Here is a 72089-nt window from a genome sequence, read left to right on the forward strand (position 1 = left end):
ATCGTATGAATTTTGAATGGGTTTTGGTAAATTAATAATATATATCCGTTCCCTGGCATATTATATGTCATGTTTTGACTAATTTTTAGTTAATTATATTTTGACCACAAATTACACTTAATATATTATTCAATAAATTTTAAAATATACTTAATTATTTAAACATAATACATAAATTTATTGACGCGTCCTAACATTTTTCCTTGTTCTTATCGTAGCTGGATGATGATTTGCCTACATATTTCCATATGTTCACGGATTTTAACCGCATGATGGGGCCTTTCACCACTTCACTTTGGTCACCAATTCCTTTTTTAGCTTCATCCTTGTTTCATTGCGCCGGGACTTTGGTAGACGGGATTCGACGAGGAGAGATTTCTTTGGCTATTGAGCATCAGGCGTCTATTTCCACTATGCCAAAGATGGCCTATCGCAATGGTTTAATAATGCGTGTTACAAAATTATGTTACCTTATATACGCTTATTTTAGCCTACCGTAATGTAGTATTTTTAATGTTACTATATCCTTTATAACATGTTACTATAGTTTCAAAATGTTACATACGAGTAACATGTGGAAACTTATGTTACAATAGGGTGTTAATGGATTAAAAAGTAATATTTTACAAACAATTAAATATATATAATTATTTGAATTAAAAATTAATCAATTTGATAATATAATTAAGCTATAAAATTAATATTATCTAAGATTGAGAAAATATTTTTTTTTAAAATTTTGTAAACTGTACTAATTAATAACTGATAATTTTTTTAATAAAAAATTGGAACATTATTGAAACTTAAAATTTTATTAAAAAATAAAAAAAAGTGAAATTAGACAGAAGTTATTTGGGATGCCATTGGGCTCTCCATCAGGCGGGCTAAAGCAGACTCAAAATTTTTGGAGAAATGGCAATTTTTTGTCAAAAATTCATAGTCCTCTGTAACATCTCTCTCTATCACAGTCGCTCTGTCACACTCTAAATATCCCTCTCTCGGTCGCCACTCACACACTCTCTCTCAGCTTTCAATTGAAAATTAATCAATTTTGATAATATAATTAAGCTATAATATTAATATTATCTAAGATTGAGAAAATAATTTTTTTTAAATTTTGTAAACTGTACTAATTAATAACTGATAATTTTTTCAATAAAAAAATTGAACACTATTGAAACTTAAAATTTTATTAAAAAATAAAAAAAGTGAAATTAGACAGCAGTTATTTGGGATGTCATTGGGCTCTCCATCAGGCGGGCTAAAGCAGGCTCAAAATTTTTGGAGAAGCGGCAGTTTTTTGTTAAAAATTCATAGTCCTCTATAACATCTCTCTCTCTCACGGTCGCTCTCTCACACTCTAAATATCACTCTCTCAGTCGCCACTCACACACTCTCTCTCAAATTTCTTTTATCACTTGATCTCATTTTAGGGCTTTGTATTTCTCATTTGTAGTCTGTAATTATTTCTTTTATCACTTATATTTAATACTGTCATGTGTTATACTGTGATCTATCCTTGTAGTAGCAATACCAGTTATGATTTTTAATCCAAGTTTATTTTAATTTAGTGCAGTTTTGTTTGTTTGCTGAAATAATTAGTTTTTATTTTGTTTCTGTGTGTATCTCTATGTTTATAATTATGCCATTTAATTGAAACCCAGTTGTTATTTTACGTAGAAGAATTATGCCTGAATCTGAAGCAACGCCAGTTGTTCCGAGTAGCGAGTTATTGGAATGTCCTAAAAAGGATAAGCACGGGCTCTTAAATGTTGTGTCTCGTGTTGGCGACCTTGTTTGCACTATCAAGTATGTGGTTTATTATTTAATTGGAAGAAAGTATGTCAAATATGTGCTAGTTGTGATGAATTTATTACTAAATGGTGTTTTATTTGATGTTTACAGGTTTTATACTGAAGGTTTTTTTTTTATCATAGGTAACCTGCAACCGCTACCCAAGGTTTTGGGATGAAGCTTTTGAGGAAGAGGGATATTCCGGAAGAGAAGAACGCAAATGCCTTTCTCGAGTTTGGTCCTGAGGAATCTCATTTTGTTGTGGAGCTAACTTACAATATGTTTAAACCCTATTATGTTACATGCCCTATTATGTTACATGGACTTTAACAATTCCGGGTATTTTTTTTTGTTACTTAGATGTGATAATTTCGGGTATTTTGTTCGTGTTGTTAATTAGCTATGATGATAAATGATACTCTGTATAAGTGACTAGGTAGATTTAACTCCCCCCCACCCCCCAAGAAATACATGTACCTTACGGTCATCTAATGTAATTGATAAAATGTAAGATGTTAGTAGCTTGCGAGTGTCTTTTTTAGGGCAAATTGGTTAATGTATTATTTAATTTAAATTACGGCATTTGGTTGTTTGTTCAGTGTTAAAAGATTGTGATTTGTACATAATTAAAATTTACAAAATTAAAATGTACAACCAAGTTATTTTATGTGTTCATGCATTCTGCAGTCCTGTCTATTTTCTTTTGAAGTAATCACCATTATTGAGAATGTACAAAGTAAACTAAAAGATCTATTAAGTTTGAAAGGTAATCACTGCTACTTAATGTAATTTTCTTATATTGCTCCCTCCTTAACCTGGAAAGGTGTCTTCTGCTGCTAGTTTCTAGAATGATATTGTTCTGATATATACAATTGGTGATGTGGAGCAGAGTCTCGTTAAGAGTGATGTATGGTTGCCCAATTGTGTACCCTGCTGTATGAACTAGGTTGTTTATAAATATAAATCAAGTTTTAAATTTTGGATTGATTGTGATGATTTGTATAGGTTGGAAACAAAGTCTTTTTCATGATCAAATGGAGTACCCCATTGAAAAAACTTATGAGTGCTTATTGTGACCGTCAATAAGTTGACATAAATTCAATTGCCTTAAGTTGACATAAATTCAATTGCCTTTCTCTTTGATGGTTGTCCTCTCCGAGGAAAGCAGAGTCCCGATGACGTAACCCTTGGTTTCACTCTGTCTCTTACATGTTTACTTGGTCTCCGGCTTAACTCTGTGTACACCCCCTTTTTCTACTGCTAATATCTATTATGTGTTGTGTTTTCTCAGTTCGAAATGGAAAATGGAGACGAAATCGATGCTATGTTGCACCAGACTGGTTGAACACCTTTTTGATTATTACTCTATTGGTTTGCCTTTGAGTTTCAAGTTAGCAGACTTCATGTTAGTTTGTGCAAGGCTATTGTAAAGTGTGATCATTTTCTAACCAAATTAGAGGAGGTTGATATTTTAACATTTTCTCGCTTTTCAGATGTTTGTTGAGGAAGTGATGGAGTTAGCTGAGTTGGATGTGCTGAGAAATGCATGACGTATTCATAATTTTCAAGAAATGAAGCACAGGTTTATCAGCTGGTATTCCTAATACTTAAAACCCCTACAAACCATGTAAATTTAAAGTCGCACACGTACAAAATTTGGCAAAATGATAGGTAACAAGTTGTTTGTGAGCAAAGATATGTGTACGCAGCGGAGAAGCGGCGCTATAATCACCTCATTGGTTCTTATGCCCAACTTTTCTTTGTTTGCTCAATTAGATGCTTTTGTCCTATATATCTTGTTTAATAGTTTTCTTAATATTGCATATAAAATTATTGTGTAATTGTTTATTTGTTGACTTGTTTGAAAAACAGGTTTATGGCATGTTCAATTTACAAACAAATCTTGTCAATTTTTTTTAGAAATATGTTACATTACATATTTCAATGTTACAAACAAACTAGTATAATATAATACAAATCATTATAAGACTATTAAAGTAGCGGGAAAAATGTTACAATGATTTCGTGGCCCACGAGTAGGCGGAGCCCATTTTTTTGGCAAATTCTAAATGCAAAAGTAACATACATAGTGTGATGCTATAGACATAGTTTGATGATACCTTTGACTGCTATTGTAACAAAAATGTCAATGTTACACCAGGGCAAAATGGATGTTACCTTAGTGGCCAAAGGTTACTTGAAAAAAAACAACTTAATTTTTATGTTACCTTAGGTCTTTTGGATGACTATGGTAACATTTCTTTGGCCTGTTGTAATTTTTTTTTCATGTTGCTATAGACCATTTATGGCATAGTATTCCGATATTTTTTCTGGACAGCATGCTCTGAGTCTTTCAATCTTGGAAGATTGGTCTGAAGATGAAATTTTAGATTTAGAGGCAAATAGTAAAAGGAAAGGCAAGACCGTGGTTTCTGATGAGGAGAGTAAGTCTCATGTGTTTAGAGATGAGGTGGAATTCTTATTTACATCAACTACCGAGTTCGTTGTCAGTCCTCATAAGACTTATATATCTTATAATCTTCATCGGGAGGTAAAGGAGTGTGAACTGGACTTGGATTGGAGGAGTGATTGAGAGAAGAAGCTTACTCCGAAGCTGATGGATTATCTTCGAAAAATTCATGATAGATGGGCTTGTGTTGGTATGGCATCCACCCTGACGTAGATTTTGAGTATAGGAAGAGAGGTGATGTGGAGAGTACGACGAGCATTCCTCCTCCTTCTGGTATGTTTTGGGTGCCCCCTATCCTAGGTAACATTCGGGGGCGCCCTAAGCTGTAGTGGTAGTAGTTTTCAATTTTTGGCTTAGAATATTTTTCATATCTTGGATATCAATTCTTGTATGCACTCCTTTACTTGCACATGTATCTTTGTAATTTCTCCCATTACATCTTATATGCACGTATCTTGTCTCTCTGCATCTTCCTCTATGCCATGCTTCATCTATGTGCATCTTACTAAGCTATTTTATGTTTAACTTTTAGGTATCGCTCCTAAGATACTGAGATATTTCAGACCTGACTTGACTTCTGAGAGAATAGTTCCTATAGTTCTTGAAGGGAACGTTACTGAGCCTCCTTCAAGGCACGGGGCGCGCTCTAGTCCACCTCCCATGAAGATCATTCATGCGCTTCCGGTCTCTTTGTCGAAGCGTGTCAAAGCGGGTCTGAGAGTTGGTACTTCGAAGAAGGTGAAGGATTCTTCTTCTCTTTCCCAATTTTTAAGAAAAATTGTTCGGATGCTGAATAATCTAGATTGGACCAAATTATTTCAATAATGTTATCATTTTTTATTATTTTACATCATATATTATATATTTATACGTATCCAACTTGAAATAATATGAGTAAATGCTACATTATGATAAACCTAAATTGTTTGATACTTGTACATTTAATAAACACTATTATTTTATAAATAATAATCTATTTACTTTTTTATTGTAAGGAATATATTTACAATAATAATCTATAAATAATAATCTATTTCTTAATAAGCCTATTAGGCATTAGCTTAAAAAATATTTTAAATAATTTTGTGTTAAATTTTTTATTGAAAAACAAATTTTGAACTATAAAATTCAAAATTTTAAACAATCTGTTTAAGGTTCAGTCTGATCCCAAAATCAAACATGATAATAGATTATATCATTGGACCTTGTTGCATAATTTTATGAAATCCAATTTTCCGATCAGGCCCGGTTCTATACCTTCATAGAGCCTTTAGATATCTTATTAGTAATGGAGTCTCCGGCGATTAAGAAAGTAAAGATTATTGGAGACGATCATGACAAAACCTAGCAGTTTTCTAGATGAACTAAAACCTAAAAATCTTCTCATTTTTGCAAGCAGAAGTAGGTGTTCAGACAGTGTTCTCTCCGTTCAATGGAAGCTTATCTGGACTACTTGTACAGTCTTATGTGTCTCAGTTTTGGTTGGTATCAAATATCTAAGAAATAAAACACGTATAAGTCTGTCTCCAATGTTTTTACTTAAAGACACCATGAATCCTTTTTCTAGAATTCTATAATATGTACATTTTCAACATAGTATTTTCTATACATTTTCTTGAATAGGTAAGCAATCTAGCACAATGTACCATACTTTGAACTTAATGTTAGAATTTCCAACTCTCCCCCATCCTAATAAGTATTACAGCTAGCTGTATGCATCAAAAGTCTACATCCAGAAAACATATATAGCAAGAAAAGAATAAACATTAATTTGGAATTGAAATTGTAAAGTCAAGGGCGAGGAAAATGGTAGGCAGCATGTGAATGTGATTCAAAGCCTTGTGGGTATTAAAAATAAGACCATCTGTATAAGATGAAGTAAAAGATGGTGCCGGTTACTATACGTGCATGCATACACCTTCATATATATATATATGCTTGAGACTTAAGTATATAGTCGTACAAGTTGTGTAATTAATCAAGTTGTCAGTAGTTGGCTGGATGAGTTGCTCTCGAGGTACACAGCTGCTCAGTATAAATAATGGTCATCCTTGGCTAGGTAGTAAAAGGCAAATATGGTGCAACCTAGCATTCCAAAATATGGCAAATATGGTGCAACCTAGCATTCCAAAATTGACCATTCCAATGCTACGTTCGTGAAAAATGGCAAATATGGTGCAACCTAGCATTCCAAAATTGACGTACATAATTTACGAGAATTGGAGTATCCAAATGAATAGGAGTATCTGAAATGAAGGTTACTGAGTTGCCTTTATCACAAAGCTCGCTGATACTGAACAAGTTGTGTTTGAGACCATCCACTAAGGCAACTTCCTCAATGATGACATTGTCCTTTGAAATCAAGCCGTATCCCATAGTATAACCATTGCTGTCATCTCCAAAAGTAATACTTGGGCCAGCTCTCTCCTTAAACTCTGTGAGCAGGGTAGAATCACCAGTCATGTGTCTTGAACAACCACTATCCAAGTACCAAAGATTCTTTCTGTTTCCCTGCACACATCAAAATCAAATCAAGTTGATTTTGGTACCCAAGTTTCCCTGGGTCCTGCCTTGTTAGCTTTCTTTTTCTGTTTCTTAGGCTTTATCTCATTTGACTTGGGGATATCAGATTCATCCTTGGTCATTTGAGTTGGGCCTTTGAAACTATTCATTGTAACAGAATTTTCATGCATATTATAATCAACAGGGAATGGCATGCTATTAGTGAACATGTTATTCTAGTAAGGCATGCTAAATGACATTTGTGGCATACTAAATGCAGCATAATAAGGATTAGGTGCAAATGGCATATTAAAAAACTGTGCACTCATATTATGTGTAGACATAGCATTCATAGGCATGTGAGTCCTGGCATTCATGTTGGGAAAGTGAGGTGGCACAGACATGGGAGTAAGCATGGCAGATTTGCAATTAACAGACAAGTGATTTACACTACCACACTTTACACAGATTTTTCTAGGAGCATATTTATTGGGTGTGTAGTTATTGTGTTTGTTAATCCCTACTTTACCATTTCTATAATTTTTCTTTTTAGCCTCTATTTTCACCTCAATCTTTTCAAGTCTGTCACTTAACTGTTTGACAGTCATCTGACCAACATTAGCTATTTTCCCTTTCTTAACTTGACTCGATTCACCTGAAACAAAGTTCTTGGAAATAGATCCATCCTTTTCATTCAACTTAACAAGTTTGGTTTTACTGATAGGCTTGCTTACAGTCGGTGGATGAGGATTTTCATCAGTAGACGGATAATCCTTTTTGTTATCCGACGGATGACCCTCATCATCCGTCGAGTCTACATCTTTTAGCACTCCATCCACCAAATTTGGTTCTAGTTTCTCCTTGTTCTTTTTCTAGGCTGCATCACAAAAGGACTCAATTCCTTGAACTTTGGTGATTTGAGCATGGATATCTCTAGATATTTTCCATGCCTTAATCACCTCCTGTTCACGCTCGAGCTGCTTCTTCAAAATTTCTTTTTTCTTCAAGGACTGAGTTAATTCCTCCTTGGAAATCTTACACTCAATTCTTAATTTTTCAAAATCAATGAACTGAGACTCTAGCACTTTATTTCTCTCACTCAAAAATAAATTATTTTCTTTGATTTTAGCATTTTCTTTAGTAAGAGACTTAAGTGTAACACGCAAATGATATAACTTTGTAGACATATAATTTATAGCATCATTACACTCAGCTTCAGATAAATGTGCAAGGTTTGTAGTAATTACCTGATTACTTGAAGAACTTGTTTCGGTTTTATCAGACTTGGTCATTAGGGCTAGATTGACATAGCTGACATCTTCATCTTCATCCAGACCATCTGTTGCCCAGTCATTTTCTTGTGTAATGAAAGCCCTTTCCTTTTATTTGAGCAACTCAAAGTATTTTTGCTTATGATCCACAGGCTCAAACTTTTTCTTGCTGGAATCTGACTTTCTACACTCACTGCTAAAGTGCCCTGCCAAGCCATATTTAAAATATTTGAATTTTGATTATATATACAATGTTTCTATTTTGCTTGGCTGCTCCAAAGTTCTTTTTGAACTTGAGCTTGGCAAATCATCTGGAAGGAAATGCTAAATGTTCATCAATGTCTTCCATGTCATCTTGGCTCAAACAATCATCATTTTCTACTGCAAGCCCCTTGTCCTTGCTTTCACAGACCCTTGAAGTTGACTCAACAGCTTCCATCTTCATCTCCTTCTCTTTCTCTAACTAAGCAACTAGTGCAATGGACCCTCCTTTCTTCTTTCCTCTCTCCATCCTCTCATCTTGCTCTATTTCAAGCTCATAAGTTTTTAGGATGCCATACAGTCTCTCCAAACTAAACTCCTTATAATTTTGTGAGTTTCTCAATGAGACTGTCATTGGTTTCCATTGCTTTGGAAGAGATCTAAGGAATTTCATATTGGAGTCTTTTTTCTGATAGACCCTTCCATGCAACTTTAGAGCATTTAGCAGTTTTTGAAACCTACTAAAAATGTCAGTGAGAGACTCACTTTCTTCATTATCAAAATGCTCATATTGCTGAATTAGTAGCTGCATCTTGTTTTCTCTAACTTGCTCAGTGCCATCACAGATGATATGTATTGTATCCCAAACATCCTTGGCATTTTTGCAGTTGATAATATTGTCAAACATATCACCATCAACTCCATTAAACAGGATATTCATGGCCTTTTTATCCTTCCTGACTTGTTCAATATCAGGATCAGACCATTCATGCCTTGGCTTGGGGACATATGGCTCATTTCCAGTTGCAGCTCTCATTAGAACATGAGGGCCTCTTTCTATGCAGTCCATATAGGCCTCATCTTGAGAAAGCAAATGAAGATGCATCTTTACCTTCCAATGATGGTAATTATCTTTATCCAGGAAAGGAATCTTGACTCTAACATCCTTCTTGTTCATCTTGCTGTATTGTTTTGATCTTTAAACTCTTTGTTCTTCAAGAGCTTGCTCTGATACCAATTGTTAGTCCCTTAACAATGTAACAAGAATTACAGAAGGGGGGTTGAATGGAATTCTTGAAACTTTTTTTTTGAATAAAAATGTTCTAACTTAAATATATATATAAGTGTGAATTGATTAGCAGAATGCGGAATAGTTACTTGAAATGAATCAAAACACAAGTAATTAAAAACAAGAGTCTTTAAAAACTTTCTAGTGGATTTGAATGATTCCACCAAAGATATATAATATATATCGAGAGAACTCTGTGTGCAAAAAGCTCACAGCTGCTTACAAAATGATAACAACTAAGAATGAGAGAAATGCTAAGAGTGCAGCTTACAAATATTTCTCTCTTGGTTGCTTAGTTCCTTAGTTACTATTCTATTTGCTGCTTTTTGGTTTATATATCACCAAGATTACAAAGTAATAAGACAAGATAATAAAACAAAAACTATCAAGTCTAATACAATGCTACTTCATTACTCTATTCCAGCATCTTTGAATATCTTCATAATAGCATGGAAATGGCAATGCTTCTTTGTTCTCGAAAACCCAGTTGAATAGGCTACCCCATTCCATTTGCATACACTTGACGCTTGTGACTGTGTTGTCACTGTCAATAGATATTTGAATTCTTTATCCGTGAGGTTTATGATCATCCGTCGAGTTAATGATCATCCGTCGAGTTAATGATCATCCGTCGAATTCATTGTTGTTTATCCGTCGGGTAGCAATCAGGCACTTGACTTTATTTCAATTATACAGAATTACAAGACATCATCTATGTACAATTAATTAACATATTCTGCATATCTAGTTACAGTCAATATGACTTAGGTACTAGTACAGATTCTAAATAATGTGTATGCAGAAATGTGCTACAGACTTATTATTACATAAGCTACTCACTCGATGGATAATAAGTCATCATCCGTCGGGACTCAAATGAGTTATCCGTCGGGACTATAATCCTTATCCGTCGAGTGCTACATTTTCACTAAGTAAAATCTACCAAGGTGTTTTGTTCATGAAATCATCAAGTATAGAACATATACACAATAATTTCTATACGATGATTCATATACTTTGGTTACATCAAAAGTTGTCTTTGACCGGGTAATGATAAAAATGGAATTCGAGTATATTAGGAATCATGTGAGAAATATGAATGATCTAGAAAGGATTTAACCCTTTCAATTTTGGAGGGATATTATTGGCCTCTTGGGTGAGATAGACCATGAATGCGTGGTGCCGCGCTCAAATGTTGATTTGAAATGATAGTCTACTCATTGATCAAGAAAACGTGGATTAAACCATGAAGAAGATGGCACATAACATGCCCCGAGTTTAATCTATAATATTTGGTTGAAGTAATTATATTACATTATACATTATTCATGAAAGGTTTAATCGACCACCAATTTAATTATTATTATTTGGGTAACATTGACGTATTACTTGATGCCGCTCATTGTTTATATTTAAATGTGAGATATCTAAATTATTAATAATAACCTATAGGGTCGCACAAAAAAAAGCTTGGAGGAATAATTAATTCAATTTTTGATTTAAATTTGAATTAAAAAGGAAATTCGAATTATTTATTATTAATTAACTGGGATAAATGAATTTCAAATTTGTATATTATTAAATTCAAAATTTAGTTGTTATTTGATAATTGAGTTAAACTTAATTATTAAATAAATAGAATTTCAGATTTAATAAACTATAACTTGGATTAGGGTTACATTTTTATTAGAGAAACACATAAAACACATAAGGTGAGAGAGAGACGGGGAAAACAAGTCCTTTCTTGGTGCTAGCACACGCCTCTTCTGTACCGGCTTTCGCGTGGATACATCTACGACGTAGATCGTTAAGGCGAGATACGTGATAATCGTAAAACTCTTTAAGGTAAATACCTCATCCACGAACTTAATATTGCTTTTCGCATGGATCCTCTGGTGAGTTTCAGTTTTATTTATTGTTTCCGCTGTGTTTTTATACCCCGAAATCCAACATTAACATGCAGACTAAATGATGGAATAGAAATCTCCCTAGTTAGACACTTAATAGGCCGGTAAGAATGATGCATAGGAGGAGGCTTCTCAGTGAAATGTTGATCAATAAGACGCAGCTCATTGGAAGGCTCCTCGGAAGGAGGGTGCTCAGTACGAGGCTCGGGAGTAGGAGTCAAGCCAAGATCAAAAAGGGGAACATCTGAAAACCTTTCCAGAATCTCACGATTGTGATGGACGTGAGTACATGATCCCGACACATGAACATAAATGGTATTAGCGGGTCATCCAATAGAAGCACATATAGGAGAATCCCGATCATCTCCAAGGTTTGTAGCCATATGATCAGTACGAGCATGAGCAAATGAGTTGGGCACATCATGAAAATCAGTATATAATGGTAGATGATCATCTCCAAGGTCTGTAGCAATATGATCATCATCAGCCTGAACTCTAGTTCGTCTACCATCAGCAGCTCGTGCACCGGCACGTCTACCACGACGGGACGGTTGCTGCCTCTCCTCTAACTGCCTAGCTCGTCGAACTTCCACCGGCATCTCATCAAAACCATGTAAGGTGTAGTCTCTAATAAAATCACATCATTGGTCAATAAAATGAGACACATCAGGAAAACATCTTGTGTCCGCTGAGATATCTCCCTAAATATAAGTCCCTGAAGTCCAACAAAAGAAGGAACACACATGTTACAAGATTCATATATGAAATAAAGAAACTAATAAAACATTTAAACTGAAACTACGCAAGTAGGACAACCTATACAATAAACTGATTTAACAAGAAGAAAAATTACAATTCGATATTTAAATGCACTAAGACGAGATATGAATGTAAGAGTCCTCTCTAAATACCAAGGATGGTACTCGGGCACCGCACTATCAGGAATAATTGAGTCTCCTACAAATGTATGATCCAACCGACGCCCCCATATAGCTGCAGTAGCTGTATGTTTCTGAATCCATTTGATCTTGTCATTGCCACTCAAATTTGTATTATGCTCTGTATCGGAGTAGACAACATCAACATGAATAGTCTGCATGAGTCCAAACTGTCTAGCAACTCTATCAGGGAAATGAAGCTTCACAATGAAGGTACATATCAAAGGCCCAAAGTATTGCCAAATATGCTCACCAGACAAGCAATAAGCTGGAAGATCAACAATGACATCAAGAGGGTAAGGCTCCCATATGAACTGTGATGGTTCCAGCCCATCCAAGAGTATCCGAGTAACAGGGATGATACGACCACCCGTAGTAGTGTAGGAATGACCATAAAGCCACCTAGAATCACATTACAATAAACATTCAGTTCAAGATTTAAATTAAATTTTGGTTCCAAGGGGTTAGGGATGAAATTCTTCTAATTGCTTCTAAAACCCAATATAGGGATTAATGACTCTTAAAATATTAAAAAATGCTAAATTAAAATCTTACACGAAATTAAATTCTGGTTCCTAGGGTTTAGGCTCCATGGTGTAGGGCCTAAACGCCCCAAACCACGAACCCTAAACCCTAACGTGTTTGGTATTACATGAAATTCTTTTAATCGCTTCTAAAAACCCAATTTGGATATTAATGAACCCTAAAATGACAACATTACCATCAACAGGAAGCCCTAAAAGAATATCTACAATATTCAGAGTAATAGTGAACTCACCCATAGGCAAGTGAAATGTATGAGTCTCTGGCTGCCATCTCTCAACGAGAGCTAATATAAGACTTCAATCAAACTTTAAAATATGTCACCCTAACTACCTCATAGAATTCAGTAGCCTCACGAAAAGTAACCATCTGAACATCCAACGGTGGAAATCATCTTGATTATTCGGATTTTTATGCTGACACTTCAGCATATCACCACCCCCTCCCTCCAAATATCAGAAGATCTATGTGAATCCTAAAGATGAAGAAGGATAGTGTTAACAGGTCCCTGGTGAACATCGTGCAAACATTTGCAATATTAGTAAATCTTGAAAAGTTCAAAAAAAATTGCACAATATAGACTAGAAACTAAACAAACCAACGAGAATGATAACATAGAAGATGACATATCACTTCTTAAATAGCCTAAGCTATAACATTTTAAAACCTAGTAACTCTAAATCAGAAAAAATTTAGTGTTTTTGATTAATATGACTCATAACATTCACATTGATATAAATTTATCTGTTTTAAAATTTTTTCGATATTTGTAATGGTTTAATTCATTATCTGCTTGTTAGGATCAGAAATAAGACATCTCTCAAATAAAAAAATACATGTAAATTTTCCTACAGATAGTGGCCTTAAATGCCTACAAATATACACAAAGATACAATAATCACAACAGAATCAGTCCTTTCTGGGAATGTTTAATTCTTTTTTGTGCATCACTGTTATATATAATTGTAAAAGATAACCATTATAGAAGTAAAAAATCTCTTTTGGACATTAACAAGTTCAATTATATAAAACATATGCAATGACAAAATCAGGTAATCAAGTGCGAAAGTACATGTGACCGCTGGACTCGACTGTGCAGACCAAAGTTGAGTTCAGCAGAATTTCAATTTTTGCGACTACTTATAGCCATGACATGTTGCAATATCCGAATAAATTCACAGAAATAAGAAATAAAAAGAATGAGAACATAGAAGACAATATATAAGATAAACAACTCTGCGAAGTATGTCATTACCAGCAATACTTCTGCAAGAAACAGTGCAACAAAGTATACAAACAACTCAATTTTAAAGAGATAGTGTGGCTGCTATAAATGTTTTCTCGACTTCCTAACACAACGCGAGACCTAAATTCCCCAACTAAAACTTCAGCTTCTTAAATCAGATAAACAGCTGAGCAACGAAGCAGCACAGATAGGCCTATAAATATTTTCTCGACTCTATTAAAGTACGAGGGCTAGATTCCCCTTGTTCTATCTGTAAATGCTTAAATATCTATAGAAATTGATTAATCTGAATAACCAATTCAAGCCGGATACTGCACACTGGAAAGTTGAAATTGAACGTTGCTAGCAGAGATATTATTTACAAAATATATAAATTAACAAAGCTGCAAGAAATGTTAATAAAAGTAGTATATTACACTAAATGTTATAATGCAACAAAATATGATGCCAAGCAAACATTACATACAGAAGCATATATTAAAATCACGACTTCATAAATATATAATCATCTTTGTTCAACACATTAAGAACCCATCTGCATCAATAATATAAACACAATATCTCTTAAAATAATAGAAAATATGCACATAATATCGACAAAACATAATCAACACAATATGAAGAGAAAGTGACATCTGAAAATTTATGGTTGCACGAGGTGGCTCTATCTATATCCCCTTTTCGATTATGATGATTATAATGTAGTTGTCTATATAAATCGTGCAAAATTCAGTCATGGGTATCCCCAATTCAGTGTATGTAGGTCAGTGTGATTGTAGCTCACCACTCAGCACAGTCGAATAACAGACATATACTTGGGGGTGGTTATGTATTTGTGATTTTTGTTTAAAAAAAGCAGAAAATGCTAAACCGTGTAGCGTCATTGTAATGGGCAAAACGTTACGATATAGCGTCGAAGTGATATTTTGGGCCTTATTTTTCAATAGTAACATTTTGGGCCTTATTTTTCAATAGTAACATTTTGGGCCTTTTTACTCAAATTTATGGAACATGTTTTATCCAATCGAAACCATGAAACTCCTGTTTCTTGTTTCAAGTTGTTTGCGGTTTATCCGTTTCCGCCAAGTTTCTTGAGAAGGTTGATTAGGTACCCAATTGGCCATAATGTTGTGGAGGTTGATATTGATTTAGAGTTTCATCGTTACCAGCCGTTTAATTTGTGTACATTTAGTTCTAACACCACACAGAGACTAAAGTTACCGGCGCCTCTTGATTTTGGATCAGCTCGTGTATGGGTGTTACCGGTTTTGAAAACTTTGCATTTGATATGCCCTCCCCATATCTACAACTACAAATTACCTGTTTCTTGTCTGATATTCTTGCCTGCTTTAACAACTCTGTGTCTTAATGGTGTCGAGTTGCCCGAGTCGTTGTCATCTATGAGCTTGCCTGCGCTGACAACTCTTGTCCTCAATTAGCCTGCCTAATGATCGGTACCAGATTACTTGTACCCTCTCATTGTAATTGTCAGATTGTGGTCGTGGCACCAAAACTCCGCGAACTTTGTTGTATTGGTATCTTTCAGGTCAAATTAGATGTTGATGAGCTGGAAAATGTATCTATAAAACTATGGGATACAAACCAGTACAATAAGGCGACTTGGGAAAATAAGATTGTAGCTTATCGTCATTTCATAAATATGTTATCGAAATTGAGTAGTGCCAAGATCCTTACTCTCGACTCTGCTATGATTCAGGTAATCATTTATTTAACTTTTTTCTTGTTTCCTCAGCAAAATGTAAACATAAACTATTATCTGGTGAACAGTAGTTTAAGTTTATAAATTTGTAAGGCTTCCCGAAAAATCAAATATTCCTGCAATAAAGAATGCCCATTGTACCTGTTATATTAATCTATTGCATGCTGCTGACATTTAGTTTTAAATTGCATATGGCTTTCAGATTGCTTTATTTTAAATATCTTAACTAAAATATATTTTAGGAACTTTTTGTGGAAGCTGTCTTTTATCCTGAATACACGCCTTCTCCCTTCAAAAAGTTGAAGTATGTGAAGCTATCACGAGGATATAAAGAACCTTTTATAATGCCTTTTAAGTTCGCAACGTACTTACTTGGTGGCAATCCAGGAGCAACTATTGTCAAAGCATTGCCTCAGGTATGCATAGAATATGCTTTCTTTTTTAAATAAATTGATGCATTATGTGCTTACTCTTGTAGTGAGATACAAGAGTAATAAATTTCATACAACAAGGAATGCAAGCATCAAATAGTGGATCTTGGGGCACCGATTAATTTATTTCAGCGGGAGGCATATATAGCATGATTGTTTTTTTGTCAAGTATATACATTTTAACTTCTTTGGATTCTTCTTCAGACATACATTTATTATTTCTTTCAATTTTCTAATTTGGTAAATTTCTACTGTCTTGTCCGGGAAATTTAGAAGGTAGTACCAGAAACATTGACAGCAGTCACAGTGGGTGGTTTATATTTTTCTTGTGAATATATTCATTTCCGTTTTTTTCAGCGAAGTAATAGCTGTACTCTAATTTGTGTAACTTGGAATTCCAGCATTTCTTTGAGAGAAACATTCTTTAGTCTTGTCACTCCCCAAGGAATGGCCTAGTTAAAAACATTTATTTCCGTTTTGCAACTGCTGAGTTAGAAATAGAAGAAATATTTGAAGATAAATATCTTGAATTTGACCCTTAATAAGGACGACAGTAAAAGGTTATATGCACTTGATGTTCCTAATTTATGCATTTTTGAAATGTTTTGTGGCTGCTGATATATGTAGATGTTGCTTGTTTCAGACAGTAGCGGCTAGCAGGTAGCAACAGTGCCAGAGTCTACACTTCGCTACTTATGGTATACTGAATTATCTTTTGTTAATTTGTTCCCTTTAGTTTCTCCTTAATGTTCTAGACTGTGTCTCTGCTAGTACTTGATCTGTGATTTTATTTTTCGTTCATAAAAATATGCTGGTATGATCTGCTCGGCATGATCATTTTTGGTAAATGCAATGAACATTCTTTCTTTTTGTTGCTAAGCAAAATATACTAAAACTCAAAGAAAAAGCATACGAAAGAGCAATAAGAGTAAGAAATCCAGAAATCTAAAACTTAAGAGTATAAGATCCTGTTTGAACCTTCCCCTAACAGCTTAAGGTTTTAGAGCGACTTGTTACTTATATGGTATCGGAGCTCGGTTTAGGGGAGGGACTCGGGTTCGATTCTATCTCCCACCCCTGTTTATTGGATTTAAATCATTGTTATTTGTATTGGTATTAGTATTGGGTATATTTGTTGTTGTCAAATCGTAGGATTGAGGAAGACTATTGAAGAGTATCAGGGCCTCACTATTAATCTATCTATGAAAGGGCTGAAAACTAAAAAATTTGTTCCTGATAGCCAGTTTTACTAGCCCGGGGATGGAGTGCACATAATTATGGGAACGCCCATGTTTTCTACCGTTAGGCTCTTTCCAGACAAATAAAATCAAAGTTGTAATGCAATGAACTTAAATGCAATTTGCTTCAGTAAACATAATGTGTCATACTAAATCAAGACTAAATCCAGGGTTATTATTGTCTCACTAAATCAAGTGGTGACCTCTGGAGTTTCATTTAATATCGTAGAATGCATTTAATTATTTGTGGATAAATGTGCAAACAACTGCATCTGTTCATATTTGAATAATATTAATTTGGAACATAAATCTTCCTTTAGCAGGTGCAGGTCCGGTGGATACATTCGTATTTCAAGGAGACTTTTTGGAAGATACAATGGGGAGTTGGAATTTATTGCAATTTTTACTTCAATGATTAACTGTAGCTTGTTCTGTATTCAAGTATTTCTAAAAGTTTGTAAACTTTGTACTAGTGTCTTCTGTTACATTTGTATTGTATATGGGACTTCACATCTGTGACCTTTCAAATTAAAGTCTGCTAATTTATATTTGATTCCTTTAATATCTAAATATGTGATTGTGTCAGATTATTTCGTGTAATTTTGTGTGGTGTATGACACTGAGGCATGAGCCACTTCAGTTTCCAGTGAAATTGGTTCGGCTAAGACCAAGAGAAGTTCGGGCAGAGTCAACCCGACACAAACCCAACATTGCCATCTGGACGGAATCCAAGATTCAATATCTTCACTAATATTTCTAAAAATTTTGTTAGGAATGTAATATTTTTTGAAAGATAAAAGTTAATCTCTTCTATATATAATAGGAGAATAAAACGATATTAGTGAGATTAAAAAGTCTCATTGAAAAGACTAAACTATCCTTGTTTTTAATTTATATATAAAAGATGTACTTTGTGAGAATCTAACTCGAGATATTTCATTAAGTTATACAACCTCCTACCACTACACCATAATACATCATGTTTTTTATCATACACATATATGTAAGTGTGCTAAATAAATATTTTATTTAATTTTAAAGATAGTTACTTGAATTCCGCAAAAAAAATAATTACTTTAATATTTGTACAGTTAATTTTAAAAAATTAAATTCCGGATACACAACTAGACATAGTATATAAATTAATTATTATCTTATTCATTAATCTTTTTTTAGTTTGAAAATGTGTCTCATATATTTTTAACATATTTTATTAATATAAAAAGTATTAAAATGTACATATATATTTTTTAAAGAAAATATTGAAAATAGAATCGCTAATATATAAATAATTTATAATGGTACTACATATGTAGATCAGCTCGAATTATAATAAGACAGAGCATTTTATTTTATTGCTTTGTGAGAATCGAACTCGAGATATTTTATTTACCAATACAACCTCATACTACTACATCAATAATGTCACATGTGTTTTTTATCATATACATAATATATAAGTGTGCTAAATGAATATTTTATTTAACTTTAAAGGTAGTTACTTGAATTCCGCAAAAAAAAAGATAATTACTTTAATATTTGTACAGTTAATTTTAAAGAATTAAAATCCGGATACAAAATTAGATGTAGTACATAAATGAATTATTATCTTATTCATTAATTTTTTTTTAGTTTGAAAATGTATCTCATATATTTTTAACATATTTTAATAATATAAAAAGTATTAAAATGTACATATATAATTTTTAAATAAAATATTGAAAATATAATCGCTTATATATAAATAATTTATAACAATATTACATATTTAAATTAACTCGAATTATAATGAGTTAGAGCATTTTATTTTATTCCAATTTGAAATTAGAAGTTGGCCCATTCTTCAAAAAATACTCGAAATTTGACTACATGACCCGGCCGAAAAACATCGTCACGTTCTACGTTTAGTAAATTTAAATTAAAAGTTCGGCCATAATATCTTACCAATAATTTGAATTTTTTTAATATTTTATCTTAATAGAGATTAATGTGTTCGAGGTGTTTATAAGATCAAGTCAGTTGATTATTTATATTAAAATTACTAACTTCACTGGTAGCACATTATAATTTTTGGGACTTGTCCCGATTTTAAAAATATTCGAAATTTGATATGAGATCTCACGAGATTTTTTAAAACTACAATGATATATTAAATCGATTTATTTTTTTATTTTTCACTTAAAAAAACTAGCTTTTTAAAAATAATTCTTATAGATAAATAATATTCATTGATCAAGATAATATTGTACAAATATTTTGAATTATTTTTAAATTTTGAATTATTCAAATAAAAGTTATATCTATACTATATTGACATATGATTCAATGTGTTTTATATTATTTAAAGAAAATATATAAATTGTTTAATAATCTGAATGGATTAATCAGTTCAACCGATATTTATAAAACTTTATCAAATTGAAAAATATTTAATTTTAAGAGAATAGTATAAAATGTTATCAAATTATTATATGAAGATATATTAGAGTAGTAATGAAAAGAACTTAAAAACGATTTAAATAACGATATAATTATAATTTTTCCTTCGAATTCTTGGAAAGAAATCATGAATATCAATAATAAGTCTTTATAATATATAATTTATTTTTATGTTATAACCATGATCTATATTCAATTGCGTAAAAACTAGATATAGATTGTTTGTCAATGATAATATGAATACCATATATAAATTATTGTAATTTATTTATTACATAATTTTAATTTTTGAATAATTATAAATGCATGTTATTTAAATAATCATTTGTCTTACTAGATGTTAATAGTGATTAAAAATGTACATAAATCGGATATTTAGGTTATAAATAATCGAAACTATCGTAATTTACTAAAAAATATAACATACGACAATTTACATGCTGACACAGATAAATATAACTTAATGTTACTTTGGTAACCGTAGTGTAAATAAAAAATTAACATTTTTCCATGCATACATACATTGAATTTCAAAAATTAATATTTTTCATTAAAATCAACTTTTATATTAACAATAGTGTAAATTTTATATTATTGTATATTATGATTGTAAGTTATTCTAATTTCAATTATGCATTTTTTATCTTTTTAAATTAAGTAAATTAATTGTAAGTTAGTAGTGAACTAATAATATAGACAAATATATATAGTTTATTTGAATAAAATTCAAAAGTTTTGGTTAACTCTGTATTCACCATAAATGTTATTTTTTAATTTTCATTTGTAAACATACTAACGACATTTTCAGATTAAGTATAATCGTTTCGTTTTAAACTACACTGACTACCCTATTTATATACATTCAATAAATATAAATTATACAACACAAATAAGAATATATATATATATATATATATATATATATATATATATTGCTTAATTAGTTATATTTTAAACGTTGTGTAATTTGCTATTGTCTTTTATGAAAATAATACATATTGATAAACAATCGACTTGTATTTGATATACGTTATACATTATACCATATTTACGAATAAGAAAACAATTGAAAATATTATAATTAAAATGACATTTGTCTCGCACTGATGATTATGCTAGTCTTTATTAAAGGAGCAACAAGCACAATAAAATCAAAAATCAAAAATCAAGCTAGCAGGCTAACAGTAATCTACTCAAAGAGCTAACTTAGCTAACTGAGTGTGCTATTGCTTTGAGTGTGCTATTGCTTTATTAACACAGTTATTTTGATAAAAAGATATTGCCTTAAACATAGGCATAAGATGAAATACATCTCGAAGAATCATTACAAATGATGAATGATCCAAATCTTAATTGTTTATGATCTCCCTAACCCGAAGGCAATCCATCAGTTACGAATGAAAATATATATTAATTTTTATAACCCATCAAGATTATGTACTAATTTACAATTTTCAATAAAATAAAAAGTCATATGAATATTAAAAAGAGACATCCCATAGTTCCAAACTAGTATAATAGTGAATGCCAAGAAAATACTAAAAATCATTTGTTGATTAATTTATTTTAAATTTTGAAATTTTATTATCTTACAAAGATGCGCGGTGGGCGAGTACTCGAGTTCTTGATTTCTCCAAGAGTGATCAAAAGTTTGACTCCTGACGTGTGCGAGTTCAACTTTCAAAAATAAAGTTCGACTCTTTTAAAATATTTACTCGTTAAGAAAAATGAAAAATAACGGATTTATAACAAATGATCGAAAATTAATTAATAAAGTGGGAAGAAAAGATGAACTGCTACATTCTTTTTATTACAAAAAGTGAATTATAAGAACCGGCAAAGATGAGATAATCGGAATGTACATGCAATCGAGAACTTTTACGATGAAATTATATGTACATCATCAAAAAAAGAAATTTGAAAAAGAATATATCTGCTAATTTACTTTGCTTTTGGACAGCTCAACAAGTGTTAATAAAGAATACAAAGCCACATTAGACAAACCATAAATATGGCAGCGTGTTCATTAGTACTATACAGTTCATCATTTTAAGAGAATACCCGGGGCTGGAATACATATTCTACTGAATTTTTTTAGTCTATCCTGGGCTCTAGCCTCTCTTTGCGCCCCGGGTATTTCGCCCTGCACCCGAAGGGAACATTTCAATTGCTTAAAGCCATGCTACACATAGGCATCAGGGTTTTGGAGGAGATATGCTTCCACAATCTTGTACATTCCCATTACCTTCTTTTTCCCAGCATTTATTTCATTCTCCTTTAGCTCAAAATTGCTCTTGGCATAAACTTTGGTTGACATTTTGCAGATGGTTCCCCCAGCACATGAAGCTTCAAACTTTACCTCGTACGATATTTTGTCAATCATGTCCATCATTCCCTCTCCTTCAATCAAAGTGTAGTTATACACATAATTTTCTTGATTGAGGTCGTCGATCTGGTGCTTTAAGTACCTAATTTTGCTTCCTGCAAGCAGGAAAACAGGTCTGTCAAATATATGCTTTCAAAATAAAAGCAAATAAATAGAGGTACATGTTAAATGTATATAGGCCAGAGTCATCTTGCCTTCAGCAAAGTTGATCTGTTTAATGCTTCCTGCTCCCCCATCTCCTTTCAGGAGTTCAATACTCTTAACAGCATGTGGTAATAGTTTTGGAATTAAATTGTTGGAGTCAACTGTTGAAGCCTTGAATATTCTCGCTGGAGCAACCGGAGATGTGAGCTCATCTGTAAATGTAAAGATACCCAAGAGATCTTAATTACAAAAGCTTTTGATCTGTAAATCAAAAGCTTTATGTTGTATGAGAAACTGTGTCTGATTACAGAGATTAGATGACAGAGGTATATACCTATAGTAATTTAAGAATCGGAGATCTTGTTTGCTTAATTTAACAACTATGAATATATTTGATTCTGTTTCGGTGAAATTCGTTGAATTGTCCGGTATGCAAGACCTGCAAGCATTGCACTACAGGTTGTGAAAAGGTATCAGTTGCCCACTTGCCACAAATGTAAAGGACAAGAAAGTAAAAAATTAAGAAACTTCAGATCACATGCAAATTAAATGTGTGTGGCCAAATTACTAAAATGTTTGTACAGAAACATGCGGGTAGAGAAAATGGCTTCCAAAGATGCCAAACCTTGCTGGAAGTAGAATCATACTAAGCATGAGCAATATTGTTGCATTATAAATCCCTACAACTAGCTACCGATACTCGGAAACTGAATCCAAAGCTAGAATATCTCAGCATAGTACTCGTCTCACTGATCGAGAGTTCAAAATACACATAGCAAATCTTATAAATGGAATAATAAATGTACCAACATAAATATGGATGGTATTATTGGTATAGCACTTGATCATTGAGAAATTGCATACCATCGAGGGAATTATGATTCTGCAGTAACATCGAAACTGGTCAATTATGATTCTGCAGTAACATCGAAACTGGTCACGAACTTCCGAATGTAAAGAGCACACAGCGCAGGGAAATGCTAGAGATCAGCCTTTTAGCAGAAAACAGAGTCCATACACTCGCCTCAGAAGAGCAATGTCACGATGGAAGCAAACACAGGCTATAATTACGAAAATAATAGGAGGCTTCCTATTGTCCCCAGTGGAATTCAGAGGTTAAGAAATGACCTATCTCCCATTACTACAACACTGTGGACTTGATTCTTTAGCTGGATCCAAGATTGACTAGGATGCTTTTTAAATTCAATATCTTCGTTAAGCCTCCCAGAAGCACATTCAGTTAAAAGCCCGATGAAACTGATATTATCTGGCTTGCACCCGCACTTCACATCCAAATGAAAATCTTAGAATAGCATCCCTTTATTCCCTCCCATACCCATGAAGCCGTAACACTGTCTTCCACACCTTAGTTTCACTGAGAATGGACCTAGCATCGTTTAGTTTTCCACATTTGGCATACATGTCAGTCTTTAAAGAACAACAAAAAAAACGACCGAATTTTTACAATCTAGTAATCCAAGCTCCAAAATCCCAGCATTACCACATCCAGTAACAATGCGTACACCCACATTTCCTCAAACCTATCATTAAGCATTGTGCTGTATATATACAGAGTTTATTGTAGTTACCTTTTTCAATATGACAAGTAACTATTGAAATCACTGAAAAACAAACAAACAAATGAAATGCCTTCCTTGCACTACATTTACCTCTCTTTTTATTTGTTATATTTAATTGCTATTTACCTAATTTAGATTTTAATATATTTAATTTTCATGATCTTCAATTTAGTTGATAAAATAAAAAAATAAACTAACTAGTTAGAATTATCTTTATTGAAATCAGGACACCACACCATAATATTGAGGTGCATTAAAGTGCAGCTAAGAGTATAAGTTTAACTGTTGTACCAACATTAATCTTTGTTGTAATTTATTAAATATTTTATTATTAACATTTTAATTTTTTTCGTAATTCAATTTTTTAATTCAGTTTTCGATTTTAACCGAAATGGAATTTTTTATTTTAATTTGAAGATCATATTTGCACATGACGTGATCTCATATTATAATTAAAAAAATTACTATCCATAACACTTACTCATTTGGAGGGAATAATTATATAAATAATTCGTAAAAATAATTCAAAATAATAAAATAATTAAGTTGTGTAGTCATCAAAAATACGTATTATCATAATTAATCCAAGTCAAACAAAAATCGGCATTTTTTCTCTAAAAAAATATCAATAAAATATTCACCTAATAAAATGTCTAAAAATGATGTAACAAAAATAATTTACCAAATTTGAGAAATATTTACATTTCTTGTCTTGCTTTTTTTAGTTACTTGTTATATTTATTTTTTCAATTTCAACAACTTAAATATTATTCAAAGGAAATGTTAAATAATTTTTAGAATATATTGATATAAAATAATTTTATAAACTAATAAATCGATTCCCATAGAAAGAAGACCCGAGATATCACTATTCTGAGATAAATGACCCTCAATGTCATTTTTCCGGAAAAATTGCCCCAAATACAGGGATGTAAATTGATCCTCTCTATTCGGTATTTCGGCTTATATCCGACTCGAAAATATAATACATGTCTCATATTCGTTTTACAAATGATTCAAATCTGACGGAAAAATTAAGCTCAATTAAAATATGATCCCGGATATGAGCACTCATATACCCGCTCAAATTAGGACTCAGATTATTTTCTATAAAATGATACTACCCGAATATCTAAATATGATGCATGGCTCTTATTCGATTCGACCCCATATGTATTATATATTTTTAACCCATTACATTTGTAAGTAAATAATCATTTAATAATTCTTCATATCTTATATAATTTTTAATTTTTTACAAAGTATGACTTATATTGTTATTATTTGTATAGTATAATATTTATTTTATTTAAATAATTATCCGAATAATTAACATAAAAATGATACTTATGTTAGTGGATTATATTTGACTCGTATATGGGGGATCATAAACTATCCGTTTAGATAATGAAAATACGGTACCGACTCATATTCGGTTTAGATCCGGCCTCATATACCCGAGATCAGTTTGTATCCGAATAATGTGATCTCGAGTCCAAATCTGAACACACTAAAAATAAAATGATACGGTACTTGAACAAGGGGTTATCCGATTCTACCCAAATATTAATTTATAACCAAACCTGAAATCACATTTTTTATATAAAGAAAAGACACGTCACGTTTTTAACACATTTTTTTAGGGTTTTTCGCCTAAGAACCAAACTCTAATTACTAACCGTTTTTAATACTTTAAGATTTATAAATTCTCAATTTGAATTTTAAAATTTTTAAAATATTTATAGATATTGTTAAGGCTAATTCTCGTAAGCCGTAAGATTAAACTTATAATTAGAATTGAACATATAAAGTAAGGTTTTGGTATGATTTGGGAGAGATTTTCTCCAATTGTATAAAATTATCGATCCTCTCAAGTTACCAACGTAACCCTTTTATAGGGAATTAAACCTGCGTAGTTTTAGGTTTCGGTCGTCCACTGTCTTTGTTCATCGGTTGCAAGCAACCTTCAAAATGACAAGTTTCCTTTTATAATAATGTTCACATTCATTATATCATTGTGGTGGGCGAACAAATATATTATTTATATTTAAGCCGAGTCCAATAAATATTTGGCTAGCGATTAAATAGTCCACTTATTTATCTGCGGTAATGGCTTGTTAGTTCTAACTGCGGTTATCGAGTCCAATAATAAGTTTGTACCTAAATATAATTCAAGTATTATGTCATTTATCGGAACTATTTTGTATCAACGAATATAAATAAAATGTGAACAAAACACCGTTTAAAATAACATGTTAAACTTGAAAATATAACATTATCGAGTATTTTGAGTAACTAAAAAAAATTAAAAAATATGCAAAACTTTAATGCCTTATGCGTTACCATGAAAACAAAACATGGGCTTGCAGTTTGCCTTTGAAAAACTCTAATTGAAATTCCGTTTTTAATTTTAGAATAAAAAGATAATGAAAATGGTACACGCAACTGCGTTGTTTACAAATAACAAAATTGGTAGACGCAGAGCCGTATTTGAGGATATTCCAAGTGTTCGACTGAACAGGACCCTAAAATTTGAGGGGCACATTTTCAAGATACAAGTGTATATATATATATATATATTTCTTTGTTTGAAAAAATAAAAACAAGTATAACTTATTTTTTTAATAAAAAAAAAATATAAATTGAATAAAGGTTAAAAATAGTAAATATAATTATAAATTATTATCTAAAATAAAATTATTAAAAAAATTTAATACTAAATATTAAATAAGTAACAAAAAATTAAGAAAAATACTAGGAGAGTAAGAGTATTATAGACATTGTAATTTTTCTTAAATAATAATATATCATTTTCTAAATAATACAGTTTTTAGGTAATTTGTTTGTTTTAAATTATAGTAATATTCACATATTAAAGTAGAACTTTAATTTAAAATACTAATTAATTAATTAATAGTTATGTATAAATCTAAATAAGTTTACATAGGAATTATGTTTTATATGATTATCTTATTATTTATAATTTATCTTATTGTTATGTACTTGTAATATTTTTTTTAATTTTAAAGTAATTGCAATTATGTTAAAAATATAAATTTTGATTAATTTTTATTGTCGTATTATTATTTTGAGTAATTTTTATTGTTATATTATTTGCTAGCATTATTTTTGATAATTAGAATTCGGGCCAAATATTTTTAGTTTATTTTCTAATTTTTAAACAAGCCACATCTAGACTCCCTTTTAAACCAATATATTTGAGGCCGTATTTTTAAAAAATGACCTTGAGGCAATCTGTATCAAATAATGACATTTGGGCGATATTTACATAGATATTGATACCAGTCAGTCTGTTAGGAAGCAAAAGTTTGTTAGTACATAATTTTACAATTGCAATTCAATAGTTGAAAGCCCGCGTCAACTTTATTTACCAATTTACCCCCAAGTTCCAAACTCTCCCTCTCTACTCTCTCCTCTCTACTCTATCTCTCTCTGTACCTCTCTCCCTCTCTACTCTCTCCTCTCTACTCTATCTCTCTCTGTACCTCTCTCTCTCTCTACTCTCTCTCTCTCTCTCTCTCCCTCCCTCTCTCTCTCTCGCTCTCTCTCTGCTTCTTTCTTTTTTTATTCAAGCCAAGAACTGATGGAAGGAGCAAGTAATGACAGTGGCGATGACAATGATCATCAACGCCAAGTTTTCGATGATGGGACTGAGCCAAAATTCGATGTTCGTGATATGTCCATTCACGAGGCCGTCCTTAAGGTGCAATTTCAATCTACATTATTCTTGTACTTACACACACACGTAATTGCACTTAATTTTTGTGCAATATTGCGTGATCTATTTGTTTCTTATAATCTTTGCCTAACACCAAATTCTGTGTGTGTACTCTGTAATTGTCTGTTAGTGTATGTGTGAGTGATCTTGCTTTACTCTGTTTATAAAAACAACACAAGTTTTCAAGAAATTGGGTATATGTATTTGAGGTGGGTGTATAATTTAACTTCCGATTATAGTGATTTACTAAACTTGTTTGATAGGTTAGGATGTGGAGTTTAATTTAAAAACATTGAATAACTAATCTGGAATAAATGCGTGCAATTGTATTTATATTGCTACAAATTTGTAATTTCCGGATTGATCCTGTTCTTGATTTGGAAATACTGAATTCTGATTTTTCTATTGTAAATGCACCTTTTTATGGGGTCCCTAGATGTTATCACCGCGAGAATTATGTGTTTGTTAGAGGCAGACAAACTATTTTTGGTAGGGTAGAAATAATATTATAACTTGAATACTCAATCTTTTACCAGAACTTATATATAGCCAAACAAGAATGGACCTAGTCAGTTTCTTTCTTATGTATCTGGGAAGTGGGCAGTGTTACCAAATTACTATTGATGTTTAATAAGGAGATCAATAGAAGATATATTCGGGTTACTGTATGAGTACTAGATGTAGTCTTCAAGATGGGTTAGCTAATGTAATTAGGCTCTTAAGAGTCAGGCCAGAAGGTTAATAGAGAGTCATGGATACGGGAAAAGGCTTGCGCTCTATGCTGAAAGTACAAGGCCAGATACTGAATTTATTGCTGTGAAAAATGTCGTGTGCACCTGAACTTACTAGGTTTCTGTTTGTTATTTATGCATTTCTAAACTTACTAATCATTGTTTTTCTCTGTTAATTAATTTCAGGGGATGGTCTATTAGTTTAAAATAATTTGCTAATGAAACAATATTTATATGCTTCCTTTCTTTTCACGGACTTTTTTAAGATTCTTGAAGAATTTATTGAGTTTTCCTGAACTGTCAGGACAAAGTGCACAATGAAACTTATAGGGCCGCCATTAAGCAGCATCAGGATGATTATATTAAAGACAAAGTAAGGCATTTTCTTGGCCAAATAAAGTAAGGCATTTTACTGCTTTAGCTTTTAAAATATCAATGTAAGAGTATCTTAGCTACTGCAAACATACTGCAGTGAGCATGGTTTAATTGCTGACCTTTATTTAGAATTAGAAAACTTCATGATAGAAATGAAATGCAATTTTGTTGTTGAATGCTTTTGTGTCCAACTAAGTTTATAAGATATTTAATCACATGTTCAGGTTGTGGTTGATGTTCGTTGTGGAACAGGGATTCTTTCTATATTTTGTGCCCATGCCGGTGCTAGACGAGTAAGAACTTCTGTTTCTATTTTTCATTAAGCTGCTCTGTTGATCTATTCACACATACGCGCACAATGCACCTGCACATGTACATTAACTATAAAGATGTGTAGTAAACTAGTGTAACTTTAGCACATACATAATTAGAGTCATCGTTGAAGTTGGGACGCAATAATCTAAGTAACGTATATCTGAGGAAAACCAGTTTTAGCCATATCTACATAAATAATATATTTCCTGCATGAAATGTTTTACAGGTATATGCAGTGGAAGCCACTGAAATCGCAGTGCAGGTAATTTATAGCATGATTTTTTTTATTGGTTAAAAAGATGCTACACTGTTCAAGTGTATCATGTATTCTGATATTTAAAATTTTGTTTAGTTTCATCCTTTTTTCTAAGTAACTACTTTTTCTGTTGCTATAAATTCATTCTTTCTAATATACCTTCTGATACAGCTTTACATGCTTGCTAAGGATTTTAGCATCTAGTATAAAATTGGTGGACAATTAATCGTAAAGTGGTAAATGTGCCCACATCTCATATCCGTTAAAACTGAATATAGAAGATCACACACACTTCATGTATCTATAGATCTTATCAATACTAGTAGTCACGGGTCTCGATATATTGGAACTTTCACATATGAGTACATGACAGTTTGTTGGTTTCATGATTACATATTGTTTACTGTATGTTCCTTTTTATGACTAATATAATATGTATGATTGCGCATTAATGATTGGTCTCTGTTTGACGTCATTTGAAACTTTATGTCAACTCTTTGACTATGTTTGTCAGGCACAGAAAGTCATGCAGGCCAATAATCTATCTGAAACGGTCACTGTTTTACGTGGATTTGTGGAGGTTGACTTTTTAGTGATAAGTTTATTAAATCTTTGTGCTAGAGCAAATTACTAAGATTTATTACTGAAATATATAGTTTTTTTAATTACTCTCACAACTGCAGGATGTTGAAATTAATGAAAAGGCTGATGTTATAGTTTCAGATTGGATGGATCAGTTACTCATCTATGATTATGAGGTTATTTTCTCATTATGAGATACAAATTGAAGTTGTTTTCGGTATCATGTCTAGCTTCAGTTTACAGTCTCGTTGTTATAATCATTCTTTATATCTTGCATTGGCTACTTTGCAGAACATGTTGGGGAGCATCCTTACAGCCAGGGATCGCCTGCTAAAACCTGGTGGTCTTATTATTCCTTCAAGGGCAACGGTATGTATGCGTTTAGTTTAGCATCCTATGACATGGAACACTAACTTTTTAAGAGGGTTTTTGAAGAACCCTTGAATAATATCTCTTACTACTAATAAGTAGTAAGAGATATAAGTAAAGCTATTTTAACATTATTCAACTTGCTAAACCTCAAACCAGAGTTGATCCCTTGTAGCTGAAATTGGACTTTTGAATGATTTCATTTAAACCACAATCAATGTTGGTTGTATCTTGCTTTGTCTGCAGCTGTACATAGCTCCTGTCACGCTCCCTGACAGATACAGTGAGAAAATTGATTTCTGGCACAATGTCTATGGAATTGATAGTGAGTGTATGAATTTACCTATAATAAATCGCAACCTGTTTAGTATTCCGTAATATTTTTCTGTGACTTTGACCTTGTATAGAGTTAGGCTTCTACTTTGATCAACATAATAATAGATTTTGAAAAGTGCCCTCTGTGTATTTTTTCTCCTGGTTTGCATTTTCTAATTGATAAAAACTGTTTTTCTAGTCCTCTAAACATTGACTTGGAAACTTTTTGTGTGTTGTAGTGTCTGCTATGGTACCTTGGGCGATACAAGATGCGTATGAAGACCCTTGTGTGGAGACAATTACGAGTGAAAATCTTTTAGCTCTGCCACAAGTGGTTTGTCCTTTCACTTCAAGATCCATAGTGTGGATATCATAGAATTGCAGTCCATAAGATGTTTCCTAGAGATATAAAGCTATGTACAATCAATTTTACCTGCTATGATAGATTTCCTTTTATTTTGATGCAGGTAAAGCATGTGGACTGCTACACCGTTTGTATTCAGGAGCTAAAAATGTTTACATCAAGCTTCAATTTTCAGTCGCTGGCTCGAGGTAATAGAATTTTCTTCCCTAATTGCTGATACTTTATATGTTCCACTTATCTCATATACTATAGGTCCTGAGATCATGTCAATCTTTTTGAGCAAAAAATGTATCACAAGCCTGAATCAAGTATCTTAAAAAGCGGATAGTTATCTCAGGATGGCTGCCCTGCCAATACGATTTCACCTGAATGATGAATCTATGTGAAACACTCTACTTATATCTTTGTATGCATAAATGGAATAATTATAAGATCTAGTCCTATCTAGTCCTATATATTACTAATCAGTGATCAGTTTTTTTTTTCTATTGAGCATAGATACATTACTGATAAAAAGATGTTGGCATAAAGAAAAATTGATGAGATAATACGACTAAACTGCACAAAAATAACATTTTCTTAATATCTATAATTTACAAATATCTATTAGTAAATACTAAATACATTTACAAGCTTCTATATAAATAGATGAAACTAATGGCAATATGGTAAGACTTAAAATACTTTTTGAAAGAATAGTACTGTACATCTATACGAAACTAGGCTCAAGCTGATTGTTTGCAGTGTCCTTCACTATTGAACTTCATCTATATATCTTGTTCTGTTCTCATGAAAGCTGACAGTTGATCATGTGTAATTCACATATACTATTCACAGAATTTGCAGTTTTAATGCATATATTCTGTAGTCTTATGTCGAACTAAACAACTATCTTAAATTTCATTTCCAGCTCCATTTCATGGATTTGCTTTCTGGTTCGATGTCGAATTTAGTGTCCCTGTGACATCCCCTGCTGATTCTAATACACCACCCACGCAGTCTACAAGCAATCATCCTACTATAAGTGGTCAAAAGAGAAAGCGTGATGATATGAATGAAGCAATTGTACTGTCAACAGCACCTGACAAGCCGCGTACACACTGGGAACAAGTATGAGTATAATAATTTTTTCAGTATGTTGCTACCTTTTACTTTCATTACTCTTCAATAACACCATGCTTAAAGCTTCTCCACAGCGCAACTTAATAATATTTAATTTAGGAAACAGGCGTTATTATGATTTGGCTGAACTAGCATTGTCTAAAGATAGCTTCTTCTGCAAGTTGATTATTAGTGTTGTTTCTTTGACATTATTATGCAGTGGACGCAAGTCAGAAGCTAAAAAGGGAACCATGCCTGTTGGGCTGTGTAGTCCTAATACAAGTTGGTCTGTAAGGCCATGTTTGTTTCATGGGATTGTAATCCCGGGATAATAATTCAGAGATAACTAATCCCATCAAAATTAGTTGGACTAAATAATCATATCCTATGTTTATTTGGAAGAATTAAGTGTAGGATTGGACTATAATCCTTTAAAATTTTATTCTATGTTTGTTTTAAGGGATAGTCCTAGGGATGGGAATATAATCCTTTAATAAAAAATTTCAATCCTATGTATGTTTCACATGGGATTACAACGAGGGGATTATAATCCTCTTGTAAGAGGGGATAAAACAATACCTCCTCCCACCAAGTATTAGAGGGGATTATAGTCATATACTCTACTCCAACAGAACAAACGGGATAGGATAATTTAAAGGATTATAATTCTTGGATAACCCTTCACTAATTTATTACAAAACAAAGTCTTTTAGATATTCATCGCAGGCTCACAGTTCCTTTTGAATTCATATATTAGGAATTAGATATTTGCAAAAGCCCTTTCCTAAATGTCAACAATCCTCTCTCATGAGTAATTAAGGATGTTGGTACCCAATTGTCAAAATTTGATCGGAATAACATCTTAATTTGGATATTTTCATGTCTTGTATTATTTTCATGTACTTCTTGATTCAGAACTAAATAGCTACATTTCCTTGTTATGTATTAAGTGAAGTTTTGTTTCTGAGTATTGATGTATATTTGCAGATGCTCGTCTACTTGTACAATCCAATAGATGTTGAACAAGGTCAACAGATTGAAGGTTCGGTGACATTGACACCTAACCAAGAAGATGGTCCCAATGTGCACATCCGTCTCGTATACAAGTGAGAAAAGGCACTTCTTTTCTTTTGTCCTACATATGTTGGATTTCTTATTCCTAAAGTTGCTATATTCTTACATAGAGATTTGCTACTGCAGATTAGGTGACCGTTCCTATGTGAGAGAAGCTGTAATGCGCTGATTTGATTCTGGCTTTATGCACAAATTCGTTCTAACCTCTTAACTGATAAACAAATCCATATTTGAAGTTTCAAGTTTCTGTTCTGAAGTAAACTGAGATAAATACTCATGCGGCTCTAATGGATACTCTTCGTATTTCGTATGACCGATACTGTCCATACATTGATCTGTTTGTATCATTTGTTTGCTGAGCACTCTGTATATAGGTAGTCTAGCATTCCATTGTTTAGGTATAACTATATAAATTCTTAGCAACTGCTACAAATACTTCAGCAGTGTGTAAATTTAAAAGCAACCCTGTAAACATTAGAACCGGCAGGCACCATCAGTCCAAGACCATCAGTCTGGTCTCGGGTCCTCAAAATGACGAAAAACAAAAAAGTCGATTTTAGATTTATTCCGGTCTAAACCCTGATCTTGGCGAGACCGAATCTATCTATAATATTATTTTTATCTTATTTGAAATAGTAGAATCAACACTACAATGTAAATGATTAAATGTTATATGCGATAAAAAATTTGAAACTATCTCGACATTGTTTTGTTCGTTACAGTAAGTTTACAAATTAATAGTTTTTTTATAAACAGAAAATTAAATCAAACGTTCCTGAATTATAGACACTTTTCTGTAGGTCATAAATTATAAAAATAAATTTTTAAATAATTTAACTTTTAATTTTTTCCAATCACAGTGCTTCCGTTAAAAATGAGATTGACTTCGTTAACTTTTCAATGATAGGCAAAACCCTTAACAACATTCTTGAAGTTTCCGATATCCAAATTTGAAAATGATTAATCAAAACACTCATTTTTCAATCCCCCGTCCATCTCACCATCAAAACTGAGTTTGATTTTTTTTTTTTTAATTTTTGACGGAAATTAAGGTTGCTTCGATTAGTTTTTCGATAATTTTGACGATGTACATTGATAGGGTATTGAAAACCATGTGATCTAGTAACTCAAATTTTGAGTTTGAAAATCGAAATCACCTTCAAAATTGTCTTAGATTCTTCGGAAATTCAAAAATGTCCGACACTAACGGCGTCAATCTGATTATAAAAGGATTACAATGACAAAAATTTAAAAGCTAAATTACTTATAAATTTATATTTATAATTCAGGTATCTAGAAAAAATAAGTGACATGGACGTTAGAATTAATTTACCCTTTTAGAAATAATAAGATATTTACTTCTTAATAAACATATTACCTTAACAAACAATTAAATTGAGAAAATTAATTTTAATGTCCCTAAATTATAGCCACTTTTTTTTTAGGTTCCTGAACTATAAATATAAATTCATAAGTAATTCATTTTTTGAATTTTTCTAATCGCAATCATCCCGTTAAATTTTAAGTAACGTCGTTAATATTTAATGATGTGTCATCTTATAAAAAAATTAAAATATGTAATTAGTTGTGAAGAACATCCTTGAAAATTTCGTAGAATTGAGGATAATTTGGAAGATGATTCTAGTGTCCAAAATCAGAACTTGAGTAACCAAATTACTCATTTTTAAATCCACTATCCATCTCCACCGTCAAAATTCAGTTAGGGTCATTTTTAAATTTTGACTTGAATATTGGTTTTGATTCGAATAGTTTTTTTAGTGATTTTGATGATGTAGATTGATAGACCGTGCGATTGTGAGCATGTTCATATGATTTTTGTGATTTCGAGTGTTCGAATTAGCCTCGTCGGAAAATTCGTGTGTCGTCGGTGTTCTTCGTTTCTCCAACATAATTTGATACTATTTAGGATTATAAATTAGTGTAATAGACTCGTTTGATGTTGTTTATCACTATGTATGATGTTAGTTGAATTTGTGTTAACTTTGGTGTGTCAGAAAAATTCTAACTCACCGGATTTTGTTGGTTGTTGGCTAGAGAATATGAAGCATTGCTAGCCAAAAACTGAATTGCCCGATTCCGTCGGGGTATTTTTTACTTTTTCGGTGAAGTTATTTACCAAGAAATCGTTTGATCTTCGAAACTCAATATTCAAGTTTAAAAACTGTTTTTTAAGTAAAAACTAACAGTGTTACTTAAAAATTTAATGAAAAGGCTGCGATAGGAAAAATTCAAAAGTTGAATTACCTATAAATTTATATATATAATCTAGGGGTCTAAACAAAAAGTGTTGACAGTTCACGAGTTCAAGACGTTATAATTAATTTTGCCATTTAAATTCTTTAAGTACATTTTTTCAAAGAAAAACAAAATTTATGATATCTAAAACTCAAAATTTTAAGCAACCGGTTTAGAGTTCTGTCTGATCCGAAAATCGAATATATAAGTTTAAAAAAAATCCCATATCCGGGTCGGGTCTGGTTTTGTAACTTCGTGGAACCTTTAGGCACGACTCAGAAGCCGTACTTCAATGGAGTCCCCGGCGATGAAGAAAGTAAAGATTATTGGAGACGATCAAGACAGAATTTAGCAGTTTGCCTGAACTAATACATAACTTTTCTTTATCAATTTTACAAGCAGAATTATTTGTTCAAACAGTGTAATCTTGAACTGATGGAAGAAATCTTTGTATTTATTATCGGAATCTTTCAAGATCATCTTTCTCTTTCAATTTGCCAGCAGTAAAAACCCTGTATCTATAGAATAGAAGTATAGATCGCCCAGTATTGTCTGAAACTTCCCAGCTTGAAAAATTAGAATATGTATGATGTAACGTAAGCCCTCGCAGTATATGTGTGGCATATTCTTTGTACTTGTCAATTTAACGGAGATCATTTAATATCGTATCCTCAAGTAATACACTTGAATATCAGAACCACCCTCTCTGTTCATGGGAACCTTGCAGTAAATTTGTCATTATCTATATCTGAAGTGATCCTGTTCCCCCGCAAAATCAGATACTTCATATATTAAGTATGGGAGCAATAGGCATGTTATTATCTTCTTTTGTAGCATTTTGATATGCACATCTAAAATAAATTTCAAAAATGGCAGACTGATGTTTTGTGGGTTTCTGAATCTTGCATGTTTATTGCGTAGGCATTTTCTGCAATACAGACTTTCTCATTTGGTCCATTTACTAAATTGAATTGTGTGAAGCTAACACAGGGATACAAAGAATCAAGTATATCTAGTGCCCTTGGGAACTACTTGAACTCTCTCCGAGAGCCACGTAGGGGCGACCTTGAAGTTTATTGGGCCTTTGAAAAAATCAATTTTTTGGGGCCCCAAATTATATATACACAAAATATTTTATATTCATATAATAAAGCACTATGAGAATTTGGTACCTTAAGTGTTGGGGACGGAGGTGCAATTCTTGTTCCTCTTCTATAGTCAGGACCACCCTTGGAGCCATAATTGTCAAGAAAGCACCCCAGGTAATTTATTGAGTCAATTATTCTTTTCAAAAATTATTTTGTATTTGGTAAGGGTGAATGGAATGGAATGATTAAAATTAAAGGAAATTAATTGAAATTGGAGGGAACATTTAGAAAAAATGAGTTGGTGCAAAGTTGATATGATAAGAATTGTGAAAAAAATTGGATGTAGTAAGGAATGTAGCATTCCATCTCTATGTAGTAAGGAATGTAGCATTCCATCTCATATTGATGGAATGGAATGTTACATTCCTTACAAGGTTGCTCCACTTGAATGTAGAAACAAAGATCAAGCAAGCACCTGGAAATGCTAATTGCCGTGACACAGATTATAATTAAGTTGTGTATCATACAGAAAATTTTATGTGATACTTATTTGCAAAATTCGTATTTTGTTTATACAGGTAATTTTGGCCTCAATTAAAAAATGGGATTTTTTGAGTTAGAATTATAAAATAGGGATTATATTTAAAGTTTGGGAGTTGGGACACAGTCCGAAACTACTCGGGCCTTTAAAATAGGGGAAAATTGAGTGAGCGGACAATTAGGGTCAGGGATAATTGAAAACAGAGGCAGATTTGATTACTTAATGGGGTCCGCGGCGATTAAAAATGTTAGCATTCCTTGAGGCCAAGAAGACAGAATCAGCAGGTTACCGGATGAACTAATTCATAAAATCCTGTCTTTCGTCAATGCGAAAGAAGCGGTTCAAACCAGCATTTTCTCGCAACGGTGGAGGTATATAGATCACTCTTTCTTTTCTCAGTTTTTATTGGTTTGGCAACAGCAATAATCATATGTTTGTTCTCTATGTTTTGTCTAAGCAAAACCATCAATCCCATATTTTGAAATTGAAGTTATATGTATTGAGAAATAAACATCCGATGCGTTTAGTTGAAAAGTTTGTTGAGTATGCAATCTCGCAAAATATTCAATGCTTACATATATATTTTTTATGTGGTCATAAACCTTATAAGTTATCCACCTTCAGCTCTAAATCTTTCAAGACACTAGACTGGCAGTACAGCTTGAAGTATGTGCATCAGAATCAGATCTTTGGGATTTGCCTGCCTTAAGAACTCTCCACTGAAAGTCCTACGGTTTTAATCCCCAGAAGTTATCTGTTTCATGTTTGGCATGCCTACCTGCCTTGAAAACTCTGACTGTTAATGGTTGGGATTTATCAATCTCTCTATTTTCTTTTAGGTTTCCAAATTTAACAACTCTTCGTTTATCTTGCTGTAAATTGTCCAGAATAAATTGGGATTTCCCAGCTCTATTAAGTCTATATCTCCAGAGGTAATATTTCTCGATAATGAGTGACATAATCTCCACATTTCTCAATCTACAAAATCTCAGATTAGAGTTATCAAGATCATCTGTGCATCGAGATCATATCATTTCTTGTCCTCGGTTAATGAACTTCAAAATTTCAACCTACTGATATAATCCCCATAGTATTGTGATTTTGGCACAATAGCTTTCCAATTTCAGTTGTGTTGGTATCTTCTAGGACTTGGTAATGCCAAAATTCTTACGTTTGACTTGGAGAGCATTTTGGTAAAATTATTATCTCCAGTATTTTTTATAAGAGTTACAATTCCTTGATTTGCTTCTATAACTGATAATAGAATTTTGACTTGATTGTGTAAATTGTGGACTTGGTAAATTTAGTTACTAAGTAAGGGTTTTAAATCTTTAGGTAAAACTAGTTATTCATAGGTGTCAAGGATTGGACCCTTCAATACACATTTAATCTGATCTGTCATTTTTCGCTATTCCATCAAATTGATGTACAGAAGCCTTTTTTAATCGTCTAAAGCAAACACTTTTAAGTTACTATTTCTGTTAATGAGCATTTTAAGCATCTGTTGCAGTTTTCACTTTAAAAGTTAAGCTTTAGTATTTCAGTTAAAGTCAACTACCAGAACTTGACTGACTTGGTGTGTCAGATTAATGGGTATATCTATTCCAGATTATGGTTTTTTGTTGGGGAATGAAGCATATAGTGTGGGAACCACTGGTATTTATTGTTAATATCTTGAAAGGATTTGTTGTTTAACAGAAATTAAGTTAGATATAGTGTTGTTAATGATGATGGGATTTTCAGCATCCAATTGCATGAGATGCAAGGTTTGAATTTAGGACAGGTAGAGGTGTATATGGGAGTCTTTAACAAAAGCATATGCAACTAACAATAAATTTCGAATTATGATCTCAAATACAATTTTTACAGCTTTATAGCTCTCTCATTTCTGTCGAGTCCTCCCTCCATGGAAATATGAAGAATCAAAATACCTAAATTACCATTGTTGCTTTACACTGTACCCCCTCCTTCCAAGATCTTGTAAGGTTCAAAAGGGGTAATATGCCGCCTTTCTGAGCAACTGCTTCAGAAAGTGCAGAATCAATTCTAGCATTTTCATAATTCACAAGTGCAAAAGTTGAAAGGGCATCTAGAGCCCTTTCTCGCACATCCTCCCTTGAGCTTTGTGTAAAACTAAGAAACAATGTCACACCTTGGCTGAACATATATTTATTCGAACCTGTAGGATCCCTTACAACAAACCGCAAAGGAGAATATGAGAGGATCCATTTCAACCAAATCATAATCTCATTTGGGCCCTGCTCTTTAATTTCTGAATTCCTCCCTTTTGTGAAAATATTCCTATCTTCCATTGTTGTTTCAGCAAAAAAAGATCATAGCCTTTTTAGTATATTGGTGGAAAGAGTAAGTAACCGTTTACCTTTAATATTCTGGAGGTCAACAAAATTAGGATCATTATCAATAGTTGGGCTCTTTAATGTGCATAAGATCAATAAGTTCTACGAGGTTGAAAGCAATCTAGACAAAGCATCAGGATGATATCAGTTCATGAAACATCTAAACATTTCAAATGTGGCAACATACTCAAGTACTATAATGTATCATAAATGTTTCACGGATTGGTATCATCCCTAATGCTATGTCTAGATTGCTTTTAACCCCGGAGAACTTCTTGATTTTATGCACATTGAATTGCCCAGCTATTGATAATGATCCTAGTTTTGTTGATCTCCAAAATATTAAAGATAAAGTGCTAATTACTCTTTCCACCAAAATATTTAAAGGGTTATATTTTCTTTTTGCTGAAACAACAATGGAAGAGAGGAATGTTTTCACCAGCCGAAGGAATTCAAAATTTAAAGAGCAGGGCCTAAATGAGATTATGATTTGGTTGAAATGCATCATCCAAGATTCTATTTTGCGGTTTGCTGTAAGGGATCCAACATGTTTCAATAATTATTGGTGCATCCAAGGTGTATTGTTGCTTAGTTTTACACACAAGAGGATGTGCAAGAGAGGGGTGTTGATTCCCTTTCAACTTTTACAGTTGTGAATTATAAAAATGCTAGTATTGATACCGGATTTGCTGAAGTAATTGCTTAGAAAAGCGGTATATTACCCTTTTTAAACCTTACAAAATCTTGAAGGGGGGGCTTAAGTGTAAAGCAACTGTGGTAATTTCGGTTTATCTGGTGCTCTTAGGTTGATAAGAGATTTCACCACGGGGACATGAAGAATCAAGTATGCCTAGTACTCTCAGAATCTACTTAATTGGTTGCTCTCTAAGATCTACCACAGTCCCGAAATTGCCTCAGGTATTTAATGTGTTTGTTATCATTTTGTTTTTTCTTTTGTCGTAAATACGATGCACTTATCTTTGATTATTGAACGGGTGTAAAGTGGTAGATCTATAGATATCAGGGTATTAAAAATAATTTTTTTAGAAAAAAAAAGTGCGGTTTTCTTTAAATATACAAATAAATTTTAAAATATAGAGAAGTGGTGGAATAGATTGCAACAAATGCTTCAAAACTCTCAAAAACACTTTATAACACTACAAGAAATCTCATTTTTACCAACAACAGTTGCTGACGGAAATCTATCCGTTAGCAATTACCAACGGATTGTCGACCAATTGCAAGCTTTTAAAAAGTCGATATAACATCAACGGTTTCGCAACGGGTTACTAATGAAAAGTTGCCAACGAAATTTTCCGTTGGCTACACCAAAAGTTATAACAGAATTACTAATGAATTGGCAATATATATTTAACTACAGAATACTAATAGAATAACAATAAATTACTAACAGATTACTAACTCAATACTAACCACATTGTTCGTTGTCAGTTCCACCTGTCCAAGTTGTATTCGGTTAGTAATCGGTTGATAATTATAGATCGGTTATCTATTTTTTCCTTATTAATCTGTTATAATTGTAGATCGGTTATATTTATTCTGTTACTAATTTGTAGCAATTCTAGATCGGTCGTGCATATTTTTGTTACTAATCTCTTGTAAAATTTTACCATATATATATGTCACACCCTATTATATCATAACTATAAAATCAATTATTGTGCACACCCTTGTTCATTTTCTTTCTCTCACATCTTCTCTCCCACCTCAACACTATGCAGCCAGTTCAATTTCTGTATTCCCAAGTAGGGATTTGAGTTCTAGCGGAGAATCGATTAAGTTCGTAGCTATTTATTGGCAGTTTAATCTTCATTTTTTGTCCCCCTCCTTATCACCATTGCACACACACAAGTTAAAAAATATTGACATATTTTTGTTGGGCGTCATTTTACAACACAAATCAAGAATTAAAGAAGTTGTTCTCACCATTTGATTTAGTTACAGAAGGTAATCATCTATGACTACAAATATATTGATTGTAACTGTAGTTTTGGGTTTTATATATGACTAGTAACTAATTATTGTTACAGCTAGACTTACACCGGATGAAAGAACATAAATTCCAGTTGGGTTTGGTTTCGTGATATCCGAAACAAAGATTGAAACTCAGAATGCATTGAGTACTCCTGTTGTTATTATCAGGCACTAGTATCAAATGGTTGAACCAATTTTGTATAAAATATGAGTATCTTTTGAGGAAGTCCTAAGTTTTGTAAGATTTTATATATTGAGAGTGTTGTATGTAATTGTTGGTGTTAGAATTAATGTTTGTAAACTTATATTTGATTGACTGTAAAATATCTTAATTTTTTTTGAATCTTTCATTTTACCTTATTGTGAGTTGTATTTATAAATGGATTTGAATATTTTGGGGGCAAAATTTTGTGCGAATATCATATTAGAAATTATGATTATTAGCAATCTTGAAGTCCTTCAATCTTTTTATTATCAAACACAACATGTATTGATTCCACAACAATGTTGGTTCTTAGATTGTAGACTCTATATGCTTTACCAACAGCATATCCAACAAAAATTCCTTCATCTGCTTTAGTATCAAACTTCCCATTTTGATCAGTTTGATTTCTCAGAATAGAGCATTTGCAGCCAAAGACATGAAGAAAATTTAGAGTTGGCTTCTTATTCTTGAACAATTGATAGAGAGTCATACATCTTGCTTGATTAATAAGGGAAATATTCTGAGTGTAGCATGCAGTATTTACAGCTTCAGCCCAGAAATATTTTGGCAATTTAGATTCTTCAAACATTGTCCTTGCAGCTTCAATAAGTGATATGTTCTTCATTTTCACTACTTCATTCTGTTGTGGAGTTCTTGTTGCTGAAAACTCATGCAGAATCCCATTTTCCTCACAGAATGCTCTCATGGTTGAATTGTTGAACTCAGTTCCATTGTCACTCCTGATTCTTCTAACCTTGAAATCAGGATGATTATTGACTTGCCTTATATGATTGATGATGATTTCACCAGCCTCGTCTTTAGACTTTAGGAAATATGTCCAAGAGAACTTTGAGAAATCATCTACAATTACTAGGAAAAATATTTTCCTTGAGATGGACAACACATTGACTGGTCCAAACAAATCCATGTGTAGCAGTTGCAAAGGGTCTTCAATTGTTGAATCAAGTTTCTTCCTGAATGATGCTTTAATCTGCTTCCCTTTTTGACAGGCATCACACAGTCCATCCTTAGAAAACTCCACTAGAGGAATACCTCCAACCAGTTCTTTCTTTACTAGCTCATTCATGGTCTTGAAGTTTAAATGGGATAGCTTCTTGTGCCATAGCCAACTTTCATCTTGACTTGCTTTACTGAGAAGACAAGTAACAGATTCTGCATTAGATGAGTTGAAATCAGCTAATTATACATTTCCTTTTCTCACACCAGTGAGAACCACTTTGTTGCTTCTTTTGTTAGTCACAACACAGGCTTCTGAAATGAAGGTTACTGAGTTGCCTTTATCACAAAGCTAGCCGATACTCAACAAGTTGTGTTTGAGACCATCCACTAAGGCAACTTCCTCAATGATGACATTGTCCTTTGAAATCAAGCCGTATCCCATAGTATAACCCTTGCTGTCATCTCCAAAAGTAATACTTGGGCCAGCTCTCTCCTTGAACTCTGTGAGCAGGGTAGAATCACCAGTCATGTGTCTTGAACAACCACTATCCAAGTACCAAAGATTCTTTCTGTTTCCCTGCACACATCAAAATCAAATCAAGTTGATTTTGGGACCCAAGTTTCCTTGGGTCCTGCCTTGTTAGCTTTCTTTTTCTGTTTCTTAGGCTTTATCTCATTTGACTTGGGGATATCAGATTCATCCTTGGTCATTTGAGTTGGGCCTTTGAAACTATTCATTGCAACAGAATTTTCATGCATATTATAATCAACAGGGAATGACATGCTATTAGTGAACATGTTATTCCAGTAAGGCATACTAAATGACATTTGTGGCATACTAAATGCAGCATAATAAGGATTAGGTGCAAATGGCATATTAAAAAACTGTGCACTCATATTATGTGTAGACATAGCATTCATAGGCATGTGAGTCATGGCATTCATGTTGGGAAAGTGAGGTGGCACAGACATGGGAGTAAGCATGGCATATTTGTAATTAACAGACAAGTGATTTACACTACCACACTTTACACAGATTTTTCTAGGAGCATATTTATTGGGTGTGTAGTTATTGTGTTTGTTAATCCCTACTTTACCATTTCTATAATTTTTCTTTTTAGCCTCTATTTTCACCTCAATCTTTTTAAGTCTGTCACTTAACTGTTTGACAGTCATCTGACCAACATTAGCCATTTTCCCTTTCTTAACTTAACTCGATTCACCTGAAACAAAGTTCTTGGAAATAGATCCATACATTTCATTCAACTTAACAAGTTTGGCTTTACTGATAGGCTTGCTTACAGTCGGCGGATGAGGATTTTCATCAGTCGACGGATAATCCTTTTTGTTATCCGACGGATGACCCTCATCATCCGTCGAGTCTACATCTTTTAGCACTCCATCCACCAAATTTGGTTCTAGTTTCTCCTTGTTCTTTTTCTAGGCTGCATCACAGAAGGACTCAATTCCTTGAACTTTGGTGATTTGAGCATGGACATCTCTAGATGTTTTCCATGCCTTAAACACCTCCTGTTCACGCTCGAGCTGTTTCTTCAAAATTTCTTTTTTCTTCAAGGACTGAGTTAATTCCTCCTTGGAAATCTTACACTCAATTCTTAATTTTTCAAAATCAATGAACTGAGACTCTAGCACATTATTTCTCTCACTCAAAAATAAATTGTTTTCTTTGATTTTAGCATTTTCTTTAGTAAGAGACTTAAGTGTAACACGCAAATGATATAACTTTGTAGACATGTAATTTATAGCATCATTACACTCAGCTTCAGATAAATATGCAAGGTTTGTAGTAATTACCTGATTACTTGAAGAACTTGTTTCGGTTTCATCAGACTTGGTCATTAGGGCTAGATTGACATAGCTGACATCTTCATCTTCATCCAGACCATCTGTTGCCCAGTCGTTTTCTTGTATAATGAAAGCCCTTTCCTTTTATTTGAGCAACTCAAAGTATTTTTGCTTATGATCCACAGGCTCAAACTTTTTCTTGCTGGAATCTGACTTTCTACACTCACTGGTAAAGTGCCCTACCAAGCCACATTTGAAACATTTGAATTTTGATTATATCTACAATGTTTCTATTTGGCTTGGCTGCTCCAAAGTTCTTTTTGAACTTGAGCTTGGCAAATCTTCTGGAAGGAAATGCTAATTGTTCATCAATGTCTTCCATGTCATCTTGGCTCAAAGAATCATCATTTTTTACTACAAGCCCCTTGTCCTTGCGTTCACAGACCCTTAAAGTTGACTCAACAGCTTCCGTCTTCATCTCCTTCTCTTTCTCTAACTAAGCAACTAGTGCAATGGACCCTCCTTTCTTCTTTCCTCTCTCCATCCTCTCATCTTGCTCTATTTCAAGCTCATAAGTTTTCAGGATGCCATACAGTCTCTCCAAAGTAAACTCCTTATAATTTTGTGAGTTTCTCAATGAGACTGTCATTGGTTTCCATTCCTTTGGAAGAGATCTAAGGAATTTCAGATTGGAGTCTTTTTTCAGATAGACCCTTCCATGCAACTTTAGAGCATTTAGCAGTTTTTGAAACCTACTAAAAATGTCAGTGAGAGACTCACTTTCTTCATTATAAAAATGCTCATATTGCTGAATCAGTAGCTGCATCTTATTTTCTCTAACTTGCTCAATGCCATCACAGATGATCTGTATTGTATCCCAAACATCCTTGGCAGTTTTGCAGTTGATAATGTTGTCAAACATATCACCATCAACTCCATTAAACAGGATATTCATGGCCTTTTTATCCTTCCTGACTTGTTCAATATCAGGATCAGACCATTCATGCCTTGGCTTGGGGACAGATGGCTCATTTCCAGTTGCAGCTCTCATTGGAACATGAGGGCCTCTTTCTATGAAGGCCACATAGGCCTCATCTTAAGAAAGCAAATGAAGATGCATCTTTACCTTCCAATTATGGTAATTATCTTTATCCAGAAAAGGAATCTTGACTCTAACATTCTTCTTGTTCATCTTGCTGTATTGTTTTGATCTTTAAACTCTTTGTTCTTCAAGAGCTTGCTCTGATACCAATTGTTAGTCCCTTAACAATGTAACAAGAATTACAGAAGGGGGGTTGAATGGGATTCTTGAAACTTTTTTTTTGAATAAAAATGTTCTAACTCAAAAATATATATAAGTGTGAATTGATTAGCAGAATGCGGAATAGTTACTTGAAATGAATCAAAACACAAGTAATTAAAAACAAGAGTCTTTAAAAACTTTCTGGTGGATTTGAATGATTCCACCAGAGATATATAATATATATCGAGAGAACTCTGTGTGCAAAAAGCTCACAGCTGCTTACAAAATGATAACAACTAAGAATGAGAGAAATGCTAATAGTGTAGCTTACAAATATTTCTCTCTTGGTTGCTTAGTTCCTTAGTTACTATTCTATTTGCTGCTTTTTGGTTTATATATCACCAAGATTACAAAGCAATAAGACAAGATAATAAAACAAAAACTATCAAGTCTAATACAATGCTACTTCATTACTCTATTCCAGTATCTTTGAATATCTTCATAATAGCATAGAAATGGCAATGCTTCTTTGTTCTAGAAAACCCAGTTGAATAGGCTACCACATTCCATTTGCATACACTTGACACTTGTGACTGTGTTGTCACTGCCAATAGATATTTGAATTCTTTATCCGTGAGGTTTATGATCATCCGTCGAGTTAATGATCATCCGTCGAGTTAATGATCATCCGTCGAGTTAATGATCATCTGTCGGGTTGTTGATCATCCGTCAAATTCATTGTTGTTTATCCGTCGGGTAGCAATCAGGCACTTGACTTCATTTCAATTATGCAGAATTACAAGACATCATCTATGTACAATCAATCAACATATTATGCATATCTAGTTACATATTCAAGGTTCCATATAGAGCATCTCTGGGTCCTGGAGAATTGCTTGGGGAGGTGGAGATTGCTTGAAGGTCGCCTAAGCATCTCTCCTTTTAAGTTGCTTAAGAAAAACCAAGCACGGTTGCCACTGTCAAGCAATGTTGCCTTCTACCTTGTTTATATTTTTTTATTGCCAAGTCATAGAAAGTAATTATGTAGTTGTACCAATATAGCATACAGCCAAGTTAAGTTTATAATACAATGTTTTATAGGACTGTAGTCGCAACCCGCAGTGTTGCTTACAATTAGAAGGTTTTCTTGACAAAGGTTGCTCAAAATGATGTGGATGAGAAAGGGCGTAAAATGTATTATATATCATCACATGATTGGTCAAATTTAGTAACTTTGCAAATAGCTAGAATTGGAGTTGCTCTTACACATAGAAAGCGCAAATTATAATATGAAGTTTGAACCCAGATGTTTACATATAGTTAATATCTTGAAAACTAATTATTTGTCAAATTTGGTCCTAGTTGTGGCTATTGATCTTCTTTTTCTTGAGTACATTTGTTGGCAGTTGGCTCTTCAGAGAATGAAGGTGGAAGTTTTATGTTAATTGGTAATTGCTTATCTGTTAGGGTTCTCTGTCCAGTAGGATCGAAATTGTCATTTTGCCCGAATTTAAAACAGATCCAGGTTTGTTCGACTCCATTAAAATTTTAGTCTGAAGTTTATCTAGGATGATTTACATTTAAAATTCATTGCAAATCATTACAAGAAAAACGCAATCCGACAACACCGATCAGACAACACTCGACCAAAAAAGTGTTGCCCGAATTTTTCATACAACGGTTTTTCTGCAACCAAAAAACTGGTGTTGTCTGACGTTGATTACTACAAGCAATTAAAAAATGTTGTCTAGTAAAACAAATCAGACAAGTGTTTTCGAAATCAAGGTCTTGTGCGAATGGGAAGGCTTTTGCATTAATACAACGCTTTAAAATCCATTGTCTAGTTGATGGAGACAGACAATGCTTTCTAAAGTGATGTTGTGCAAATGAGTAAGTTTGCACAACGAGTTTTAGAATGCATTGTCTGAAAATGATTGAGATAAGGTCTGGTTTAACAGTTGTGGAAATGAGACAAGTGTTTTTTCCAAACAATTAATTTTAAATTTTTTTAAAACTACAAATTCTAATTAAATCCACTTTCATCCAGATTAAATATTTAAATTTTATATTTCAAAATAGTTTAATTATCTACTTTATAATTAACCAAAAAAATAATCACAAGTACTTCAAATTTACTTTGTTAATTGTTCAATTCAAGCAAGTTTTTTTCGACAAATGACGTTGTATTAATCTACCTTATACAAGTTTTTTTAAATAAAACACTTGTAAGAGTCAGACAACCGTTATCGATATTTATAATCTGTTGTAAAATTTATAATACTAGGATTTAGTTGACATTATATACGAATGTTAATAGTGCTACTTTTCAGATATAACTCGTTATAATATTATTCGGCGTATCATATGTGTGCCAACCTACAAATATACCTAATAATTACACTTCAAATTTACATTATTAATTGTTCAATTCAAACAATAGTTTTTCAAAAAAGCACGTTATATTAATCTACCTTATACAAGTATTTTTAAAATAAAACACTTGTAACAGTCAGACAACCATTATCGATATTTATAATCTGTTATAAAATTTGTAGTACTGCAACAATCTTAAAGAAAAAATCGTTGTAGAATTCCAATAACGGTATTTCCTAAAAAACACTTATATAAAGTAACTTACCACAACATGATTTTAGAAAAAACCGTTGTCTATACTTTTACTAGTTTTTAATTTTTTTTGGAATAATTATATGCCACCGTTTATTAATTTATACGAGTAACCAATAACTTACACCAAATTAATTTGTGTTTATTAAGATTTGAAATCATTTTTTTCATAGATTTTTGAATTCTTTTACCTATTAGTATTAGACGTTACAGGAATATTAACAGCGTCAACAAATAATCACATTGATGAGGACATAACGTGTAGATTAAGTTAAAAATGTAACTCATAATATCTATTTGTTGGTTTTGTGGACTTCGTACGGACATTAATAGCGTTAACTTACGAATATTACTCATAATAACGTAAAGCAGCACATAATCTATATACTAACTTATAGATATAAGTCATAATAATGATAGTAGGATTTAGTTGACATTATATACGAATGTTAATAGTGCTACTTTTCAGATATAACTCGTTATAATATTATTCGGCATATCATATGTGTGCTAACCTACAAATATACCTAATAATTACACTTCAAATTTACATTATTAACTGTTCAATTCAAACAAGTGTTTTTCAAAAAAGCACGTTGTATTAATCAATCTTATACAATATTTGTAAAATATAACACTTGTATTAATCAGACAACCGTTATCGATATTTATAATCTGTTATAAAATTTATAATACTGCAACAATCTTAAAGAAAAAACCGTTGTAGAATTCCGACAATAGTATTTCCTAGAAAACACTTATGTAAAGTAACTTACCACAACATGATTTTAGAAAAAACCGTTGTCTATACTTTTACTAGTTTATAAATATTTTTCCGAATAATTATATGGCACCGTTTATTAATTTATACGAGTAACCAATAACTTACACCAAATTAATTTGTGTTTATTAAGATTTGAAATCATCTTTTCATAGATTTTTGAATTCTTTTACCTATTAGTATTAGACGTTATACGAATATTAATAGCGTCAACAGATAATCACATTGATGAGGACATAACGTGTAGATTAAGTTAAAAATGTAACTCATAATATCTATTTGTTGGTTTTGTGGACTTTGTACGGACGTTAATAGCGTTAACATACGAATATTACTCATAATAACATAAAGCAGCACATAATCTATATACTAACTTACAGATATAAGTCATAATAACAATATTAGGATTTAGTTGATATTATATACGAATGTTAATAGTGCTACTTTTCAGATATAACTCGTTATAATATTATTCGGCGTATCATATGTGTGATAACCTACAAATGTACCTAATAATTACACTTCAAATTTACATTGTTAATTGTTCAATTCAAACAAGTGTTTTTCAAAAAAGCACGTTATATTAATCTATCTTATACAACTATTTTTAAAATAAAATACTTGTAACAGTCAGACAACCGTTATCGATATTTATAATCTGTTGTAAAATTTATAATACTCAACAATCTTAAATAAAAATCGTTGTAGAATTCCAACAACGGTATTTCCTAAAAAATAGTTATGTAAAGTAACTTATCACAACATGATTTTAGAAAAAACTGTTGCCTTTACTTTTACTAGTTTTTAATTTTTTTTGGAATAAATATATGCCACCGTTTATTAATTTATACGAGTAACCAATAACTTACACAATATAATTTGTGTTTATTAAGATTTGAAATCATCTTTTTCATAGATTTTTTGAATTCTTTTACCTATTCGAATTAGACGTTACACGAATATTAATAGAGTCAACTAGATTATCACATTGATGAGGACATAACATGTAGATTAAGTTAAAAATATAACTCGTAATATCTATTTGTTGGTTTTGTAGACTTCATACAGACGTTAATGGCGTTAACTTACGAATATTACTCATAACAACATAAAGCAGCACATAATCTATATACTAACTTACAGATATAAGTCATAGTAACAATATTAGGATTTAGTTGACATTATATATGAATCTTAATAGTGCTACTTTTCAGATATAACTCGTTATAATATTATTCGGTGTATCATATGTGTGCAAACCTACAAATATACCTTATAATTACAACCTACTAATAACATAATATCGATAACATGTATCAGATCGTTAATAACATTAAATAATAAATATTTACGAATAAATAAGCTGAAAAATGGGCACATTTTTACAACGGTTTTCGTTCTCACACGTTGTCGTATAAAACTATGTACAACGGGCTTTTTTAAAATCCCGTTGTGTGATTCAACAACGGTTTTTCTCTTGGAAACCGTTATTGACATTGTATTTAAACAACCTTTTTTGGGTATAAACCGTTGTATGAATTTGGTACTGTTATTTGGTTGATATTACATCCCATAATTGTTTTATACTAAAAATATTGTATGACTTTTGTTAAGACAACACAATTTAAATTTCAGATAATTATTTTTAATATTGTATATTCCTTTGACTTTGTTAATATATATTCCTTAAATTGTTGTACAGATATTGATATCTATTGATTTTATTCATGTAAAAAAATAATTTAAATTTTTTAAATATATCTTGCATGAAGTTATAACAAAAATCTAGTAGAAGGCGTACTTTCTCAAACAAGGTTCCTTCACGATATATATTTTTTTAATAATTTTTCGATTGTCGAACCGTATAGATGTTAAGATATAGTGATTTAGTCATATCAAAATTTATTATTTTTTTTAAATTGAACTTGCATGACATGAAAAGAAAAATATATTAGAAGAAATACTTTCTAAAACGAGGTTTATTCAAGATGTTAATTTTTTATATAATTTTTTCGACGATCTAACCATATAGAAGTTAATATATACATAAGAATAATAAATAAAATGGATTTTTCGACAATCCAACCACACACATGTTAAAATATGTTAATTTTAGTCATATGAAAAAATAACTAAAATTTTCAAATTAATCTTACATGACTTTATAAGAAAATTTTATATAATTACTATTTTCTAAAACGAGATTCACTCCTAATTGACAAAATAAGTTTTTAAATATGATTTTTTACAATCATAGAGAAATTTATATATTTTTTAATTATTTTTGATTGATACATGATAAAAATAAAAAAATATATATATATTATAATACACATTTTTTGGTATTTTACACTTTTTCACTTTATAACCCATTTTGTTTTCCCTCTTCTCTGAATTGCTTTTCCCCCTTCAACAAAATTTCATTTCCAGTCTCCCCCTCTTTTTTTCCACATAGATCCACCTACCCTGCCCCTTTCATAAACTTGTGTCGCTATTCCAAACTTCCTCAATACTCTCCGTCTCTCAGGTATTGCTCCATTTCTCCCTAACTCCTCATATAAATATATTATATATGTATGTACAATTTGTGTTATGTGTTAATTTGTATGTTCATTTTCCCCTAATCTTCCCAATTCTAGGGCTCAAACTCAAAATTTTCTCCATTAAAATCAATGGCATCTTCACTCTCAAGAACTCTATTTCGTTCACTTTTCTCAATATCTCGTACAGAACTATCTCCTATTACTACTACAAATCTCTCCTCTCTCGCGTATTGGAAAATGTACCTGACTCGACACTCGACTTAGTAGTTGACTCATTAACCGACTTAGATCCCAAGGTGGAAGGCCCTCAGAGACCTGCCTCTGTTGAGTACCCGACCGAAAAGGGCCTCGATTACGACATTTATAAGGTCTAAATTCTGCTATTTAGGGGGCAATCGATCTGCTCTTGGCCGTATACAAGAGGAAATTTAAGTTTTTAGGGGGTTATTTAACCGATGGATGTAAGGTATGCATACTTTCTTTACCTGAATTCATTGTTTTCTTAACATTGCCTTGAACTGAATTCATTCTTTTCATTAACTGAAATGGCTTCTTATCTTTTTGTTGATAAAAAGTATGGGAGACTTATTTTTAATTACCTAGCAGGACTTCTCATCTCTAGACCTGTCAGTAGATTACTAGAGAGTATGATGAATTTTAACTTGGTTAATAAAACTGATAATTAGATTTCAGTATAAGCTTGTATTAGAAGAATCTCATTCCCATTGAACGGGTTTAAATCTCATGATTCGATTGCAAGCTAAATGAAAGGTTTGTATGACTAGTTCTTGGCCCTTGGACAAATTGGATATGCTCTTGTGCCAATGATGCTGGGTATTGACCAACCTGTAATACTCCATATGCTCAATATTCCACCAGCTGTCGAGGCATTGAATGGAGTGAAAATGTAGTTGGTGGATGTTGCGGTTCCTTGAAGGGTTAGTTCTTACACTCTTTGGTTGTAAGTTGTAACTTATAAATGAAAAAGAAATAATTATAGCATCGGTATAACTGTTTATTTAATACCTTTCTGTATTATAACTTGTAACAGATGTTGTTGCAACAACTGATGTTGTCGAAGCATGCACTGGAGTTAACTATGCAGTAATGGTTGGTGGATTCCCTAGAAAAGAAGGCATGGAAAGGAAGGATGTGATGACAAAGAATATGTTTATTTACAAGAGTCAAGCTTCGGCTCTTGAAAAGTATGTTGCTGCAAACTGCAAGGTAACTGAAATTTCTTCTTATCGTTAAAATCTGTAACTTGAATCTTAGTGAAGCCAATCAAGACATGTTTGTGTACTATTGTTTTATTTGAAGATGTATGCATTTGACGTATATAATAAACTAGGGAGAGGCATTTATATTTAAATGCCAAAAAAAACTGGCAGGCATCATTCTACTTGTTCCTGATTATCTTATGCACTCTACTAGGAACTGAGATGAGGGATAAGAATTCAATTTGTATGATTACTGTATAGCTTCTGATATATAATTTTGATTTTGATTGTACATTTAAGTTTACATATTTTTGTAATGTTTGTTGTGGTATTCTTATATACATATGTGTTGCCAGTTTCACATTCTTTTTACCATTGCTTTTGTTTTAATTTGAATAGTCTCTTAATTTAGGTCTTGGTAGTTGCTAACCGTGCCAACACCAATGCATTGATCCTAAAGGAATTTGCACTGTTGATTCCATAAAAGAACAAAATATTTGAAGAACGAGCTCGGCTGCATCAGGCTTTGAGGCTTTGTTTGTGTTAATAACCAGACCTATAACGTGATGCCTGCATTCAATGTTTGTTACCATCCCATAAAGTTTATTCTACAGGTTAATAAACAGAAATATAAACTTGATTATCCAAGTACACATATAAATCAAATAAATGCATTTTTCAATATATAATGTTTTGGGCTATCACTTCTATATTTTCTACAAATGAAACTGAGATCTTTAATGTAATTATCTTATTTTCTCATAATATTCGAGAGGCAATTTGAAAGAGTCAAGCGTGATATAGCTCATGTTCATAAAGAAAGAGGAAAGATGTCGAACCACCACTCAAACCTGACATGGTAGCAGTGGCTAAGTTTGATGGATCTTGCCTAGCTCAGGTGCTTCTCCATACGCTGATATGCTAGTACATAAGCGCCCCACAAAAGCGGCACGTTTTCCTTGTAGACTCTATATTTTTTTTAAGTTGTAGTAGAAACATTGACTCATGAAGGCAGGGATATGAATATGCTTTTAGATTTTGTATAACTATGTTGCCATGATTTTCAATCATGGATTAAATTTAGAATTTTTTTGCAGATTTGCAAAGTTACATTGATTTAATTAGTTGTTATATTTTGAGAAAGACAATGCTTTTAATAACCAGGCTTCATTAAAAACATCAAATTTTTAATAGTAAAACAATGGTTTCGAAAACAAAACCTTGGTGCAAAATTAACTCATACAACACCACCACCAAACCATTGCCTATAAAAATTTTAATATAATGTATCAAAGGTTTTCATACAAAACGTTGGGACAAGTAAATAGTTGTATGTATCACATCATGCAATATATTAAAATACAAAACTGTTGTGTGTAGAAATTTATAGCAAGAGTTCTATGAGCTCATTTTCATTTTTGTTGTCTATCTGGGTACACAACAAAGTTTATACAACAATAAGTGTTCTAGGATTGTTTTTAATGTTTTACTCTCACACAATGGTTTTGTGAGTTTGTGAGAACCCTTGAGTAATGTCGCTTGTTACGACAAAAGCAAGCAAAAAACATTTTGTGGATATAATACGACGGGCTTAATCCACAATCATTGTGTGTACAATCTCACACAATATCTTATACCCGTTGTATGATCCAACTAACAGACGGCAGCTCAATAGTCAACCGAAAAATAGAGTATCAGACAACGGATATAAACCGTTGTTAAAGCCTGTTTTCCTTGTAGTGAATTTATAATCTAATTGCTTTTTAATAGATCTTTTCATAGTGTAAAGACTGAACCAATTGATCAACATCACATTTGAAGAGCCAGGGCCTTTAAGAGTACCAGTTCTCTTATGATTGACGCTTGAAGACACAAAATGTGCTGGTGTATGCATATTCAACAATTATGCGCTGCACAAGCACATGTACATACACCCATCTGATTTCTTGTAAAATTTGGAGTGAACTTATAACCTAATTTACCGGCAGAGACAAAGAATTTGAATTCGCTGGCTAACTTACCTGTTTATATTATGAAACCTAGGATCTTTCTGCAATTCATTCTTGAAACCATGCCAAATTGTTGAACTTTAGGCTGACCAAAGTTTTCATCATGTTTTGGGTGAGTATTTTAAGTCATTTTCTAGATAGGTAACTGGGATTAATTATTCAGATGCTCTACCTATATAAATTACTTATTACGACAGTATAGTTTGTCTGTTTCATCATTAATTCTTAACCGACATTTAGTTTAAATAAAACTAAATATATCTCGTAGAGATACCCTTTTGTAAATTAGACCAGATAGGATCCATCCGGGCCTGACAAAAATAAAATCGGCCCGGTTTCTGGTCCTCATTTTTAAAAAAAAATGTTCGAATCCTGAATAATCTAGATTGGACCAAATTATTTCAATAATATTATCTTTTTTTATATTATTTTACATCTTATATTATATATTTATACGTATCCAACTTGAAATATTATGTTCAATATTATAAAAGAAATGATTAAATGCTACATTATGATAAACCTAAATTGTTTGATACTTGTACATTTAATAAATACTATTATTTTATAAATAATAACATATTTACTTTTTTTGTCAGGAAAATATATACTTCTTAATAATCCTATTAGGCATTAGCTTAAAAAACTTTTTAAATAATTTTGTGTTACAAATTTTAGTGAAAAACAAAATTTAAACAATAAAATTCAAAATTTTAAACAATCTGTTTAGGGTACAGTCCGATCCCAAAATCGAAGATGATAATAGATTTTGTCATTGGACCTTGATGCATAATTTTATGAAATCCAATTTTTCGGTTAGGTCCGGTTCTGTACCTTCGTGGAGCCTTTAAATATCTTATTAGTAACGGAGTCTCCGGCAATGAAGAAAGTAAAGATTATTGGAGACCATCATGACAAAACCTAGCAATTTGCCTGATGAACTAATACATAAAAATCTTCTCATTTTTATAAGCAGAAGTAGGTGTTCAAACAGTGTTCTCTCCGTTCAATGGAAGCTTATCTGGACTACTCGTAGAGTCTTACGTGTCTCAGTTTTGGTTGGTATCAAATATCTATGAGAAAATACACGTACAAGTTTGTCTCCAATGTTTTTACTTGAAGAAACCATGAATGCTTTTTTCTAGAATTCTATAATATGTACGTTTTCACCACAGTATTTCTTGTACATTTTCTTGAATAGGTAGGCAATCTAGAACAATGTACCATACTTTGAACTTATTGTAGAAAATATTAAACCATATAAGTTATCAATTTATTTAACAAGGTCGATTATTTTAATATCGTATCCACAAGTAATGCAGTTGAATATCAGAACCAGCCTCTCTCTGTTAATGGGAACATAAGAACATTGCAGGGCAATATTTTCGGAAGGTAGATTTTTCATTATCTGTATATGAAGTGATCTTGCTCCTCCCGTAAAATCAGATACTTCATATATTAATATGGGAGAAGTAGGCATGTTATTAATTTCTTTTGGTGCATTCTGAAATGCACATCTAAATTAAATTTCATATGGAGGATTGATGTTTTGTGTGTTTCTGATTCTTGCATGTTTATTGTGTAGGTACTTTATGCAATATCAGTTCTTATTGGGGTTGCTTCTCCATTTACTAAATTTAATAGTGTGAAGCTAACACAGGAACACAAAGAATCAGGTAAATCTAGTGCCTTTGGAACTACTTACTTGAACGCGCACGGGTGGCCCTGAAATTATTGGGCCTTTGGAAAAATCATTTTTTGGGGCCCTAAATTATGTATACACAGAATATTTTATATTCATATAAAAAAAGGAATATGAGAAGCCACGATTGTCAAGAAATCTTCACAGGTAATTTTTCGAGTACATTATTCTTTTCAAAATTTATTTTCTGTTTGGTAGATGTGAATGGAATGGAATGGGTGAAATTAGAGGAAATTAACAGCAATTGAAGGGAAGATTTAGAAAAAATGAGTTGGTACAAACTTGATATGATAAGAATTGTGAAAAAATTGGATGTAGTAAGGAATGTAGCGTTTTATCTCATACTTAAGTAGAAACAAAGATCAGGTGAACACATGGAAATGCGAATTGATGTGACACGGATAATTAAGTTGTGTATCATACAACTTTTTTTTATGTGATACTTATTTGCTAAATGCTTATTTTGTTTAACCGGTCATTTTTTGCCTCAATTAAAAATATAACTCGTAATATCTATTTGTTGGTTTTGTAGACTTCATACAGACGTTAATGGCGTTAACTTACGAATATTACTCATAACAACATAAAGCAGCACATAATCTATATACTAACTTACAGATATAAGTCATAGTAACAATATTAGGATTTAGTTGACATTATATATGAATCTTAATAGTGCTACTTTTCAGATATAACTCGTTATAATATTATTCGGTGTATCATATGTGTGCAAACCTACAAATATACCTTATAATTACAACCTACTAATAACATAATATCGATAACATGTATCAGATCGTTAATAACATTAAATAATAAATATTTACGAATAAATAAGCTGAAAAATGGGCACATTTTTACAACGGTTTTCGTTCTCACACGTTGTCGTATAAAACTATGTACAACGGGCTTTTTTAAAATCCCGTTGTGTGATTCAACAACGGTTTTTCTCTTGGAAACCGTTATTGACATTGTATTTAAACAACCTTTTTTGGGTATAAACCGTTGTATGAATTTGGTACTGTTATTTGGTTGATATTACATCCCATAATTGTTTTATACTAAAAATATTGTATGACTTTTGTTAAGACAACACAATTTAAATTTCAGATAATTATTTTTAATATTGTATATTCCTTTGACTTTGTTAATATATATTCCTTAAATTGTTGTACAGATATTGATATCTATTGATTTTATTCATGTAAAAAAATAATTTAAATTTTTTAAATATATCTTGCATGAAGTTATAACAAAAATCTAGTAGAAGGCGTACTTTCTCAAACAAGGTTCCTTCACGATATATATTTTTTTAATAATTTTTCGATTGTCGAACCGTATAGATGTTAAGATATAGTGATTTAGTCATATCAAAATTTATTATTTTTTTTAAATTGAACTTGCATGACATGAAAAGAAAAATATATTAGAAGAAATACTTTCTAAAACGAGGTTTATTCAAGATGTTAATTTTTTATATAATTTTTTCGACGATCTAACCATATAGAAGTTAATATATACATAAGAATAATAAATAAAATGGATTTTTCGACAATCCAACCACACACATGTTAAAATATGTTAATTTTAGTCATATGAAAAAATAACTAAAATTTTCAAATTAATCTTACATGACTTTATAAGAAAATTTTATATAATTACTATTTTCTAAAACGAGATTCACTCCTAATTGACAAAATAAGTTTTTAAATATGATTTTTTACAATCATAGAGAAATTTATATATTTTTGATTGATACATGATAAAAATAAAAAAATATATATATATATTATAGAGTAAAGTTCTATGGAGTCCACCTTTAATTGGAGTCCTCGGAGTCCATATATGTTCTGCAAGTAAAATATAGCTTAAAATATTGCAAAACATATTATTTTTCGACAAACATCACTATTCTATCAAAAATCTTGTAGATTGCATACATTTTACAAGCAGAACATTGCAAAAATATATATTCTACAAAACATGTTTAGTTTGCAGAACATAAATGTTCATATTGCAGAACATATTGCAGAACATACATATTGTACCGTAAATATATGAGATTTGCATGATTTTATTGAAGTTATGCTATTTGTGTAACATGTTTTGCAAAATAACACGTTTTACAATATATTTTATTTGCAGAACGTAGATGGACTCCGAGGACTCCGATAAAAAGGTGGACTCCATAGAACTCACCCCATATATTATAATACACATTTTTTGGTATTTTACACTTTTTCACTTTATAACCCATTTTGTTTTCCCTCTTCTCTGAATTGCTTTTCCCCCTTCAACAAAATTTCATTTCCAGTCTCCCCCTCTTTTTTTCCACATAGATCCACCTACCCTGCCCCTTTCATAAACTTGTGTCGCTATTCCAAACTTCCTCAATACTCTCCGTCTCTCAGGTATTGCTCCATTTCTCCCTAACTCCTCATATAAATATATTATATATGTATGTACAATTTGTGTTATGTGTTAATTTGTATGTTCATTTTCCCCTAATCTTCCCAATTCTAGGGCTCAAACTCAAAATTTTCTCCATTAAAATCAATGGCATCTTCACTCTCAAGAACTCTATTTCGTTCACTTTTCTCAATATCTCGTACAGAACTATCTCCTATTACTACTACAAATCTCTCCTCTCTCGCGTATTGGAAAATGTACCTGACTCGACACTCGACTTAGTAGTTGACTCATTAACCGACTTAGATCCCAAGGTGGAAGGCCCTCAGAGACCTGCCTCTGTTGAGTACCCGACCGAAAAGGGCCTCGATTACGACATTTATAAGGTCTAAATTCTGCTATTTAGGGGGCAATCGATCTGCTCTTGGCCGTACACAAGAGGAAATTTAAGTTTTTAGGGGGTTATTTAACCGATGGATGTAAGGTATGCATACTTTCTTTACCTGAATTCATTGTTTTCTTAACATTGCCTTGAACTGAATTCATTCTTTTCATTAACTGAAATGGCTTCTTATCTTTTTGTTGATAAAAAGTATGGGAGACTTATTTTTAATTACCTAGCAGGACTTCTCATCTCTAGACCTGTCAGTAGATTACTAGAGAGTATGATGAATTTTAACTTGGTTAATAAAACTGATAATTAGATTTCAGTATAAGCTTGTATTAGAAGAATCTCATTCCCATTGAACGGGTTTAAATCTCATGATTCGATTGCAAGCTAAATGAAAGGTTTGTATGACTAGTTCTTGGCCCTTGGACAAATTGGATATGCTCTTGTGCCAATGATGCTGGGTATTGACCAACCTGTAATACTCCATATGCTCAATATTCCACCAGCTGTCGAGGCATTGAATGGAGTGAAAATGTAGTTGGTGGATGTTGCGGTTCCTCTCTTGAAGGGTTAGTTCTTACACTCTTTGGTTGTAAGTTGTAACTTATAAATGAAAAAGAAATAATTATAGCATCGGTATAACTGTTTATTTAATACCTTTCTGTATTATAACTTGTAACAGATGTTGTTGCAACAACTGATGTTGTCGAAGCATGCACTGGAGTTAACTATGCAGTAATGGTTGGTGGATTCCCTAGAAAAGAAGGCATGGAAAGGAAGGATGTGATGACAAAGAATATGTTTATTTAGAAGAGTCAAGCTTCGGCTCTTGAAAAGTATGTTGCTGCAAACTGCAAGGTAACTGAAATTTCTTCTTATCGTTAAAATCTGTAACTTGAATCTTAGTGAAGCCAATCAAGACATGTTTGTGTACTATTGTTTTATTTGAAGATGTATGCATTTGACGTATATAATAAACTAGGGAGAGGCATTTATATTTAAATGCCAAAAAAAACTGGCAGGCATCATTCTACTTGTTCCTGATTATCTTATGCACTCTACTAGGAACTGAGATGAGGGATAAGAATTCAATTTGTATGATTACTGTATAGCTTCTGATATATAATTTTGATTTTGATTGTACATTTAAGTTTACATATTTTTGTAATGTTTGTTGTGGTATTCTTATATACATATGTGTTGCCAGTTTCACATTCTTTTTACCATTGCTTTTGTTTTAATTTGAATAGTCTCTTAATTTAGGTCTTGGTAGTTGCTAACCGTGCCAACACCAATGCATTGATCCTAAAGGAATTTGCACTGTTGATTCCATAAAAGAACAAAATATTTGAAGAACGAGCTCGGCTGCATCAGGCTTTGTTTGTGTTAATAACCAGACCTATACTGTGATGCCTGCATTCAATGTTTGTTACCATCCCATAAAGTTTATTCTACTGGCTAATAAACAGAAATATAAACTTGATTATCCAAGTACACATATAAATCAAATAAATGCATTTTTCAATATATAATGTTTTGGGCTATCACTTCTATATTTTCTACAAATGAAACTGAGATCTTTAATGTAATTATCTTATTTTCTCATAATATTCGAGAGGCAATTTGAAAGAGTCAAGCGTGATATAGCTCATGTTCATAAAGAAAGAGGAAAGATGTCGAACCACCACTCAAACCTGACATGGTAGCAGTGGCTAAGTTTGATGGATCTTGCCTAGCTCAGGTGCTTCTCCATACGCTGATATGCTAGTACATAAGCGCCCCACAAAAGCGGCATGTTTTCCTTGTAGACTCTATATTTTTTTTAAGTTGTAGTAGAAACATTGACTCATGAAGGCAGGGATATGAATATGCTTTTAGATTTTGTATAACTATGTTGCCATGATTTTCAATCATGGATTAAATTTAGAATTTTTTTGCAGATTTGCAAAGTTACATTGATTTAATTAGTTGTTATATTTTGAGAAAGACAATGCTTTTAATAACCAGGCTTCATTAAAAACATCAAATTTTTAATAGTAAAACAATGGTTTCGAAAACAAAACCTTGGTGCAAAATTAACTCATACACCACCACCACCAAACCATTGCCTATAAAAATTTTAATATAATGTATCAAAGGTTTTCATACAAAACGTTGGGACAAGTAAATAGTTGTATGTATCACATCATGCAATATATTAAAATACAAAACTGTTGTGTGTAGAAATTTATAGCAAGAGTTCTATGAGCTCATTTTCATTTTTGTTGTCTATCTGGGTACACAACAAAGTTTATACAACAATAAGTGTTCTAGGATTGTTTTTAATGTTTTACTCTCACACAATGGTTTTGTGAGTTTGTGAGAACCCTTGAGTAATGTCGCTTGTTACGACAAAAGCAAGCAAAAAACATTTTGTGGATATAATACGACGGGCTTAATCCACAATCATTGTGTGTACAATCTCACACAACATCTTATACCCGTTGTATGATCCAACTAACATACGGCAGCTCAATAGTCAACCGAAAAATAGAGTATCAGACAACGGATATAAACCGTTGTTAAAGCCTGTTTTCCTTGTAGTGAATTTATAATCTAATTGCTTTTTAATAGATCTTTTCATAGTGTAAAGACTGAACCAATTGATCAACATCACATTTGAAGAGCCAGGGCCTTAAAGAGTACCAGTTCTCTTATGATTGACGCTTGAAGACACAAAATGTGCTGGTGTATGCATATTCAACAATTATGCGCTGCACAAGCACATGTACATACACCCATCTGATTTCTTGTAAAATTTGGAGTGAACTTATAACCTAATTTACCGGCAGAGACAAAGAATTTGAATTCGCTGGCTAACTTACCTGTTTATATTATGAAACCTAGGATCTTTCTGCAATTCATTCTTGAAACCATGCCAAATTGTTGAACTTTAGGCTGACCAAAGTTTTCATCATGTTTTGGGTGAGTATTTTAAGTCATTTTCTAGATAGGTAACTGGGATTAATTATTCAGATGCTCTACCTATATAAATTACTTATTACGACAGTATAGTTTGTCTGTTTCATCATTAATTCTTAACGGACATTTAGTTTAAATAAAACTAAATATATCTCGTAGAGATACCCTTTTGTAAATTAGACCAGATAGGATCCATCCGGGCCTGACAAAAATAAAATCGGCCCGGTTTCTGGTCCTCATTTTTAAAAAAAAATGTTCGAATCCTGAATAATCTAGATTGGACCAAATTATTTCAATAATATTATCTTTTTTTATATTATTTTACATCTTATATTATATATTTATACGTATCCAACTTGAAATATTATGTTCAATATTATAAAAGAAATGATTAAATGCTACATTATGATAAACCTAAATTGTTTGATACTTGTACATTTAATAAATACTATTATTTTATAAATAATAACATATTTACTTTTTTTGTCAGGAAAATATATACTTCTTAATAATCCTATTAGGCATTAGCTTAAAAAACTTTTTAAATAATTTTGTGTTACAAATTTTAGTGAAAAACAAAATTTAAACAATAAAATTCAAAATTTTAAACAATCTGTTTAGGGTACAGTCCGATCCCAAAATCGAAGATGATAATAGATTTTGTCATTGGACCTTGATGCATAATTTTATGAAATCCAATTTTTCGGTTAGGTCCGGTTGTGTACCTTGGTGGAGCCTTTAAATATCTTATTAGTAACGGAGTCTCCGGCAATGAAGAAAGTAAAGATTATTGGAGACCATCATGACAAAACCTAGCAATTTGCCTGATGAACTAATACATAAAAATCTTCTCATTTTTATAAGCAGAAGTAGGTGTTCAAACAGTGTTCTCTCCGTTCAATGGAAGCTTATCTGGACTACTCGTAGAGTCTTACGTGTCTCAGTTTTGGTTGGTATCAAATATCTATGAGAAAATACACGTACAAGTTTGTCTCCAATGTTTTTACTTGAAGAAACCATGAATGCTTTTTTCTAGAATTCTATAATATGTACGTTTTCACCACAGTATTTCTTGTACATTTTCTTGAATAGGTAGGCAATCTAGAACAATGTACCATACTTTGAACTTATTGTAGAAAATATTAAACCATATAAGTTATCAATTTATTTAACAAGGTCGATTATTTTAATATCGTATCCACAAGTAATGCAGTTGAATATCAGAACCAGCCTCTCTCTGTTAATGGGAACATAAGAACATTGCAGGGCAATATTTTCGGAAGGTAGATTTTTCATTATCTGTATATGAAGTGATCTTGCTCCTCCCGTAAAATCAGATACTTCATATATTAATATGGGAGAAGTAGGCATGTTATTAATTTCTTTTGGTGCATTCTGAAATGCACATCTAAATTAAATTTCATATGGAGGATTGATGTTTTGTGTGTTTCTGATTCTTGCATGTTTATTGTGTAGGTACTTTATGCAATATCAGTTCTTATTGGGGTTGCTTCTCCATTTACTAAATTTAATAGTGTGAAGCTAACACAGGAACACAAAGAATCAGGTAAATCTAGTGCCTTTGGAACTACTTACTTGAACGCGCAGGGGTGGCCCTGAAATTATTGGGCCTTTGGAAAAATCATTTTTTGGGGCCCTAAATTATGTATACACAGAATATTTTATATTCATATAAAAAAAGGAATATGAGAAGCCACGATTGTCAAGAAATCTTCACAGGTAATTTTTCGAGTACATTATTCTTTTCAAAATTTATTTTCTGTTTGGTAGATGTGAATGGAATGGAATGGGTGAAATTAGAGGAAATTAACAGCAATTGAAGGGAAGATTTAGAAAAAATGAGTTGGTACAAACTTGATATGATAAGAATTGTGAAAAAATTGGATGTAGTAAGGAATGTAGCGTTTTATCTCATACTTAAGTAGAAACAAAGATCAGGTGAACACATGGAAATGCGAATTGATGTGACACGGATAATTAAGTTGTGTATCATACAACTTTTTTTTATGTGATACTTATTTGCTAAATGCTTATTTTGTTTAACCGGTCATTTTTTGCCTCAATTAAAATATGTAATTTTGTGAGATTATTATAAAATAGGGCTAATATATAAGGTTGCGAGTTGGGACATAGTCAAAAAGTACTTGGGCCTTCAAAATAGGGGAAACTTGAGTGAGCGATAATTAGGGTTAGAAATTTGAAACAGAGGTGGATTTGATTACTTAAGTGGGTTCCCGACGATGAAAAAAGTTAGGATTCTTGGAAGCGAACAAGACAAAATCAGCAGGTTACCAGATGAACTAATTCACGAAATCCTGTCACTTGTCGAAAGAAGCAGTTCAAACCGGCATTCTCTCGCAACGATGGAGGTATGTAGATCACTCCCTTTTCTCAGTTTTAATTGGTTTGGCAACGGCAATAATCATAATTTTGTTCGCCATTTTTTGTCTAACCGAAACCATCAATCCCATATCTAGAAGTTGAAGTTATATATATTGAGAAATAAACCTCCTATGCGTTTAGTTGAAAAGTTTCATCTCGCAGAATATTCAATGCTTACATTTATATCTCTTATGTGGTCATAATCCTTATAAGTTACCCACCTTCAGCTCTAAATCGTTCAAGAAATTAGTATTAGCAGTACAACTTGAAGTATGTGCATCGGAATCAGATATTTGAGTTTTACCTACCTTAAAAACTCTCCACCGAAAGTCCTACGGTTTTTAATGCCCAGAAGTTATCTTCTTTCTGTTTAGCATGCGTACCTGGATTGTAAACTCAGAGTATTTATGGTTGGGATTTATTAATCTCTCCATTTTCTTTTAGTTTTTCAAATTTAACAACTCTTCATTTATATGACTGTAAACTGCCCAAAATAAATTGGGATTTCCCAGCTCTGTTAAGTCTATATCTCCGTGACGTAATACTTCTTAATAATATGAGTGACATGACCCCACACTTCTCAATCTACAAAATCTCACATTAGAGTTTTTAAGATCATATCATTTCTTTTCCTCGGTTGGTGAACTTGAAAATTTCAACCTACTGTTATATTCCCCATAGTATTGCGGTTTTGGCACCAAAGCTTTCCAATTTCAGTTATATTGGTATCTTTTCCATTACCCTTGGAATTCCTGATAGAAGAATGTACGTATAAAGTTACTGCATTGTTTTGAAATCTTGTATAAAGATAGCAAAAAATTTATCCGCAGTTTACAAGTATGCTTCTAGGACTTTTTAATGCCAAGGTTCATACGTTTGACTCGGAGAGCATTCAGCTAAAATTTCTATCTAATTAAAATTTGATAATAGTTTCAGTTCTTTTGGTTTGCTTGTATGATTGATGATAGTATTGACACTTGATTGTGGAACTTGTGGACTTGGTAAATTTAGTTACTAAGCAAGGGTTTTAAATCTTTAGGTAAAACTAGTTATTCATATGTGTCAAGCTCAGACCTTTCAATGCACATTTAATCTGATCTACCATAGTTCGCTATTCCTTCAAATTGATATACAGAAGCCTTTTTTAATCTTCAAAAATGACGACTTTAAAGTTACTATTTCTGTTAATATGCCTCTTGCATTTTTAAGCATCACTTGCAGTTTTCACTTTTGGTGTTTAGCTTTGGTATTCCAATTAAAGTCAACTACTAGAACTTGACTGATTTGGTGGCTCGCCTAGAACCACCCTTGTCACAACATAGCCTCTCCTAGAACCACCATTGTCACAACATAGCCTCTAGTATTCTCTTGTGCTTCTCCATAACTCAATGCAACATAGCCTCTAGTATCCTCTATTTTTAATGTGTATATCTCTTCCACATTATGGTTTTTAGTTGGCGAAGCGGGCATACAGTGTGGGAACTACTGGTATTTATTGTTAATTTCTCGAAAGGATTTGTTGTTTAACAGAATCGTATTAAGTTAGATGTAGTCAGGTGGGCCACGTGTCAAATCCCCATACCATCTCAGGTGAAAAGAGTTAAAAACAACAAATGTGTTGTTTCAATTGAATCTATAATTTTGATATGTATTGTCATTATCAAATACAATTGTCTATTCTCCTCCAAATAAAGATAAAACTTTGCATACGTCTTTCTCACTATAAAATATAATCTCCACTAGGTCTTAGGGCATGGGTATTTGAACAAACGATGGTGTTTTTATTTCCTACGTAATTTATTACACACAGGCGAACTTTTCACCTCCTGTAATGAGACAATCACTCAATCCATGCACCAACCCCTTCGTTGGCCGCCTATGCATGTCATCTATCATGTTTGCGAGTGGGATATACTATTTAAAAACATCAATTTTTGCTGTAGAAATGTCATTCCTTTTACTCAATTAATTGTAAAGAGCATCCAATGAGATGAAATAGTTTCAGCTTTTACTTAAACCCTTAGTTTTGCTCTTTTTTCTAAAGTTTCTGGTATCAGCCTGTGTTGTGTCTTAATGGATCTGAAAACTCTGGAGTACAGAGTGCATGATGGAATGGTATCTCTGGAGGTCAAACCAATCCCATTGCAATATATGCATCACTGCCACTTTGGATCAGTAGTCTCTTTTTATTATTACTACTGTAGTTTCTGCCCCTTTTACCTCTCTGTCAAGTACCAACTCATTCACATGATGCTCTCTCTTCATCTCCTGTGTGGAAAACCGAGAGTTAGCTATTTCAGGCCCCCTTTATATAGCCAACTCATCTTTTTATCCGGTGGTTTCTTTACTGCTACTAACTAATTCGACCACATTTGTACCCTTACACACATCTGTTTCGCTCTATTTTTGTCTAAGTATGATCTCAATCACAATTTTTACAGCTTTATAGCTTGCTCCTTTTTGTCGAGTCTTCCCTCCACGGGGATGTGAAGAATCAAAATAGCTAATTTTCCATTGTTGCTTCAGAAAGTGCAAAATGAATTCTAGCATTTTCATATTTCACAACTGCAAAAGGTGAAAGGGCATCAAGAGCCCTTTCTTGCACGTCCTCCCTTGAGCTTCGTGTAAAACTAAGCAACAATGTCACACCTTGGATGAACCAATAATTATTCAACCCCGTAGGATCCTTACAGCACACCGCAAAAGAGAATATGTGAGGCTCCATTCCAACCAAATCATAATCTCATTTGGGCCCTGCTCTTTAATTTCTGAATTCCTCCCGTTTGTGAATACATTCCAATCTTCCATTGTTGTTTCAGCAAAAACAGAACATACCCTTTTAAGTATACTGGTGGAAAGAGTAAGTAACCATTTACCTTTAATGTTCTCGAGGTCAACAAAATTAGGATCGTTGTCAATAGTTGGGCCATTTAATGCACATAAGATCAATAAGTTCTTCGAGGTTGAAAGAAATCTAGACAAAGCATGAGGATGATATCAGTTCATGAAACATCTAAACATTTCAAATGTGACAGCATACTCAAGTACTATAATGTTTCACAAATTGATATCATCCCTTATGCTATGTCTAGATTGCTTTCAACCCCGGAGAACTTACTGATTTTATGCACATTGAATTTCCCAGTTATTGATAATGATCCAAGTTTGTTGTCCTCAAGAATTTTAAAGATAAAGTGCTAGTTACTCTTTCCACCAAAATATTTAAAGGGTTATATTTTCTTTTTTTTGAAACAACAATGGAAGAGATGAACGTTTTCACCAGCCGGTGGAATTCAAAATTTAAAGAGCAGGGCCTAAATGAGATTATGATTTGGTTGAAATGGATCCTCCCAGATTCTATTCCGCGGTTTGCCGTAAGGGATCCGACATATTTGAAAATTTATTGGTGCATCCAAGGTGTTGTATTGTTGCTTAGTTTTACACAAAGCTCACAAGAGGATGTGCAAGAAAGGGCTGTTGATGCCCTTTCAACTTTTACAGTTGTGAATTATAAAAATGCTAGTACTGATTCTGCATTCGCTGAAGAAGTTGCTTAGAAAAGCAGCAGATGTTACAGATATTTAGTTATAAGAACTTTTTGTATATTTCATTTTGCGTTGTTTGTGCGTTGTGATTATAAATGGAGTCGGATATTTAGAGAGCTGTTGATATCTAACATATTGCACGCATATCATATTAACAATTCTCATTATTAGTAAGGTCTCACGAGGTTTTCCGGTGAAAAAATTCCGACCTAATTTAGGATGGTTTCTTGTCAAAATTTCGATAGTTTATTGTCACTAAATTTTACAATGTATTTTCCGTTAACAGTTGTTGTTAGAATTATCAGCCAAATATTTTGTTGGCAAGGTGATGTTTTTTGATTACTTTGTAAGATGTTACTAGTTTGTTACTATTCCGTTACTAAACTTAGCTACATACACTAAATCGGTCAGTAAGGTACTAACCAACACTGTTTCCTTCGACAATCGAGTTCAGCGGGTATTCGGTTAGTAATCTCTTTTACCAAAGGATTTTCTTACCAACAGAATATGTCGTTGGCAATAATGAAATTTCTTGTAGAGCCAAAGAGATTTCTTCACAATGAGATGCAGTCGCTTCCTACATTATTTCTCCTTTCGATTTTCATTAAAAAGCTAAGTAAACATAAGGCCATAAAAAATGAAAAATTCTGATATCAGTCCAAAAAATTTATTTTCTTATCCAAGAAAAAGCGTATATTATCCGAATTCGAAAAAAGGAGAATATTATCCATATCCGAATACGGGTTATTCGAATCCGAAATTAAATACATATATAATATTTTAATTATATAAATATATACTTATATATATTGTAAATTTAATAAATTAGCTTATAGTGTGTGTATATGCATTGAATAATACTCTCATACAAATTTTAAATAATTGTACAAATACTTTATACATATACCAAAATATCAGTTGAATTTAACCGTAAAAATATATTCTAAAATCATTGTCAATACAGTAGGCCCATAAAAAAATTTAAAAAATTAGATATCCATCCAAAATACCCCCATTCGTATTTGAGAAAACATGAATATTATCTGTCTCTAAAATAAAGCAAATATTATCTTTATCTGAATCCGACAATCACGGATAGAGATATGGATATGTCGGATACCCATACGGATATAATTCAATCCGTATCGGTACTATCTGTTGACAACCCTAAGTTGACAGATGATTCAATGTCAACACATCTCAATGTTCAATATTCTTATATTTTATTTTCTAGCAGTGGAAAATCGGGTGTTCGGAAGCTCATGCTATCCTGCCAATTAAAACCAAATTTGTTATGACTGATATATTATTGGCGCGTTAACTTTTAAGACTTCAAATTTTATTCACACCCACTTGAGAATGGTTTCTAAAGCCAAACACAATGGAACAAACCCATTTATTCTATGTATATTAAAGGATCGGGTTTGAATAAAACCAAAACGAGAGATATTCAATTTTTAGAATTGGAAATTAAAAATGCGGTAAAAACGATAGTTGAATTTAATTTTGGTCAAAAAACCGCATTTTAAAAAAATGACAAAACAAATGCAACTTAATTATTTGAAAATTACGTAAAAATTAGGAGGTGGGGGTGACAAAAGTGGTTCCTAGTTTCAGAGTAATAGAGTTGCTCCCCAGATGCAGACATTTTGTTCAACCTGAAACGTAAAAAGTAATAATTAACTTATTATAAGCGAAATAATTGATTATCTTGTTTAATTGATTAATATTAAAATAATAAAAAGGAAATATATAACCCTTTGAGAGATAATGACCTAAATATCTGCGGTAGTAAAGGAGTCGAATCGAGTTAAACTCTTATGTATTAATTCGTTAAAAAAAATACCGAACCTGAAATCTAGCTGAAATTTTATCGAGTTAAAAAATTTTCTTGTGTATCGACTCATTATGAAAAAGTTTATTCGTGTACATATTTACGAACAACTCACAGACTAACATTAAACGAACAACTAATGGACATTGTTTACACACTTTTAATCGCAAACAACTTAGTTTATAAACTCGCTGTTAACGGAGGAATTTGGTTAACAAAAATTTGAGGTTCGCGGTCGGAATCAAGATCTGCTGCGGTGGTCGGTGATCGGAGAAATCACCGCAATGCGTTGATTTGTACTTAAGAAACGGCTAAGATTTCTAGGTTTTATGTTTGCCTTCTCAGAGCTCTCAAACACGTGCACTCACAATGTGCCTACGTACCTCCTTTTATAGAGGATCAAGCTAGACGTAGTTCTTGGGGAATAAGAAACTTAGATGGACTTGGCTTCTTATTTCGTGGCCCAATAGGAGTTGTCGAACCAACTTCCTATTATAACTCGAACACTAATTTGCATTAGGAGTGCCCGACGATGCGTCCTAGTCACAAAGGCTCAAGGCTCGTCATGACTTTGGGACTTTCCGGACGACAAAACTCCCCGGCCGAAGAATATCCATATCAGCTACCGCTACTTCCGTCGATCATAAATACAGGTATAGCCATGACTTACCACAAATACCAAATTAATAGTTTTTTTATAAACAGAAAATTAAATCAAACGTTCCTGAATTATAGACACTTTTCTGTAGGTCTTAAATTATAAAAATAAATTTTTAAATAATTTAACTTTTAATTTTTTCCAATCACAGTGCTTCCGTTAAAAATCAGATTGACTTCGTTAACTTTTCAATGATAGGCAAAACCCTGAACAACATTCTTGAAGTTTCCGATATCCAAATTTGAAAATGATTAATCAAAACACTCATTTTTCAATCCCCCGTCCATCTCACCATCAAAACTGAGTTTGATTTTATTTTTTTTAATTTTTGACGGAAATTAAGGTTGCTTCGATTAGTTTTTCGATAATTTTGACGATGTACATTGATAGGGTATTGAAAACCATGTGATCTAGTAACTCAAATTTTGAGTTTGAAAATCGAAATCACCTTCAAAATTGTCTTAGATTCTTCGGAAATTTAAAAATGTCCGACACTAACGGCGTCAATCTGATTATAAAAGGATTACAATGAAAAAAAATTAAAAGCTAAATTACTTATAAATTTATATTTATAATTTAGGTTTCTAGAAAAAATAAGTGTCATGGACGTTAGAATTAATTTACCCTTTTAGAAATAATAAGATATTTACTTCTTAATAAACATATTACCTTAACAAACAATTAAATTGAGAAAATTAATTTTAATGTCCCTAAATTATAGCCACTTTTTTTTTTAGGTTCCTAAACTATAAATATAAATTCATAAGTAATTAATTTTTTGAATTTTTCTAATCGCAATCATCCCGTTAAATTTTAAGTAACGTCGTTAATTTTTAATGATGTGTCATCTTATAAAAAAATTAAAATATATAATTAGTTGTGAAAAACATCCTTGAAATTTCGGAGAATTGAGGATACTTTGGAAGATGATTCTAGTGTCCAAAATCAGAACTTGAGTAACCTAATTACTCATTTTTAAATCCACTATCCATCTCCACCATCAAAATTCAGTTTGGGTCATTTTTAAATTTTGACTTGAATATTGGTTTTGATTCGAATAGTTTTTTTAGTGATTTTGATGATGTAGATTGATAGACCGTGCGATTGTGAGCATGTTCATATGATTTTTGTGATTTCGAGTGTTCGAATTAGCCTCGTCGGAAAATTCATGTGTCATCGGTGTTTTTCGTTTCTCCAACATAATTTGATGCTATTTAGGATTATAAATTAGTGTAATAGACTCGTTTGATTTTGTTTATCACTATGTATGATGTTAGTTGAATTTTTGTTAACTTTGGTATGTCAAGTGCTTTCGCAAATTCTCTCAAAATTTTCCACAAAGATCCTTCGCAGACATTTTCCGCAAATATTCTCCTCCTTCCGAGCACATTCAGGGCGCCCCTACGCCCGAAAGTCTATTCCGGGTTCAAATTTCAAAAATTCTAAATTTTTCTTTC

General features: G+C 32.3%; 2 protein-coding genes across 3 annotated transcripts; one reads left to right on the plus strand and one right to left on the minus strand.

The window, feature by feature from the left end:
• Positions 1 to 21951: 21951 nt before the first annotated feature.
• Positions 21952 to 23854, minus strand: LOC141701030 (major strawberry allergen Fra a 1.07-like). The gene is made up of 5 exons (XM_074504672.1): positions 23801 to 23854; positions 23665 to 23727; positions 23164 to 23182; positions 22345 to 22538; positions 21952 to 22233 (listed from the first exon to the last, which is right to left on the minus strand). The coding sequence occupies exons 1-5, from the start codon at positions 23852 to 23854 to the stop codon at positions 21952 to 21954; spliced, it is 612 nt and encodes a 203-aa protein (XP_074360773.1).
• Positions 23855 to 27279: 3425 nt separating this feature from the next.
• LOC141701031 (putative protein arginine N-methyltransferase 6) lies at positions 27280 to 33630 on the plus strand. 2 transcript variants are annotated; one of them, XM_074504673.1, is made up of 13 exons: positions 27280 to 27603; positions 28654 to 28722; positions 28949 to 29017; positions 29266 to 29301; positions 29810 to 29875; positions 29979 to 30053; positions 30169 to 30246; positions 30493 to 30577; positions 30801 to 30895; positions 31029 to 31113; positions 31836 to 32035; positions 33014 to 33132; positions 33227 to 33630. In XM_074504673.1, the coding sequence occupies exons 1-13, from the start codon at positions 27484 to 27486 to the stop codon at positions 33267 to 33269; spliced, it is 1140 nt and encodes a 379-aa protein (XP_074360774.1). In that variant the 5' UTR covers positions 27280 to 27483; the 3' UTR covers positions 33270 to 33630. The 2 variants fall into 2 exon arrangements, with proteins under 2 accessions (XP_074360774.1, XP_074360775.1); XM_074504674.1 differs by having other exon boundaries at positions 30493 to 30571.
• The last annotated feature ends 38459 nt before the right edge of the window (positions 33631 to 72089 follow it).

This window comes from Apium graveolens, unplaced genomic scaffold (assembly GCF_009905375.1).
Source record: "Apium graveolens cultivar Ventura unplaced genomic scaffold, ASM990537v1 ctg3239, whole genome shotgun sequence".
NCBI classification, from domain to species: domain Eukaryota; kingdom Viridiplantae; phylum Streptophyta; class Magnoliopsida; order Apiales; family Apiaceae; genus Apium; species Apium graveolens.

Coding starts and splice junctions, on each gene's coding strand:
- LOC141701031 (XM_074504673.1), top strand. CDS start 27,484: ATGGAAGGAGCAAGTAATGACAGTGGCGATGACAATGATCATCAACGC. Junction 30,896..31,028: donor TTTTAGCTCTGCCACAAGTG/GTTTGTCCTTTC, acceptor ATTTTGATGCAG/GTAAAGCATGTGGACTGCTA. Junction 33,133..33,226: donor CACATCCGTCTCGTATACAA/GTGAGAAAAGGC, acceptor TTGCTACTGCAG/ATTAGGTGACCGTTCCTATG.
- LOC141701030 (XM_074504672.1), bottom strand. CDS start 23,854: ATGCTTAATGATAGGTTTGAGGAAATGTGGGTGTACGCATTGTTACTG. Junction 23,728..23,800: donor ACGCATTGTTACTGGATGTG/GTAATGCTGGGA, acceptor TGTTCTTTAAAG/ACTGACATGTATGCCAAATG. Junction 22,234..22,344: donor TCAACTTTGCTGAAGGCAAG/ATGACTCTGGCC, acceptor AAAATTAGGTAC/TTAAAGCACCAGATCGACGA.